The sequence below is a fragment of the Lithobates pipiens genome, unplaced genomic scaffold (genome assembly GCF_037356315.1).
Source record: "Lithobates pipiens isolate NorthernLeopardFrog02 unplaced genomic scaffold, aLitPip1_a1.2 Scaffold_16, whole genome shotgun sequence".
Taxonomy (NCBI): domain Eukaryota; kingdom Metazoa; phylum Chordata; class Amphibia; order Anura; family Ranidae; genus Lithobates; species Lithobates pipiens.
Genome location: NW_027507748.1, coordinates 502,434,118 through 502,495,917, shown reverse-complemented (window position 1 = coordinate 502,495,917; position 61,800 = coordinate 502,434,118). Strand labels below are relative to the sequence as shown.

Below are 61,800 nucleotides of genomic sequence, written 5' to 3'. Positions count from 1 at the left end.
TATTCTTTGAGGTGCATTGTCATGTATAAAGGTGATTTTATTATGGAAAGCATAGTTCTTCCTTCTGTACCAGGGAAGTGGTCAGTCAGGAACTCCACATACTTTGCAGAGGTCATCTTTACACCTTCGGGTACCCTAAAGGGGCCGACCAGATCTCTTCCCATGATTCTGGCCAAAAACATGGCTCCACCACCACCTTGCTGATGTCGCAGCCTTGTTGGAACAGGATGGCCATCCACCAACCATCCACTACACCAGGGGTGTCCAAACTACGGCCCTCCAGTTGTTCAGGAACTACAATCCCCATCATGCCTCGTCATGTCTTTGAATGTCAGAGTTTTACAATGCCTCATGGGATGTGTAGTTCTGCAACAGCTGGAGGGCCGTAGTTTGGACACCCCTGCACTACACCATCCATGTGGACCATCCAGGGTTGCACAGCACTCATGAGTGAACAGGACTGTTTGAAAATTAGTCTTAATGTATTTTTCTGCCCAGCCGTTTCTACTTGTGAGCATTGATTAGTGGTGGCCAAATGGAAGGTTTATACACAGTTGCAAGACTCTGGAGGACTCTACACCTTGATGTCCATGGAACTCCAGAGGCACCAGCAGCTTTAAATATCTGTTTGCTGCTATGTAATGGTGTTTTAAAAGCTGCTCTCTTGATCCGATGCATGGATCTGGCAGAAATCTTCCTCAATGTGCCTTTATCTGCACGAAACCCGTCAAACTCGGAATCAGCCACAAATCTCTTAATAGTGCGTTGATCACGCTTACGTTTTTGTGAAATATCTAATGTTTTCATACCTCATCGAAGGCATTGAACTATTTCACTCTTTTCGGCAGCAGAGAGATCCTTTTTCTTCCACATATTGCGTGAAAATGGTGCTCTGCTTAATAATGTGGAACACCCTCCTTTAGTAGTTTTTCCTTTAATTGGGCTCACTTGGCAATCTAATTATCACTGGTGTCCGAGATTGTTTTAATTGATCAAAAGAGCCCTGAGACACAATGCCATCCATCAGTTAAACTGAAAAACAAAATATGTAATCTTTGTGACACTGAAATAGAATTTGAATAATAATTTGGAACAGGGTGTATACAAGAATAATTTGGACACACATTTTAGCCAGTGCAGACTTGCAATTAATTAAACACACTAACAAGTCTACAAATAGATGAGAAAATGTTTCACCTGCACTGCCACTTTAAAAATGTTAACACTTTGCACCTATTGTACATTTCTAATTATCAGATGATTGATATTACCAGCATCTTTTTTTTTTTTTGGTTTTAATTTGAATTATTTTAGATATGGATTTCTAGAAATTAAGCATAAATAACTATGCTAATTATTTGTCAAAATGATCTTTTTTTATGTAAAATAGTCATAGATATTGTCTTCTCTATCTAAACTGGAACTACACCTTTGCGTCAAACATGGGTCTGGTCACACTTCTTCAATGAGGACATGTTTAACGCAATTTAATGTGTATTCAATGTGCAATTTTTACGTCATATTGCTTATCATTAGGGTACATTTAAAGTAACTCTATTGAAATTTTTTAAAGGAGAGAACCACTGCAAATTTTTAGTACATTCAGTGACTTGACATATGTACTTCAAGATTTGTATTTGCTTTTAGCACTTGATTTTGGAATGAATAGACTTTCCAGAATAAAAATCACATTTACTTAGAAATGTATTCTTAAAAAAAAAAAAAAAAAAAAAAAAAACATCCTGTTCCTCCTGTTTGAATTTTTTTCAGCACTGTAGTCGAAAACTAACATCAATTTGACCCCATTAACCGTTAAAAAGGAAGGAATGTTCATAAAAGAAAAAATGTAAAATTAAATTCTACTAGTCTATGGCCATCTTAAAGCGGAACTCCACCCAAAAGGGGAAGTTCCCCTCCTCCCTTGTCATGTTTGGCAAGTATATTTTTTGGGGGGGGGGGGGGTGGGGTGAAATTCGCTGTACGCCCATTCCATTTAACATGCTTACAAAATGCATGGAACTGCACATAAAATAACTAGCTATTTACATTTTTATCATTGGCACAGAAGTGAGTTATTATCAATGATGTGCCGCAGGGACTGCAGGATGATCAGAATAATATGCTACAGAAAAACGTGGGTGAGTGGAGTAATATGTAACAGAAACAAAATAATACAAAACAGAAACTGTGTTTGAACAGATTATATTGCAGAAAAAAAGTGTGTGAACAGCATAATGTAGTAGAGAAACAAAGTGCATGAGCAGAATATTACAGGAACAAAGTGGGACAGCAGTGTTCAGAAATTTACATAAGGCATGAGTTTAACCCTCATTGCTTCTCTTATCTATCTTGATTACAAGGATTGTATGCGGAATGCTCAACTACATTGTTATGCTGGATCTAAAAGCAATTTATTTAATTTACACTCAAATACTGCTAATCCGTAAAATACCTATATCAACACTTTCTAAACCAGGCATTCAATTTTAATTAAAATTAAGTTTAGTGATAAAAAAATATATATATATATATATATATATATATATAATTATTTATTTATTTTCAAAATAAATTTGCTTATTCTCTACATAAGCGCATTTTGGACCTGAGTTCTTTATGTTCTCATTCTCTGAAGCACTAGCGCTATACCTTGTGTTATGTGGGTGTAACAGCAGACCCGCGTGTCTTCTCTTTAAAGGCATGTGCTTATTCTGTGTAGCAGCAGAGTAGATCTATGTCCGTGTTCATTCTGTGTAGCAGCAGATCTACGTCTGTTTGTTCTGTGTAGCGGCATATCTATGTCTGTGTTCATTCTCTTCTGTTTAGCAGCAGATCTATGCCTCTGTTCATTCTGTGTAGCAGCAGATCTATGCCTCTGTTCATTCTGTGTAGCAGCAGATCTATGCCTCTGTTCATTCTGTGTAGCAGCGGATCCATGTCTGTGTAGCAGCAGATCTATGTTCGTGTTCTTTCTGTGTGGCAGCAGATCTATGTTTGTGTTCATTCTGTGTGGCAGCAGATCTATGTTCGTGTTCATTCTGTGTGGCAGCAGATCTATGTCCGTGTTCATTCTGTATAGCAGCAGATCTATGTTTGCGTTCATTCTTTGTAGCAGCCGCTCTGTGTGTGTACCATATGTACCTTAATTTGCTGTGTCATGTTCAGTATACTAATAAGTCTATGTTCTCCTGAGCTATGTGTAAGGTAAGACTGGAAACCTATGCCCTGGGGGGCAAACACAACCAACTGGCCTTTTCATGGTAGAAACTGATTTCTATGGGTTAAACAAAGTGTACCACTCAAAGTATGCCATAGGACTATAAAACACACTCACACTGCTCTAGGTAAGCCGGAAATACAAATCCTCACTCCAGCATAGAAGGGGTGCCAGCCCAGTTTGATGCTGCACCATACACAAGAAAAGGTCCAGACAGCTGCACTCCCTTATGCCGCGTACACACGCGCGGACTGTATGGCGTACTTAGTCCGCCGAAACACAATTCAGCGGACAGTCCTCTCGTGTGTGGGCTTCAGCGGACTTTTTCAGCGTGCAGTCCGGCGTACTAAGAATTTCGTTTTTTTCGAAATTCTGTCCGTCGTACTCGCATTTCGGCGGACAATCCGGCCGTGTGTATGCCAGTCCGCCGTACTTTTGAAATGAGCGGACTCCCACCCGGAGAAAAGTCCGCTCATTTCGAGCGCGTCTCCAGGCAGGTGGGGCCCGCGAAGCAGACGTCGCTGGCCCCGCCGCCTGGTATGGACTTAAAGGGGAACCCCAACGCCGAAAAAAATCGGCGTGGGGGTCCCCCCCAAGTCCACAACAGACCCTTGTTCGAGCACGCTACCCGGCCGGCCAGGAAAGGGGGGCGAGCGAGCGCCCCCCCCCTCCTGAGCCGTACCAGACCAGCCGTACCAGACCAGCCGTACCAGACCGCGCGCCCTCAACATGGGGGGGTGCCTTGTCCCCATGTTGATGAGTACCCCAAAGCACCTTGTCCCCATGTTGATGAGGACAAGGGCCTCTTCCCGACAACCCTGGCCGTTGGTTGTCGGGGTCTGCGGACGGGGGGCTTATCGGAATCCGGGAGCCCCCTTTAATAAGGGGGCCCCCGGATACCGGCCCCCCACCCTATGTGAATGAGTATGGGGTACAATGTACCCCTACCCATTCACCTGTAAAATAAAAGTACAAAAAAAAACACAACACATGAGATAAAATACTTTATTGCACAGCTCCGGGGGTCTTTTGTCTTCGGGGGTCTTCTCGCCGGACTCCTCTGCTATCTTCTTGTAGCTCTTTTGCTAGCGGAGGAGTCCGGCTTTCTTCCACGCCGCCGGCCTCTTCTCCCGACTTCGGGGGTCTTGTCCCCCTCTTCGGTTCTTCTGCCGGGCCACCGCGCCTTCTTATAGCTCTTTTACAGGCGGTGGCCCGGTCTTCTGTCGCCGCCGCCTTCCGTTCTTCTTCTCCTCCAGGAGATGTTGACTCGACGCTCTCTCCAGCCACAATGCCAGGGCCGTGCTGCGCGGCCACTTATATAGGGACAAGGGGCGGTGTCACATGGCTTTATGTCACATGGGTTGGTCACTTTCCTCCGTGTGTGTGGGCGAGTCCGTTCATTTCAAAAGTAGGGCGGATAGTACGGTGGACTTAGTACGCCGTATTAGTCCACTCAAAAAGTGTGTGTACAAGTAGCCCGTTCGGAAATTCCGACGGACAGTCTGGCGTACTTTCCGCCAGACTAAGTACGTCATACAGTTCGACCGTGTGTGCGCGGCATAAATCTTCGAAGCATCATCTTTTTGAATCAAAAAATGTCCATTAAAACCTCCAAAATGTACACACAGGGAAGAGTGAGAGAGGTTAACGTGTTTCACAATTGCTGTGCTTTCTCAAAACCTCAGGTCTTGAGAAAGTCCACAAATGTGAAACATGTTAACTTCATTCTCTGTCCTCTGTGTGTACTTTTTGGCTGCCTTAATGGACATTTATAATTAAATAAAGATGCTTTAAAAATTATGGGAGTGAAGCTGTCCAGACCTTTTCTTGTGTATGCCATGGTATTGCAGTGATTAAAAAAGCCTTGGTATAAGGCATTGTATATTGTGACACACCTTCATTTCTTCCAACATCAGCTTCCCTTGAGGTCTTTAGCTTTCAGTCACATGATACTGTAGAGTTGCAAAGGAAGTCGATGATGGAAGACTCCACCATAACGTAACGTCACCCATAAAGGGAAGTTCTGCTTCTTTGCACCCCCCCTCCACTGTCACATTTGGCACTTATTGGGGGATATCTGGTTTTGACAGGTACCCACTCACACTTAGGTTCAGATCTATTGTATTTGTAGCTGCTGACTTTTAACTGTTTTGGAGAGGCCGGTGCTCCTCTTTAAAGAGGAAGTAAACCCTAATGGGTTTACTTCCTCTTTTTTTCCCTGCAAAGGTAAAGCATAATGGACTACTATGCATCGCATAGTAGCTCATTATGTGTCACTTACCTGACACAGGAGCCAGCGAAGTCGCCGCTGTCCCCTGTAGTCTGCCGCATCCATGTTGCTGGTGGCGTCTCGCAGCTCCGACGAATCACAGCGGCGCAGCCGCGATGACGTCACTCCCGCGCATGCGCACGGGAGTCGACAAATTAGGCAAATCCATTCTTGGATTTGCCGCATTTAGTGCGCCTGCGCGCCGCTGTCTACGGCGCATGCGCCGTAGACAGCGGTGCCCATTTTCGAGCAAATATCTCCTAAACCATATAGGTTTAGGAGATATTGCTTGGACCTACAGGTAAGCCTTAATCTAGGCTTACCTATAGGTCCAAGTTGTTTGGAAGGGTTTACTTCCTCTTTAACACTGTGATCACAGATCTGAACAGGGTTCAGTTAGCTCTATAATGTCCAGCATTGTGGGTCCCATTCTCATCAAGATCTGAGTATTCATTCTGTGTAGCAGAGTTTTCTCCAAGTGCTATGGCAAAGGTTAAAGCTTGAGTTTAGGTATGGCAATTTTTGCATTCTAACATCAGTCCAGCTTGGAACAATGTAAGGCCCCATTCACACCTGAGCATTGTGTAGCTTGAAGCTACAAAACACTGGAGGGAGAAAAAAAAAAAATGATTCCCTATGGAGATGGTTCACATCTCCACTCCAAAACACCTAAGGCTCAAACAAGATCTGGAACCTTTATTTTAGGCAGATTTTGGCGTTTTTTTTTTGTTTTTTTTACATTGGTGACCTTTTGCCCTGCACAAAATCGCAGCAAATCGCAAAAATCACGTGATTTTCTGCCTGAAAACGCTATGCTCAGGTGTGAATGGAGCCTAGAGCGTAGCATTTTTGAGTGTTTTTTGTTATTTTGTCACGCGTATTTGCGCGTTTGCATACAGCGTTTTCCGGCGGTTTTGAGCTTTGGCATTTTGTTTTTTTAGCCAATAGGAAAAATTATCATCTCTTTCATCATTTGTTACTATGTTTTTAGATTTTGCCATCTGCTTCCTGCTCAAAAAAACCCAAATCTGCCCGATTCGAGCGACAAAAGAGGGTCCAGAACTTGTTTGAGCTTCAGGCGTGCGGCTTCAGGCGACTTGGAGTGGAGATGTGAACCATCTCTGTAGAGAATAATGGATTTTTTCCCCTCAAGCGTTTGGTAGCTTCAGGCTTCAAGCTACAAAATGCTCAGGTGTGAATGGGGCCAGTATGTGCCAAACCTGTTGGATCTCTGTGGTAGTTGGAAATCACGGTAGTAGGTCTTATCACCAATAGTTTCCAGATCCTGTGCTGAGTGACTGTGCTGCTGCATTCTGAACACAGGAGGTCATCTGCTCTGCATGGGTGCCGTTCAATGAACATTTTGCATGTCCTCAATAAATGAAAAGCGTTCTCTGTTTGGACAAGGTGGAGATTGTGATATCACTGCCCCTGCCCTTTTATCTTGTCCAATCAGTGAATTTGTTGTATTCATTGAGGCAATACAAAGTGTTCCCTGGATGATGCCCATGCTGAGTGAATAACTTCCTATGCAGTAGGGCAACTGTTCAGCATGGAACTCAGAATAAAGTGGAGATCGCTGTAGCACTGGTGTCTACTACTGTGACTTCCAGCTTCAATGGGGATCTGATGAGTATGATACATACTTACATTGCTTCAGGCTGGACAAATGTAAGTGTGTAAATATTGAAATACCTACATTTCAACACACCCTGTGCTGGCAGCACCTTGGAGAGTCGGACTGCTGTGCTCACACACAAGCAGTGACACGCCCCCCCCTACAATGCTGTTGATTGGAGCAGTGTGCAGGGGGCGTGTCAGTGCAGCGGTCCTGCTCTCCAGGGTGCTGCCAGCACGGGGTGATTTATAGAAATGAAAAGAGCAACCTATTATTGCTGTGTCTGTATAGCAGCTCCATATGTGTATTCTATATGTGCTGTCCTCTAGAGGAACTCTATGTCCTAGGATCTGTATGTGATTGTACTATCGTATATCTATGTCTGTGTTCTGTAGGTGCCTTATTTTTCTAGAACATGTGATTTTCCTAGGTGTGTGTCCTGATCCCTTCTGTGACTTTACTCTGTCCCTGTTTCTGTGTAGTAGCAGCTCTGTGTCCTCCTATGTGTCTATTGTCTGAGGAACAATTTAGCGTTTGAGGCAGCTGTACATTGCATCCAATCAGCTGCTAGTTTTCATTTTCAATACTTAACTAAACACGCTGAAGCTCGAAGCTGATTGGTTACTGTAGCCAGCTGTAGATTGCTCTCAGTGTGTATAATGTGGAGTTGCCTCTCCTCCTTATATCAGCTCTGTGCCGTGTTCTCCATGTGTACAGCTGATAATAACAATAATAATCCTCCCTGGATCCTGAGCTGTCAGTTCAAGCGATCCCGGGTCTATTGCCGCCCTCCACCCTCCCCATCCACCTCACACCCACACAGCGCTGCCCCTCCCCTCGCAGCAGATTGGCCGGGGCGGTATGGGAGCCCCGCCCCGTGTCCGGCCCCGGAATAAAGTGGCACACACACCCTGTACAGGTAGCATCACCGATCCGCTGACAGCAGCCCGCTCCACACTGCTCTATCGCTTCTTCTCCCGGCCCGCGGCGGTCTCGCCCTCCTCCAACTTTGCTGGACTAGCTGGACTCACACTATGGCCACCACGGTGCTCACCATGAGTAGTAGGATGGGGCGCCTGGACGAACCTGTCTTCACACAACTCAAACCTGTGCTTGGGAATGGGGGGCAACCGCCCAATAGAGGGGATCCCTCCTCCGGGGGAGCCATCTTCCCAGAGGACATGCACAAGAGTTCCCGGCTATTACCCGAGGACATGGCACAGGTAAGGGACAGAGCCTGGGCATCAGGTGCACAGCCCGACCCCCTACCTTCTACACCCATCTCATGCACACCCATCCCCTGTGCACCGATCCCCTATACACCGATCCCCTGTGCACCGATCTCCTGTGCACCGATCTCCTGTGCACCGATCCCCTATGCACCGATCCCCTATGCACCGATCCCCTGTGCACCGATCCCCTGTGCACCGATCTCATGTGCACCCATCCCCTGTGCACCGATCCCCTATACACCGATCCCCTGTGCACCGATCTCCTGTGCACCGATCCCCTGTGCACCGATCCCCTGTGCACCGATCTCATGTGCACCGATCTCATGTGCACCCATCCCCTGTACACCGATCCCCTGTACACCGATCTCATGCACCATCCCTTGTGCACCGATCTCATGTACACCGATCCCCTATACACCGATCTCATGCACACCCATTCCCAGTGCACCGATTTCTTGTTCTCCAATCTCCTGTACACGATCCCCTGTACACCGATCTCATGCACACCCACCCCCTGTGCGCCGATCTCCTGTATACCGATCCCCTATACACCGATCCCCTATACACCGATCTCATGTACATCGATCTCCTGTACACCGATCTCCTATATACCGATCTCCTCAATACTGACCCCCTGTGCACCGATCTCCTACACACCGATCCCCTCCCTTCTACACCCATCTCATGCACACCGATCTCCTCTATACTGATCCCCTATACACCGATCTCCTATGCATCGATCTCCTGTACACCGATCTCCTATACACCGATCTCCTCTATACCGATCACCTCTATACTGATCCCCTGTGCACCGATCTCCTATGCATCGATCTCCTGTACATCGATCTCCTCTATACCGATCCCCTATACACCGATCACCTCTATACTGATCCCCTGTGCACCGATCTCCTATGCATCGATCTCCTGTACATCGATCTCCTCTATACCGATCCCCTATACACCGATCACCTCTATACTGATCCCCTGTGCACCGGTCTCCTATACATCGATCTCCTGTACATCGATCTCATTCCCTGTACACCGATCTCCTCTATACCGATCCCCTAAGCACCGGCCTCCTATAAACATATCTCTTATAAACCGATCTCCTCTATACCGATCCCCTAAGCACCGATCTCCTATACGCCGATCTCCTCTATACCGATCACCTATACACCCATCACCTCTGCACCAGTCTCCTATATTATCATATAGGTGACATGGAGCGATCTCCCCCATACTCATCCAGTTACACTGCCCGGGGAGCAACTGGCCGCCTATCACCCCCCCCCCCCCCCCCACACACACAACAGCTGGCCGTGCTAAATCCACACTGACCGCAAAGTGTGCGCCCTGTGCCCGGACTGTGTATGGGGGGATCTCCTATACACATCACACACCGGGGGGTAATAGAACAATACAGGGGAACATTCCCACGTGTGTGTGTATATATATTGTATACGTGTGCCTCTTTATTACCGATGCAAGGGGTATGTGTGTGTATTTATTATTAGAATTGTTACATTCTCTCTTTTTTATTAGTATTATTATTATTGTTACATTATGTCTTCCTTTCTCTCTCTTTCTTTATCTCTCCCTCTCATTCTTTCTTTGGATTTATGCACACTGGACATTTTTAATATGGTTGTTAGAGGCATCTGACATGTTCTTCTGCCTATAAATGCCCCATACATGTTATCTTATGTGTCCACGCACACATAGGCATTTACAGGCAGGAAAAAAACCCACATCCAGTGCATAGAGGGGCAGCACCACTTTGCCAGAAAAACACTTGCATACATTAATGCTAGGTACATTTTTAGCTCTTGGGTGTTAATTCATTTCAGTGGCCAGGATAAACGATTTTTCTGCCCAATTAAATGATTTCACATCCACGCGCTTACAAGCGTCAGGTGCTTTTTTTTTCTTCTGCCAAAACACTGTGACCAGGAGGAAAGGAGCCTAGGGGAGATGGCGAAATGTCCTGTGTGCATGAAGAGCTTTTCTTTCCCCCTTTCTCTTTCTTTTCCCCCTTTCTTTTTCTTTCCCTCTTTCTCTTTCTTTTCCCCCTTTCTTTTTCTTTCCCTCTTTCTCTTTATATAGTTACATAGTAGGTGAGGTTGAAAAAAGACACAAGTCAATCAAGTCCAACCTATGTGTGTGATTATATGTCAGTATTACATTGTATATCCCTGTATGTTGTGGTTGTTCAGGTGCTTATCTAAGCCCTTGTACACACGGTCAGAAATTCCGACCACAAAATCCGTCAGATTTTTTCAGACAGATTTTGTCCGAAATTGGTGTTGCATACACACGGTCGGACAAAGTTGTCGGAAAATCAGATCGTTCAGAATGTGATGACGGGCCTACGTTCAACCTAGTAGCCAATAGCTTTTGTCTCGTAATTTGATCTGAGCATGCGTAGCACTTTGTCCGATCGAAATTCTCTACAAACGATCGGACAAAGTCCGATCGGATCATGTTGTTGGAAAATTTAATATATCTAGCTCTCAAACTTTGTTGGTCGGACATTCTGATGGAAAAAGTCAGATGGAGCCCACACACGGTCAGATTATCCGACAACATGGTCCGATCGGACATTTTCCGTCAGAATTTCCGACCGCGTGTACAAGGGCTTAGAGTTTCTTGAAACTATCAATGCTCCCCGCTGAGATCACCGCCTGTGGAAGGGAATTCCACATCCTTGCCACTCTTACAGTAAAGATCCCTCTATGTAGTTTTAGGTCTTTCTTTCCTCCTTTCTCTTTCTTTCCTCCTTTCTCTTTCTTTCCTCCTTTCTCTTTCTTTCCTCCTTTCTCTTTCTTTCCTCCTTTCTCTTTCTTTCTCTCTTTATTTCTCTCTCTCTCTCTCTCTCCACCCCCCCCCCCATTCTTGCTGTTTCTATCTCTCCTGTCTTACTCTCTACCCCCCCTTGTTCTATCACCCCCTCTCTCCCCTTTCCCAGGATCCAACTCATGATATAGCAGTGAGACGTAGGAGAAGTATAACTGGTGTTGCCCATACAGTGTGTTTTCCTATCATTATGAAATGTGCATGCTCTGACTCCACACCACGCTGTGTAACTCCCTTCTGTTGAACACTTTCAAACAGGAGCGGCGAGTGTTCTGTTTTTTTGGAAGAGACGTCTTCCCCCTCCATGCTGATTCCCAGTGAATTCTTACACTTGTTTTCCATTTGTCAGCTGATTCATTTTGGAGTCTGCTGAGGGGATTAGGAATGACAGATTTTACAGTGCAAGGGGGAATGTAGCATTTGTCCATTGAAGAGTACATGATAAATGTTTTTCTGATGACTGTACTGGTAATATCAGCCTGCAGCCACCCACGGCCTACAATGCACCACTTGTGATCGGCAGATCTGCTTGATATGTATCTGGACACAGAATATATATATTTGTGTGTGTGTGTGTATATATATATATATATATATATATATATATATATATATATATATATATATCACACACACTATACAGCATAGGCAAAGATTACTTCACCTTACACAATTAGCATTTTTTATTTTATTTTTTATTTTTTGAGAACGAAGCAGTTCATGCTGGACCTGGGGCGGTCAAACAATGTTATTACTATCAGTCTGGAGAGTTATGAGGTCAAAATTATATCTTTTTTTTTTTTTATTCAACTTTTATTGAAAGAGATAAAGAATACGCAAGTCGTATATCTTTTTTTAAATGTTTTTATTTATTATAAGTATTTATATAGCACTGTCAATTTACACAGCAGTGTACATTCCCATCAGCACCTGCCCTTAGGGAGATTACAATCTAAAGTCCCTATCTCATACACACCAGGGCCAAAATACCTACCAGGATGTTCTTGGAGTGTTGGAGGAAACCCACACAAGCACAGGCAGAACATGCAAACTCCATGCAGTTGGTGTCCTCACTGAGATTCAAACCAGGGACCCCAGTGCTACAAGGCAGAAATACCAACCACTGTACCACCCATCTTATTTATCCTTTTACTTTATACTTCATATATGTTACTTTTATTTTATTTCTTCTGCCCTGGGAGAAAAGGGAACGTAATGTTTGACTGTCATTTAGTGTCAGCTGCCATGTACAGTACCCCAGTTTTTCTAGGTGGCTCTTCCAAACAAAAATTTGCTGTGGTCCATCCAGCTTGCGTTTTTTTTTTTTTTGTTTTTTTTTTTCATTTTTTTTTTTTTTTTTATATATTTTCAAACTGTCCCAATGGGATGTGTCCTGAGAAGAAAGAAAGACATGTATCAGTTATACTCGTGACAACATTTGCTTATAAGTGGAATATAATTGACACGCAGCATGTTATTTTAATTGTCAGTACCTGTAAATAATTGATGTTCTTCTTCTTTCATCTGCAGACTAGATACGAAATGGATAAGTATCTTTCACCTCACGCAGCTTCAGTTTGCATGATCCAAGAGCAGAAAAAATACAGGAGGGACAGTGCATCGGGTATTGATCAGTTCTTCAGTGACAGCGATGGAATGCCTTACAGTATCAACATGAATGTCTTCCTCCCAGACATCACTCATCTCAGAACAAACTTGTACAAGGCTCAGAGGCCTACAGTCACCCACATTAAGACGGAACCTCCTTTCAGCCAGCAGAGCGAACAAGTGGCCACTCAGCCTCTTCCAGAATTCACCAGCATCTTCAGCAACCACCAGAACACAGATCTAAATAACATTTACATTAAACAAGAGATGCCATCGCCAGAAATCCAGATCCCCATCAACCACCAGCATGGTCAGCTTTATCAATTGTTGAGTTCGTCAGATATGGACCTGAGTTCCACAAACCAGGCAGGGGTGATGGACACTATGAGCAATGCTTCCTTGTCTACAGAACTAACTGGAGGATTCAACACACTCCCCACCCCTGTAACACAGACTGCAATGAAGGGATTTCAGGGCATTCCCCAGTGTTCCTATAATATGCATGGGCAGTTCATGCAACAGCAAGAAGGGACCTACTTTCCACCTTCCCCTCCCAGCTCAGAACCTGGTAGCCCAGATCGGCAAGCAGAGCTGCTCCAGAGCTTAAATCCACCACCTTCTTACGCAGCCACCATTGCTTCCAAAATGGCCATACACAATCCCGCCTTAACTACTCCAGTTCAAATGTCACCCGCTACCATTCAGTCTGTTCGCTACAACCGCAGAAACAATCCAGACTTGGAGAAAAGACGAATTCACTATTGTGATTATCCTGGTAAGATGGAGCTTGTAGTTTAAAACATACTAAGATAATATGAGACTGTTGTATGTTATTTACACACTATGAGTAAAGGATTCTTCTCTAAACTATTAATTTCATTTCTCGTATGAGATGAGTAAAGTTAAACCTTTGCCTCCTTGGGGCTCATGAATAGGGCCATGTCAGGTGCATAGCCATGTACAGCTATTGACTTCCAAAGGCGACTGTACACAGCACATGTGGGCTCCCTGGCAGGGAGACACACCAGAATTTATGCTATGCGGCCAGACATGGCCATGCGCATAAGCCCTTTATTGGCTCTCACATCTTACTTTGCACTTGCCTCAGAACTTACTATCCTCATTGTCTGATTAGCACCTTGGGAATAGTGATGAGCTTGGGTGTGTTTGGACCAGGATCCATGCCCACAAGGAAGTTGTCATCTGTACAGTCTTCTGCAGCTGGGCATTGCCATGGCACAGCCCTACATATACGAGGGGCGTGTATACACGTGGCTGCAGAGTGGGGATTGCCCCAGCTGTAGATGATTGGCCCATACAGGTGACAGCTACCCAATAAACGTGCACACATGGGTTCAGATCCTAGTCCTAACATGCTGGAGCTCATCACTGATTGGGAACAGCAAGAGAAGATGACAGCTTCACGGTTGAATTTATCATTTCTCTCCAGGTAAAAAAAAATATATATTTTGATATTGGAACCTTTTCTCTATTTCAATGTTGTGGAATTGGTTTTAAAACTATTTTTGTTTGAAGATGATGTTCACTTAATTTTACACAGTGCAGTCCTTCCTATAAAAAAAAAAAAAAAAAAAAAAGTCGTGGAAGGGGTTTGGGGACACACCCTGTGATGCTATTGTATTCCATGGGATCTCTGAAGAGCTAGACTTAAGTATCTTAACTGAGGTTGTTACATTAAAACAGAAATAAGCTCACTGATTTAAAGCTGAATTTAGGAAATTAGACAAAATGTAGCCTTTCAGTGCCACCGATACCCAACCCTGCAAGAACATTTAATTGTGCACTGGAACAGTTGATTGCTAGTTTAGTCTAGGGATGGCGGTAGAAGGTGTAATACTTAATCTATCCCTCAGTCTGGCAGGCTCTAGCCCTGTTCTCTTCCACATCAAAGCTTCAGTCTGTGGACGGTCTTTCTACATCATCTTGTACAATGCAGGGCTATTAAGATTGCATTGTACTTGCAAGAGACCAGCATGCAACTGCAGATGAGAGCACCATAGGGAGGCTGTGGCAATGGATGGATGGATAATACTATATTTCATGTCACAGTTGCTAGTGTGCTTTAGTTAGGTCTCAAGTGAACTTCCAAGCCTGCCGAGGGCTGGTGATATAGCTGTGTAGCAGAATGTCACCAGTCAATCTAGAGGCTAAGATGGCACCATCCTTGGCCGTAAAGCATTGGAGAGTTTAGTTCTCCATTAAACTGGAACTACAGTCTGTAAAACACTGACCTCCAGTCCAGCAATGTAACTGCTGGATGCGTTGTCAGCTGCTAACTTCTTTTCCTCAGGCTTCTTCCAAGTGTTGGGGTTTTGGCCTCTTGAGGATGCCATGACACCCAAGCATGCGCACAAGACTCATTTATCCCAGCACATAGTCACTGTGCTGAGAATGTATGCTGAGCCTTGAATGCGCATTTTAGTGTACATTTAATAGAAGACTATGAACAGACAAGCATGTTTGTTTCATTGCAGAAGAGACATAGCATGTCTCTTCTGCCGTAAAAAGCTGCCTGCGCATTTTTTTTTTTAAAGTGAAGTGCACATGTAGGCACCCCACTCTTGGCAGTCTGTCAGTTAGAGTTCACGTAAACTAGAACCTTTGTCTAATCTCTAATGTTTTATTGTAGTTAGAAAAGTGGTTTCCATATTTCTGACTCTAGTTTTCATAAAAAAATGCCTGTTTATCATGCAAAGGTCTTTGTGCAAGTCCTTTTTTTTTTTTTTTTGGTGACAACTCTCTCCCAGTTGTGTTCCTGTGTTGCTATCCTATCACACAGGCTTCTGATGGAGACAACAATGGCTGTCTGAATGCACATTGCACTGTGTCACCATCAAAAAACTTGCTGCAATCAGAAATTCCATGCAGCCAGGATAGATGTGGCTACAGGAACTGTGATGCAACAAAAGATGAAAACTAGGAGAAAATTGTATTTTATTATAGAATAAATATGTCAGTGTTAGGGATACACAATGCTTTAGCAAACTAAATGTCATTCATTTAAGGTTCACATCTGCTTTAACTGTGTCCTCAGACCCCACTGTATCCTGGCATAAGCAATGTCTGGCTATGGCTTGATACTATTTAGGACATATATAATGTGCAGTGAGATGACACTAATAGGGGTATGGATACCTATATATCAAGAATAATGTAGAAGTGAATGTGAGAGATGACATCACTAAGGGAGCTAGGGAGGAGGTGGAATCCTTATGGGTAGAGCTCCAAAGGGATGAAGCTAAGGAGAAAGTAATACTGTGCGTATGCTATAGGCCCCCTAACCTGAGGGAGGAGAGGGAGACGGATCTCCTATCACAAGCTGGATTAGCAGCAAGGATGGGAAGTGTTGTCATAATGGGGGATTTTAATTATCCAGACATAGACTGGGCGGAGGGAACCATGCATTCGTCTAAGGCTCACCAGTTCCTAAATGTCTTGCAGGCAATTTTTAATGGTTCAGGTGGTAGACGCACCAACTAGAAATAAAGCGTTTCTGGATCTACTCATTACCAACAATACAGACCTGATCATGGATGTGGAAATACGGGGCAATTTAGGAAACAGTGATCACAGTCCAATTGGCTTCAGTATAAATCACACGAATAGGAAACATAAGGGGAATACACTGAATACAAGACACTGAATTTCAAAAGAGCCAAATTCCCTAAACTACGAACCTTGTTAGAAGGCATGAATTGGGATAAAATCTTAGGAACAAAGAACACAGAGGAGAGATGGGTTTACATATTAAATAAGGGCATTAGCCAATGCATCACATTGGGTAATGCATTTAAAAGAGCGAACGAAAGTCCCAGATGGCTTAATTCCAATGTAAAAATGCATATAAAAGCAAAGGAGAAGGCCTTCAAAAAATACAAGGTTGAGGGATCATCATCAGCATTCAGACTTTATAAAGAATGCAACAAGAAATGTAAGCGTGTCATTAGGACGGCTAGGATAGAACACAAAAGACACAGCGGAGGAGAGCAAAAAAATCCCAAGAAATTCTTTAAGTATGTAAACAGTAAAAATGGGAGGACAGACCATATTGGGCCCCATAAAGAACGAGGAAGGACATCTGGTTACAAAGGATGGGGAGATGGCAAAGGTATTGAATTTTTTCTTCTCCTTGGTCTTCACGAGGGAATCAAGGGGCTTCAGTAACCAAAACTGCAGTGTTTATCCTTATGACATATCATAGGAAGCACCTCCATGGTTAACAGAGGACAGAATTAAAATTAGACTTGGGAAACGTAACATTAATAAATCACCGGGACCAGATGGCTTGCATCCAAGGGTACTTAGGGAACTCAGTCAAGTAATTGCCAGACCATTGTTCCTAATTTTACTGACAGTCTACTGACTGGAATGGTACCAGGTGATTGGAGAAAAGCCAATGTAGCACCAATATTTAAAAAGGGCCCAAAATACATCCCTGGGAATTACAGACCAAATAGCCTAACATCAATAGTATGTAAACTCTTGGAAGGGATGATAAGGGACTATATACAAGATTTTAGTAACAAGAACTGTATCATTAGCAGTAATCGGCATGAAATCATGAAGAATTGTTCTTGCCAGACCAATCAATTAACCTACTATGAGGGGGTGAGTTGCCATCTAGATAAAGGAAGGCACGTAGACGTGGTGTATCTAGATTTTGCAAAAGCATTTGACACAGTTCCTTATAAACGTTTACTGTACAAAATAAGGTCAGTTGGCATGGGCCATAAGGTGAGTACATGCATTGAAAACTGGCTACAAGGGTGAGTTCAGAGGATGGTGATAAATGGGGAGTATTCGAAATAGTCAGAGGTGGGTAGTGGGGTCCCTCAGGTTTCTGTGCTGGGATTGATCATATTTAGTTTGTTCATAAATGACCTGGAGGATGGGGTAAACAGTTCAATCTCTGAATTGGCGGACGATACTAAGCTAAGCAGGGCAATATCTTCTCCGCAGGATGTGGAAACCTTGCAAAAAGATCTGAACAAATTAATAGGGTGGGCAACTACATGGCAAATGAGGGTTAATGTAGAAAAATTTTAAATAATGCATTTGGATGGCAAAAATATGAATGCAATCTATACACTGGGGGGAGAACCTCTGGGGGACCTAGTAGATGATAGGCTCAGCAATGGCATGCAATGCCAGCTGCTGCTAACAAAGCAAACAGAATATTGGCATGCATTAAAAAAGGGAACAACTCCAGAGATAAAACAATAATTCTCCTGCTCTACAAGACTCTGGTCCGTCGCACCTGGAGTATGCTGTCCAGTTCTGGGCACCAGTCCTCTGGAAGGATGTACTAGAAATGGAGCGAGTACAAAGAAGGGCAACTAAGCTAATAAAGTGTCTGGAGGATATTGGTTATGAGGAAAGGTTGCGAGCACTGAACTTATTCTCTCTGGAGAAGAGACGCTTGAGAGGGGATATGATTTCAATTTATAAATACCATACTGGTGACCTCACAATAGGGCTAAAACATTTTCGCGGAAGGGAGTTTAACAAGACACGTGGCCAGTCAATAAAATTAGATGAAAAGAGGTTTAACCTTAAACTACGTAGAGGGCTCTTTACTGTAAGAGCGGCAAGGATGTGGAATTCCCTTCCACAGGCGGTGGTCTCAGCAGGGGGCATCGGTAGTTTCAAAAAACTATTAGATAAGCACCTGAACAACCGCAACATACAGGGATATACAATGAAAAACTGACATATAATCATGCACATAGGTTGAACTTGATGGACTTATGTCTTTTTTCACCTACTATGTAATTATGTAACTGCTGCCATGTTTGAGTGATGTCACCCAGCTGCTAGATCTCAGTGGTTACCTGAATTTCAAGTAGGGAGATGATTATTGGAAAAATAGAAGAGAAGCTGTATTACTATACAACATATTTTGCAGATCAGAGTCCTTTATTCACACATGGGAATGCAATACTGGAGGTGTGATAACACCAGCATGGTTTGGGCTTTGTTGTGCACCAGTCCAGGTAAAACAGTGACAATATTTTGTACTTATTGTCTGATGTATTTACCTTCAGAGGTGTTTTGGAGGTCCTGCTTCGTTAGTTTGAAGTGTCATAATTTCTTATGTCTGCCAAATAATCCCCTTATTTCCTGCCAAAGTCCTCCTGTCAATCTTCTTCAAGCCTGATAATCCTCTCATAATAGAGAAGTTTCAGGGTGTGGCCTTACAGAAGACCAGAGTCAGGGGCATAGGAGAGAAGCAGGTTTTAGAGTAAAAATGATAGGCAAGCGATAAAGTAATAATAATATTACTACACTATGATTAATAATAACAGTGCAGTGTACAGCCAAAGCAGTGAAAAGAATAGGTATTTAAATTAGATGTAGAAACTATCTCAATGACATTTAATTTTCTAAATTACTATGTGTCATTAACATGTGCCATATTGTTAAAATAAAACATTGAATTTGACTTTTGTCATCCTTTGCTGCATCCCAGTGCCGATGATATGTGGCAAACTCTTAGCAGCCACTTCCTGTCTATGCAATGGGTGCATGTCATTTCCTGATGGTGACAACAGTGGACCATGCATGTGTAATGTATGTTGAAAAAGTTTCTTGTATTTGGAAGTCCTTGTGACAGGGTGACAACACAAGAGCACAAATGGGAGACAGGGCAGAGAGTTGTCACCCAACAACAGGAAGTGCCTGGACAAGGACCTTCATGGCAGGATAACACAGTATTTTTCTAATATTTGCAGATATAAAAGTATTGAAAATGACTTTTAAATTTACATTATATTACATTTTAATGATTGAGTTTAAATATTTACTTCACCCTTTGGCACTAGTTTCCACTAGCCCTATAAGGGGTTCTGAAAGAAAGAAAGTAGAGTTGGGCTTCTTAACCATGTGATCACTGTGGTTTGGCTGTCACAGGGGCGAACATGATTGGGAGCCCCATTCACTGGCTCCTGATCATAAACCTTGACAGGGAGCTGTCGGTGATAGCTTGGTGACTTTGTTGAGAGTACACTCTCAGCACAGAACAGGAGAAGGCTGATACATGCATACAACCAGCGCTAAGGCTCACCAAACTGACACTTATGTGCATTACACTGGCAGGCAGGTGTTAATTTTGCTTAAAAAAATATAGACTACTGTGTGTAACATTAAGTAGATATGTATATACTAAAATCATTTTCTGTATACAAATCCTCCTTGTTCTCCTACTGCAAAAGCCAAGGGTGTGTCATGGTCCAAATCTTGTTTGTCATTGCTCTGAATCTGGACCTGGTATAGACCTTAATAGCTATAATGTAGCTGCTTACGCAGCTGATATGTGAGGGGATAATGTATTGATTTAAAGGGATTTACATTTGTCATCATGTAAACATTGACTCCCATTATGGATGGAGATCAACAACAAAGTTCTGTAAGGTAAAAGGTGGGTCTCAGGGATAAAGTAAAGTTGGGTTTCTTGGGTGTAGTAAAGGTGGGTTTCTTGGGTAAGGCAAACGTGAATCTCTTGGGTAAATTAAACGCGGGTTTCTTGGTAAAGTTGGATCTCTTGGCTAATGTAAAGGTGGGTTTATTGGGTAGGGTAAAGGTGAATCTCTTGAGTGAAATAAAGGTGGGTTTCTTGCTTAAGGTAAACATGGATCTCTTGGGTAAAGTAAAGGTGGGTTTCCTGGATAAAGGTAAAGGCAGGTCTCTTGGGTAAACTAATGTTGGCCTTCTTGGTTAAGGGTAAAGTTGGGTCTCTGGTGTAAAGTAAAGATGAGTTTCTTGGTTGAGGGTAAAGGTGGGTCTCTTGAATAAGGTAAAGTTGGGGTCTTTTGTATCTTAGGATAAATGGTTAGTTGGAAAACCCCTCATAAGCATTAACCACTACCCAACCATTTAAACCCCTGTTTCTAAGCCATAATAAAAGTAGGGCCCAGTGCAAGGAAATATAATTGTTTCATAAATCTGGTACTAAGGAAGGTCGAATGTCTGTCTTGTGATAGTGTACGTTTTATAGGTGTTCACAAAATCGCATAACATCTTTTGTATCTTATTGAGCCATGTAAATAGCTATTCAATTTAACAGCTTTAGTTTCATTTTATAGAAGCAACAGTAAACCTGGTGTAGCTGTGTAGTTGTATATTCAATTCTAGTCAAATGGAAATACAGTTCTCTTTCATACATTTTTAATTTAAACGTTAATACATTAATATTTCATCCTAGTTGTAAGCATAAACATCATCTTTGAACAAATACAAAAAAGGGAGACAAGCTACGGTCAAATTACCGTATGTCCCATAAGAGCAAAAAATTTGAAGTGGTATCTTGGGGAACAGAATCTCTTCCAGATATTGAAGCCGTTTTGGGCCATCTGCTACTTTCACAATGTATGGAGATGAAGGGACCACAATTTTTGGATACCAAAGTCAATGAAAGCGTTCATATAATATCTTATTGTTTTTTTTATCATGAGTTCAGAGATGGGTCACAGAATATAGAATGAATGATCCTTTCTTTATAGGGGGGAAAACAGTTATGGCACAAAAACAAACAATTCCTATTTGCCTTTATAGCCATGTTGTTGCATTTTATAGCAATCTGAGAAAGATCAGTTAGAGATATCCTATAGCTTTTCTATTGCTGACATTAAACGTTAATTAATGAATCATGCTTGTTTCATTGGCTCCATTCAGGCAAGCTAATAAAGAGAGAAAGCTCAGTGACATAGTATTGTGAATCTGAAAACTGACAATGAATTTAATAGACTGTGGAAAGAATGCAGTAAATTTCAATGTAACAATCCCTACTTTCCTTTTGGCTCTGGCCAAGTAACGATAAACTGTGCTGTACTGGAAGCTTCCCAGGTATTTTTAGAATGCAAGAATGCAGATGAATCTGTGTGCCTAGGAATAACTCTGATAAATAAGTCGGCATAATACGAATAAATATATATACACACATATCCTGACAAACTCCATCTGTTGTAAAGTTAATGAAGGCAATGGGTCTTTCTATTCGGGGCAGTGCAGGAATGTTTTACTGAACGTGTGATACATTTCTATAGACTGTGCAGTTTTTTACGCCTGTTTACTGGCGACCAGTGAGGTCTGTTCTGTATTTTAGAAACCTATTGACTTTTTTTTTTCCTTTTGACTTTAGAAAATAAATTACCGGTTTTTATTGTATTCACCATGCACTTCTTTTGTTTTCTTATTCTAGGCTGCACAAAAGTGTATACAAAGTCATCCCATTTGAAAGCTCACCTGAGAACACATACTGGTATGTGCATTTAATGTTCATTTTAATGGCTGAGTAAATATTATTCATAGAAACCTTCCCTTTTTGAAGTTTGTGTATTCAGTAGGTCCCCCCCCCCCCACTCTTTAAGTCACTCATTCAGGGCTAATTTAGTCAGACACTTTATTCACGGAGACAGCTAAATTAAATCACCTGGCTTTACATGTGTCCGACAATGGATATACTTAAAGGTCATGCTGCCTTGTGACCATATGCATGATAACTCCTTTTCTCTACTGACTCCGTCTCTCTTATCCACATGATTATTTATGCAGAGAGGTCTACCAAAGTGCTATTGGATTGCATTTGGTTTTGATGCAGAGCTCCTGTCATGCTGTAGAGTTAATTACTAGTGATGAGTGACTTGGTTTTGCAAAGTGGCAGATAACATATTTATAATTACCTTTACCTGCAGAAAATCAGAATTTTAATGAATGATTTAAGTGGGGTACACACTATGAGAAAATTAGGTGAACGATTGTCCGTTTTTTTCCCCATGAAGGTGCATAACGTGATGTAACCGACAATGGTATTAAAGCGGTCCTTCACCTCAACCCTACCCCTCATTTGTTTTTTTCCTCTTATCCCCTTCTTAACTTGTTGCAGGTCCTGCACAGATAACCTACTCACCCACCCACCGGATCCAGCGGTGTCCTGCTGAGATCCTCCTCCCTTCTGTCCCATGCTCTGTCCCATGCTGTTATCTTTATGTGTGATGTCATCAGGAAGCCACCAGCTTCCCGATGACTTCACCACCAATAACTCACTGTTAGGTCCGCCCCTCCTCTTTTCTCAATGCAAGCTAATGCCTCCTGAGATGTGTAACATGCATATTCTAGGAGGCACAGTGGGCAAAGTGCACTTATTTGGCGTAGGCAAATGATGTGCATTGAAGGGGGGGTCTAGAAGTGTTTGTTAACAAAAGCCTGATTTCAGTAGCTTAGGGGAGGAGCGAAAAGCAGACATTGTGTTCACATACGATAAAAATTTTCTAGCTTACACCTTTGTTTTTCTTTGTCCGAACTGTCGGAATCGGCTCTCCAAGGCACTATACTAACAAACAGATAATTCACCAATTATTCCTTGTACAGAAATTTTCATCCCGTTTTCTTATAGCATGTACCCAGCTTTATAGTTGCCTACATTCCTAAATTACATGATACACAGATGATCAAACAAACAAAAATAAGCATTCCTATAACTTAGCGGAGCCCCCAAAACATCACAGCTGTGTTACCTAAACTGCAAAGAGTCTTGTGACTCCTGTGAGAAGTTCAGCAATGACAACCTACATGTTTCTGAAGAATGCTATAAACAATACTTTTGGATATGATTTGTTGAGCTCAAAAAAAAGCTTTCAGACTTTCCTTTCCACTTTATTTTATATAAGCACTCATAATCACAGAAAAAGTATCAGGCCCAGTTTGGAATATATGTTAGGTGCCAGAAGAGGAGGAGTCACATGGTCATAAGCTGGCCATGCATTGGGGGAGATTTACTAAGACTGGAGCACAGAGAATCTGGTGCAGCTGTGCATAGTAACCAGTCAGCTACTAGGTGTTATTTCTCAAAGCTTCATTGACCAAGCTGAATTTAGAAGCTGATTGGTTACTATAAACAGCTGCACCAAATTCAGTTTTACTAAATCTTCTCCACTGTTTGAATTTAATCTGGCCAAAATTCATAAGAATACAGTAACTGAGCAGGGGGGTTTGTCAGTTTATTGTAGTTGGATGAATCTGTTCAGCCTGCAGGATGATTGAAAAAATCGAATATTGTATGGCCAACTTTAGAGCACCGTGTTGCATAGAAATAGAACTTCTTAAATATATTGTAATCTTCTGAAGAAACGAAACTGGTCAACTGAGCATTTCTTTTAAATGAATTACCAGATATTTGTGTACTCCTTTTATTTCAACTCCATTCATACTGCCTTTTTATTGTGGGTTTTAGTGATAGATGTCTATTTGCTTTAGTCTGTTTTACCAGTAAAGGTATCTAAAAGAGAGTTGTAACCCACCTTGCAAACAAAGATTCATTTTAAAAACAGTTTGAATAAGCGTTACGTATTGGCCAGCATTTCCTTTTTTTTTTTTAATTGCCATGTTGTCACTAAAGCTTCAGGCAGTTGTAGCCTTGGGGACCCAATATGGGAACTTCCGAAACAGAAGATCAAAGCAAAGACTACACTTTATAGTATCACATGTTGGCCTACTCTGCTCTTGTTCTACAAGTTTGAATAACCTCTTCCATATATGTTAATAGAGGGATTTAGTACTGGGGTGTGATGTACAACTGCCTTCCTCTCATGGCTAAATGTGCGTTTTGGCTATCCTGGCCTTGTACAAAGTACAAGGATGGCTTGTGCATTCGTTTACAGTAGTTTCCAACCGTAACACAGTTGGTAAGCTAAATGCTAATTGCTTGTTGAGGAATACTGCATGCCATTATTCTTATAAGCCTGTATACCTCCTAACATTTTAATGCATACCCTTAACCTTATTACTAAAAGAAAATTGCCATATGGCCAAAGTTATAGTCTTGCCTTAGGGCTTCCTTACACTTACATGTTAAAGAATGTATACATAACATATAAAATCAGTTTAGAATTCTGTAATTTTGCAATTGGTAGTATATTAAGGTTTTATTAAAAAGTTAATGGAAGTTAAGATGCCCACAGTCATTAGATGACAGTCTCTCAATAGGGCTTACAGAACCTTGTCGAATCACTCTTGTTTTTACTTTGATAAGCTTGTGTCTGCAGCACCCCTCCCTTGTCTCATTGACTTAAAGTAGTTGTAGAGGCTGAAGGTTTTTTACCATAATGCATTCTCTGCATTAAGGTAAGAAAGATTACAAGATTAGCTTGCCCAACCTCCCTAAGTACTTCCTGAACACAATCTCGATCGCACAATCTCGATCCAGCGCTGTGTCTGACAGTGGACATGAAGGCACCAGCAGAAGCAATTGACTCCTGCTGCTGTCAATCAAATCCAGTAAGAAGAGAGCGGGGGACAGGGCTAAGTCAGACTGTGCGTGTCTATAGACACACAAAGCCTGGCTCGAGAGAGAGCCCACACATATGCCCCCATAGATAGCACTTGCTATGGGCAGAAACTGTGAAGAGGAAGAGGTGGGGGACCTGAGAAGAGGATGTTGTATTGTGCCTGAACATCTGACCACCTTATAGTGTCTATGACCAGTTGTATCATTTGACAGGGTGACCACTATGAATGGGTGTTTTTTAATTAATCAGCTTAGTTTTTTTCTAAGTTTTTCTAGTTTGCACATTGCGTGGCCATTTGGGTCTATTCCCTTTTGAGAGGGATGGGGCAACAGCTTACCAGAAGGAAAACTGTTAGTGACCAGAGACGTTTTTTACCCCGGTCTGATCACTGTTCCATATGTTGACCCTTGTATGGGTGTGCCTAATAGACATTTAGAGCTAGTTATAGCCTTTATCATCTTTCTAAATCCATGCGGATAGACCTGAGAGGACAACCACCTAATTCAGCTATAGTGGCTATACAATTTTTGTGGGAGGCCCCCGGCCTTGATGACTGGTCAGTTTTTGGAGAAATGGTGAGACAACCTGTCACAAAAAGCTGTTGTCTTCCCGTACACCAGAAATCAACAGCTCAAGCAGTGTCTGCCAGCATGTGCCATGGACACCAAAACAGGTGCATTTCCTAAATCCCTTTACTTGGCTAGCCTAGTGGTATTACTTTACAACACTGTCATGCTATAATGGCTGTAGGAAATATATGGAAGTTCCAAAAATTTTAAGATCCAGTAATATTTAGATATGGGGTAAAAATGACATGAAACGTGATTTTGATTTCAGATAAGATTTGTGCTATCTTTGCAAAATCTTTCAGTCTGGATATCCTTTTAGAGGATGGAGTTAAATCAGCAACCCTTTCCGACAAACCAACCTTTTTATTGCTGAGGGCAAAAGTTTCTTGTTTTAGGCAGTTCATTTAAATGGTATTGTATTTGTGTGTAAAGAGGGTATCTGAAAGCTGGAGGTTGCTATGGAAATTCTAGCTTTGATAACTGAAGCAGTTATCTCTTAACAGCCACTGTAAAAAAATAAAAGAACTAGAACAAAGGTCTGTTTAGCAGACTGTTACCATGCTAAACAAAACTGTTCTAAGCAATATGTGTTTTCATAATCCCAGCTTAAACATATTGCTATACAGTGTCCCACACAGTTATTGAGTCATTCCTTTATCTACTAACCTTGGCTCAGCGGAGATCATGGCTAATTTATGGGATTAGCAAAAACCTATTCTTCTGGATGTCTCTGCAGTACTACACAGACAAGAAGTTAGTGTCTACTAAAGAACATTCTTTCCTGCTCCTTCCAAGGAAGCATCAAGTTTACCAGTTTACCATTCTATATAATATATATAGTATATGTGTGTGTGTGTGTGTGTGTTGGTGTGTGTATATATATATATATATATATATATATATATATATATATATATATATATATATATATATATATATATATATATATATATATATAATATATATATATAAATAAATAATTTTTTTTTTTTTTTTTTTTTTAAGTTTTTATTTGTTTTTTGGCATACATGCCCGAAACTAACACTAGGTGCTGTAATCACTTGAGCTTGACCATTCTTTATGCACTGGTCTAAGCCGTGAAAAAAGTAAGTGATATGCTAGGCTTAGGCTGAATTATTCATGGGGGTTGTATACTTCCTAATGTCTTCTCTAATTAACCTTAACAAGTTTAGGTTTCATCAATCAAGCAATGTTTGAATAGTGTGCACAATGGTTCTTGGCACTTATGACTCCATGTTTGTTTTTCTGTTGAGGCAACAAGCCATTTCCAAAGCTTTTTTTTTTTTATATATATTACGTAGCTTTATCATACAGTATCTGCTTTTATTTCTTAGTACTAGAAACCCTTTTTTTTTCCTTTTTAATCTTTAAAACACTATTATTAAACTAAGTTGCCTTCAAAGCAAATCCTATATTAATAAGATGGTACCATGCAATGCAATTTAACAAAGCTTTGTTTAATAGGTCTTAAATGGCCTTGGGGTATTCACCAGTCCTGTTTATCTGGCCAAACTTGTTCTATAGTAATCGCTGACTATTCAAACTGCATTTTCTACCTAATCTTCGTTTCATGACAATGCCTTTAAATCACCTGTGAATGATAACTCCCTTTACAATCTGTCATTTTAAATAAAATAAAAGGCCCGGAGCAAAGTTTGTCTGGCGTAAGGAGTCAAAACACTTTCAGAATTTCTTTTGTATCAAAAACCCCTTCGTCTTTTATTATTTATTCAACCTTGTTGGTCCTTTCAATCAGTTTGAATAGCTCCTAATAGATTTTGTTTCAGAACAAACACAGACAAGCTCTAATGCTCTCTTTAGCTGGGAGAATCCTAGTTCTATGGAGTCTTCAGGATTTCACTAACAACTAAGCTGGCCAGTTTCTTGGCAGAACTCTGCTTCTTGGGAACATTTTGTTCATTGCAAAATAGCTTTACAACATAGCAGCTTAAAAAGACATAATTACAGAACCTCATCAGAGAGGCTGTTCCTCTAAATAAAATAAATGACCTCCCAATGGAAGAAAGCCGATCTAAAACCAGAGCAGGAGTGAAAGGATGACATATGTGATTTAATGTAGTGCTCGGTTGCATTATTTTACTACCATTTCTATAATATGAGAATATGACTTTTTCCATTACTTGATATTTCATTCCAGTTTGTCCGCAAATAAAAAGTAAACATCACAAATAAAATATCACACTCATTCTTTAACAAGAAATAAGACATTTTTTTCTGTTTTATAGAGTTTCAGTATACTTTGATGTCCTTTTACAGATCCTACAAATACATAACATAGCTTATATCCAACCATACAACAATTTAACAATATCCATAGTCTATTATATTTTCTACCCTATGGCCTTAGTTACACACAAGTTTAACTGCTTAGTAGCTAAGCCAGTTTAACATAATCATTGCATCTATTAGTAAAGAGTGTGAGTTGTAAGTCTGATATTTAGGAGAATTTGGGTGGAGGCTGCAAAAGTTTAGGGGAACATAGAGTTCTGTTGAGTAGATTAACCCCCTGATGGTAAATGTCCATTCTACAAGAGGTTTATCTCATGTTACTGAGCGATTGAACTCATTAAAAAATTCAGGGAGATGAAAAGTCCAAAAGGTTTGGAAACCCAAGCTCTGATTATTTCTGCAAGCAGATTGGAGAAGAGTGAGGAATTATATACACTTTTCCAGCCAATCTGACTCTGCATCCAGGTTTTTACTCCCCAAGTTTTTCTTTAAACTTGCCAACACTCAATCGGCCTATCCAACAATAATCTGCCCCCATAGTGTTTAAATAACTGCTATTTAATTTCCATACAGAAATGTCCACTCTAATGATTCCGTACATATACGAAGGTCCTTGAGATCCTCGCAATAAAACTTTTTTTCTGATGTGGACAGACGTGCCTATAAGGGGTTATTTACGAAAGGCAGATCCACTTTGCACTACTATTGCAAACTACAAGTGCATAGTGCACTTGGAAGTGCAGTCGCTGTTAATCTGAGGGGTAGATCTGAAAAGAGGGGAAGCTCTGCTGATTTTATTATCCAATCATGTGAAAGCTAAAATGTTGTTTTTTATTTTCCTTGCATGCCCCCCTCGGATTTACAGTGACTGCACTTTCAGTGCAATTTCAAGTGTACTTTGCACTTGTAGTTTGCACTTGTATTGCAAAGTGGATTTGCCTTTCGTGAATAACCCCCCATAGTGTTTGAGGTGACACAGGACAACTATAGTTAACATGTGGTGCAGTGAACAGCTGGAAGTCTGCAGGATGCAAGCTCTTCCCCAATCTGTTGTGATTTCAGCAGTACATTGCTGTAGTGCAGCTTTGGTATGTTGGCAGCCAGTAATGTTTAATTTTAAATGGGGTAAGATTAGTTTTGTTGGTTCTTCATATATGTCTGTGAATTTTGTCCTAGTGACCTGTGCACATAATTACAAATGTGTAATGGTTATGTAGTTAAGGATTTTCTGTGACTCGTAATCTTGAAGGGAAGATAGGTACTTTTTCCACAGTTTTTTTACTGCTTTTTTTTTTTTTTTTTTTGAAGTGTGAATACTCTTGTAGCTGAAGGTTAGGGTAAACGTCATCCCTATTGTTTGCATGTGTCAAGAACAGGAGATACCTGGACTTCATCAAGTTACCTGCCAGTTATGTTTAATTAATACACTTGTAGGTGATTTAACAATGATGCTTTCTTATATAATGGCAGCAATGGGTTGTGTTGGCAGTATCCTGCATTATATTTATTTGCCACTTTAGATTTGGTGACTTACAAAAATACATGGCACTAGGAGCAGAAATATAAAATAGCCAAGCTTTTAACTTTGGGAAACCCTTCAGTAATTACATACTTTGTTTATTATCAGAGCACTATACCGCTTTAGTTGCTAGTCAACTAATGCAGAAACATGCAATATATCCAGATGTCAAGATTTTAACCTTGAGACCTCCAAGACCAATCTTGTGCTGCTCCATAAAATCCTAGATCTTTGTGATCTCAAAGCTCAGTAAACATCAAACAGAAATAAGTATAATCGTAATGTGAACTATTTCAACTGACCACTAATTGGGCTTGATTTAATAAAGTAGACTGTACACTTTGCAAGGGAAGCTTCCCCAGAGTTAAGTGAATGAGGTGAACCTCTGCTGACTTCCATCCATCCAATCATGCCAAGTGTTTTTTTTTTTTTTTTCTTCTTTCATTACACGTGACTGGGTATACTTTGCAAAGGGAAATTTCATCTCATTCAATAAACTTGGGAAAATTTCTTTGCAAAGGGCAAATCCCTTTGCAAAGTGAACAGTCTATTTAATAAATCAATCCTATTGTCTCAATTTTATAGGAAAGAACCCCAATTGAACTATGTATTCCCCCAAGTATCCGCAACGACACTCATGCCAAGTTCCTCAAAATTTGGGAACCATGGCTGTCATATGTATTTTCTACCCTCCCCCAGCTTGCTTGGGCCCCCTGTGAAGTACGGTTCAGATGTTCCCGAACCCTTCTCTTTTCTCCATTTCTTGGTCTCTATCCTTCTGGTCTCCCTTTCCTTCCTAGACCCCTATCCCTTCTCTAGCTCCCTGGGCGACCTCCCTCCCTCTAGCTTCACCTTTCTGTTTAACTTTCTTTTGTTTTCTGCTCCTCTACCCTTTTCAGTTCAGTTTAGGCTGTACATTGCACCACCTTTTGGATTTTGACAGACATACGTGGTGCCCCGTAGTTGTGGGGAACCTCTCTTACGGTACCATTAACACTTATATTTACTATTGCTGTGTTAGCGCTCATTTTTTCTGTTTATATATGTCACCTTATTTTTACTCTTCCTGTGAGCTAATACCTGTTTCAAGCTCAATGCTAGCCCCTGCATGGGTGGAACCTTTGCTTGTTAACCACTTGTTAAACCCGAATAAAAAATATTTTAACAGAACTATGTATTTCCCCAAACATTTTTGAACAGCCCCAGGCTTTAGCCACTGTTGGTTTCCCCCAAAATGCAGACCCCCACAATTATTAAACAAAGATTCAATGGTTATTTTAAACCTGGCTTATCTCCTGCGGTGACTAAAGGTCTACTATCTGCTCTACTTTGAAACACTTGCTGGTCACCTAGCAGGGACAAGTTCATCTTATGACTTGAACGATAACTTGCTGCTTCTATTGGCAGCACAAGATAGTTGAATCATGTTACTGCACTTTAGCAAGCTACAACACTAAGTACAACTATGTCGAGGAGTAAAAAATAATCCGGCGCTGTGCCATGATGTCATTAATAGTCTAACTTGTTCAGTCTTGATTGCAAGCTCTTAAAGGCTGCACCTGTAAAGATAAGTAGATTTGTCAACCTCACTTGCAGCAACCTTTGTAGATGAGCAACTTGTCATAGTTCTTCAGCCTCATACAGCTGTATTGAAGGAATAGAATACGATGGTATATATTGTAGAAGTGTGTTTGTTTATTAACAGTGTAATTACAGTGTACTAATTAGGACTGCCATTAGTGGCTAAAATGTTGATTTATTAAGTAGATTTACTATTGCATAAGCTCCTTCAAAAGCAGCTGACTGTGAGATAATGTTTCCAGGTGAAAATGTGCACTTTACATTTTGTGTACGTGTGCCTGTGTTTACATGTACACATATTAGGGCCAATTAAGCCGTAAGTGCAGGAGGAAACCCATGCAAACATAAGGAGAAAATACAAACTGCAACCTGATCGTGTCTAGAACCCTAGTGCAGTTAAAAAAAGTGTGTGTGTGTGTATGTGTGTGTGTGTGTGTGTGTGTATATGTATATATGTGTGTGTGTGTGTGTGTGTGTGTGTGTGTGTATGTATATGTATATATATATATATATATACACAATTTTTTTTTTTTCCTCCCACCTTGACTACTGCAGCTCCCTCCTCATTTGATTGCCTTTTACCTTTTACCTTTCATCCCCCCCTTCAGACAATTATGAATGCTGCTGCTAGACTCCTCCATCTCTGCCAGTCCCTCCATTGGTTGCCACTCAACCAACAAATTAAATACAATATGCTAACAATAACTTGAAAATCCATCCACAAATTGGCCCTCAGCTACATCACTAACCTAGTCTCAAAATACCAACCAAATCTTTCTCTTTGTTCCTCCCAAGACCTCCTGCTCTTTAGTTCCCTTGTCTCCAACCACCTATGCTTGCCTCCAGGACTTCTCCCGAGCCTCTCCCATCCTATGGCACGCCCTACCCCATCTTGTCTGACTATCTCCAACACTATCCATTTTTATCCCTGAAAAAGTTTTTCTTCAGAGAAGCCTATCTCACCTCCACCTAAAAACTGTATGTTTATTTTCTCCGTCAGCCTATCCCCCACAGCTATTACTTTTTTGTACCACTTATCCCTCCCTTTTAAATGTAGGCTCTAACAAGCAAGGCCCCCTGATTCCTTCTGCATTGAATTGTATTGTAACTGCACTGTCTGCCATGTTGTAAAGCCCTGGGCAAACTGTTGGTGCTACATAAATCCTGTATAATAATGTATACATTATATATTCTGTGTGTGTGTGTATAATGTGTATATATAGATAGAGATAGAGGAGATATAGGTGTGTGTGTGTGTGTGTGTGTGTGTGTATAATGTGTATATATAGATAGAGATAGAGGAGATATATAAAAATAAAAATATTTTTTTTATTATTATATATATATATATATATATATATATATATATATATATATATATATATATATATATATATATATATATATATATATATATATATATATATTTTTTTTATTAGGGGAGGGGAAGCACAGGGGGCCCTAGGTTCTTAAAAACACCCCAAACTATATATCAGTCCTCATGTGTTATTTGCAGAATTCAGGTGAAGACATGGCATGGCTAACATACAATTGATTGCAGCTAGTGTTTATTGGCCACCAGTTTACACAATAACCTCGATAACGATTATCAGGTTCAACTGAAACAACGGTAGCTGGTAAACGCCCAACTGTTTGTTAGAAGGCTTTTCTCTGTACCTGATTTATTGGCACAGATTTGTTAGAGCGGATCTTTCTGGAAACGTTTCCTGTGTCTGACATAGTGGGAGAGTGGTGTTTTCACACGGACAAGTCCCTAGAAGTATGGGAGTGGAGTGTGGAAGGGGCGCACTGACAGCCGTGAAGTTCTGCACTGTATAAAAGTCTGTTTTGTGAAAGCGGCGTGCATGATATTTCTGGCTTGGAAAGAAACAAGCAGAGTGTACTATTTGGCTGCAGTTTGGTACCAGTTTTCTCCATGCTGTGTTTTTTTTTTTTTTTAAAGTGCTGACATTTTAACAAATGCCATAGAAGATCCTCTGAAGTGGAGGAGTAGCTGCATTTTGCTGCACAGTTAAATCGCTGTTTTGATTCAGTCGTCATGTTCCAGTAACTGAGCTTAAACACATTACTCTTTGAAGAATAGTATTTTTGATTTAGCGCTCTGGACATTTCATGAAAAGAAATAAAAAAAACGTGTTTTAGAATTTGCTGGAAAAGAATCAAAAATTATCCTGAACATTGTGTAAATGTGCTTTAGTCAATAGTAATCAAAATGAGAGCAACTCCAGCCTGTTTTTCCTGTAATTCTGGGTTCACACCTCCGTGTGGTGCGGCTCACAGCAAGGGGGTCCCGAATTTTTGCCTGAATTTTTGCCTGAAAAGACACACAGGACTCCTGTGTAAGCCGCCATGAAGATGTGTGAACTGCCTCCATTGAGATCTTCACAATCTCCTGTCATGCGAATTGAATGCAGGGAAATCCGCATCCAATTCACACTAGTGTGAACCCAGCCTAAAGGTTCTGTTTTATTCAGGTCTTGGTATAGGTAGAGGTTGGTGGTCACAATCACATCCAAGTCCAGCTGAATGTGTCTAACTTCTGCTAGCTCTAGTCTACCTTGTTTTAGCGGGCAGGAGGGGCAGCGGAGATGGCATTTACTGGAACCAATGCCCTGTTTTTATCTCCTGCAGCAGCTGAATGCTGGAGGGAGGGAGAGGAGGAGGAGCTAGCTCTCAGCTGCTGCAGGAGGAAAATACAAGGGATCAGCTCCAGTAAAATACCACTCCTGCTCTTGTCTGAGGTCAGCAAGGAAGTGACGCAGTCTGCTTTTGTGATCGATGGGTTGCAGACCTCCCCCTATAGAGTGCCACTTGACTAAAGCTCTAACATCACATCCAAGGGAGGCTTTTACAATTAAATAATGTACCTGAAATATGTTAAATGCACATATAATCTTAGTGGGCGATTGTTGATTTTAAATGGTCTGGCAAAAAAAAGCACAGCTCTAACTAATTAATAGGATGCTCGTGTAAAGGGAGGAGCCAGTGAAATCACCAAATATAACGAATTAGCTCTTATACCAACTACCACTTTAATTAAAGAGCATATGATAGGCAAATTAATAAATCTGTAACAGTAGACACCCCCAAAAATAATGCCTGCAGACCCTCCAGCATGACCCAGCACCAGCAGAGATATAAAACTTCCCCTGATCACCTCTCTGCCTTTCAACAGGCAATTGAGACTGAAATGGCATAGAACTGTGTGTGTGTATATGTGTGTGTGTATATATGTATATATATATATATATATATATATATATATATATATATATATATATATATATATATATATATAGTATGTATATCATTTTTTTTAAATTTGTTTTTTGGCATACATGCCCGAAACTAACACTAGGTGCTATAGTCACTTGTGTGTGTGTGTGTGTGTGTTTTGCAGAAAGAGTTAAATGCCCTGTATTGTTACAGTAGGTAAGCATTTTAAGAAGTAAATCATATTGGGTTCTTATGTAAGGTGGAAATGTCGCCTATCTGTAATTAAATGCAAAGGATTAAACAACTGAATCATCCAGTTATCCTTTAATTGGCGGTAAGATAAAGCGGGAAGTGCCTTACATGTAAACAGAAAATGCAAATGATGTGCTATGAGGATTTACCTAACAGATTAAGTGCCACAGGGCATATCAAGTTGTAAACCAAAGGAATACTAGTAGTAACAGGCCTATCCTATAATGCTGCCTCATTAGATGTAGGTCAGGGATGTATGAATGTATATGACATCATTTATCATGATACAGTTATCTATCACAAAGCGGAGTTGTCCAGTATTGACTGATATCATGTAATAAAAGATTTCAGTTGATTTCTGATTGCTATGGTGAAAAGGGAACTGGATATTGCTATTCTCGGCCAAACTGTGGCCTCTTCTGGCTTGAGAGCTCATAATATGTTAATGTGCATTGTGTTGCTTACAATTATAACCAATTTTCTGCTCAAATAGTACAGACATGTGATAATGAATAACACTGCAGTACATTTATAAAACTCCTTCCAGACTATTTGAATATTTTAAGTAGGTTTATTTAGGACATTTTGGGAGTACTACAGGCATACCGTTAAACACTAAAGTGACCATAGACCCAAAAATGTATTTTCCCAAACTATTGTATTGTAATGTATGACTCCCAAATTATTGGATTTTTGTAAAAAAATTGATTTGTACATAATAATTACCTGTTCATCCATCCAGTTCTTAGTCCAGTATCTCTTTCATCTGAGTGGCAACGCTGCTGGCTGCTGATCCACAGTCTTCTGCGTTGCCACCCCCCAGGTAGCTGCCCCACATGACACTCCTTTGCACCTTGCAGGGCAGCTACATCAACTAGATTGATGCTCCCTGCTCTTTTTTGTTTCTCCCCTGTAATCTGTAACTCTCGTGGACATGCATTCCTGGATGTGCAACCCACCCCCGGCCCCCCGCCCCCCGTTTGTTCTGGCAGTCAGGTGACAAAAAAAATATCTAATTCACATTTAAATAATAAATCAAAAAGGTTATATAAGCAATGCTTGCCTATTGAAATTGCCACATTTGGTTACAAAAAACAATACTCATTATAATAGTTTCAGTGCTTGGGGTGGAGTTTATGTAGATTGACGGTGAGTATGTTGATTGACTGCTCCGGATCTTTCGGAAGTCCTCCCTGTCCTTTAACATAAACTCCACCCCAAGCATTGAAATAATTATAATGAATATTGTATTTTTGCAATCAAATGTGGTATTCACAATAAGCAAATATATTTGCCAGAAAATATCTCCATTCACATATGGAACAATAAGACTATCAATCACATGACCGAATTAAAAAAAACATAAAAAATAAGGTAGTTATAGTAATTCCAAAGCGGGGATATTAGGACAGGCCTTTGATGGGTTGATTTATAAAGAATCTGCATAGCCATCTGCTAGAGCTGTGCGATTCTGGCCAAAATGAGTATCACGATTTTATTTTTATTTTTTTGCTTAGAACAAAGATCATGATTCTCGCAGCATAACATCTTTCACTTTAATCAAAACAAATTTGGCTAACTTTACTATTTTTTTTAATTCATTAAAGTGGATTTTTTATTCCAAAAAAAAAAAATGCAATTGAAAGACTGCTGCACAAATATAGTGTGCCATAAAATATTGCAACAACCAACATTCTGTTCCCTAGGGTCCCTGCTATATATATATATATATATATATATATATATATATATATATATATATAATATATATATATAATATATATAGTTTGGGGGTTCTAAGTCATTGTCTAGCAAAAAATAATTATTTTAACTTGAAACCAGCAAATGTAAGAAAGTTTAAGTCGTTAAACTTCCCTCATTTACACACCAATGTGTACTCCTTTTGATCTAAAGGACAAATTGTTACAATGTTTATACTTAGTTCCCTGGCTGAAGAATGTTGTGATACTTGACAGACTGCCCGTGTTTTTTTTTTTTTCTTTTGATAGCTGTGGCTTCAGCAGAGCAGAGAATTCTCTGCATAGAAAAAAATCGGGAAAATACTTTGTCAAGATCGCAAGGGGGAAAAAATTGCCATAACAATTGCAGCTCTACCATCCGCTAAGTGAAAGGAGTACATGTTCTGTGTGAATGGGGGGAAACAAATTAATGTATATAGGCTGCGCAAATGTAAATTGATTTTAAACAGAAGATACCACATTTGACCTCTAAATGAAGTATTATAGGAAATAATTATGATACTAAGTGCCATCTAATGGCCAGGTTCAGTATTTTCTGTTTTAAATCAATGATTTCCATTTGAACAGCTCTGGATAAGGCCTATTTACAAAAAAACAAAAAACAAAAAAAAAACCCCATTCACATAGAACAAATGTACAGCCACTTTCACTGGGCAATGAAGCTGTTCGAATTCTTTAAATCCCAATAGTGTATCTATGTGTAAATGGGTTTACATGTGCCTTGACACTGACCCCTCAGATACAAAAAGTAAATGGCCTGTGTGTTTTTTGCCATGCTGATAATTGATCCTGTTGCTTGGCAGTTATTCTCGTTAAACAATTGCAAAGAAAAAAATAGAAATATAAAGTCAGTGTTCTAATAATAATCATTCCGTTGACAAGTCTATATTCTCTCTGTCGGTTGCTGGATGTTTAATAATATAAAATGGGTCACCATTCCAAAATAATGACTAAACGGGAAAACATTTGGTGGCCATAGAAATAACAGCTACATACATTGTCTTGACTGATGGAATTGGGCTTGTGTGAACACTTCAGTCATATCCGTTATAATTAAAGTCTTCTTCTGCAGACACAAATAGACACTTTTTTGTGATGTCTCACCAATGACAGAGCAATATGAACTCCTCACTCACAGAGGATTATGGAGGCAGCATATTGCTAAAGAAATTACCAGGGTTAGATACAATTTAACACACTCCTTTGATGTTTCTGTTAATTGTTCATTAAAATATATGGCTTTATGTAATACCTGCACAGATAGGCTTGTGGTGTTATCTCTAGAGTTTCCATAAAGCCTCATATGTCTATATGATGTGTCATCATGAATGTCAATAGAGATATTTGTACTCTTTGGTCAAACTATCATGAAAATAATAAAAGTTGGCTTGTTTGTATGAAACAGATTGGGGGGGAGTATCTGAAAGCAGAGGGGCAAACTACGAAAATAGGAAAGGAAAATGCATATGCTTTAGCCACCATTCACACATCTTAATCTTTTTTTCCCTAGGCCTGACTACGCTCGGCATGCACAATCCCATTCTTTATAATAGTCCCTGTTCACACTGCTATGCTCAATTGCACTCCGCCCTATGCTTTTTTTGAGTGTATTCAGGCGTTTTTTCCCCATTGACTTTAAAGGGTGTGCCTATAAACACATGGGGTTGTTTTACTAAAACCAGAGTTTTTTTTTTTTTTTTTTTCAAGGCTTAATTGAACAAGCTGAAGTAAAACTGATTGGCTACCATGCACAGCTGTGCCAGAATTTGCACTCTTCAGTTTTAAGCCTAGTACACACGATGAGATTATAAGACAAATAATTTTCTATTTTTCCATCTCCATATCGGAAAGGAATAGGTTACTAAAGTACGAAAATTCTCGTATGAAAGAATAATTTGAAAGTGATGTAATGCGTCGTACTGTATTTGTATTTTTGGACAAAAACTTTACTGATTAAACAAAAATCCTCCGATCTGGTATTGTACGAGATAAATTTTCGCGTTTGTCCCTTTGGAAAATTTCGAATGACAGTTGAGTACTAACGATCAGATTATTGTACGATCGCTTCGAAAGCGGTATTTTTTTGTACGATAATCAGTAAAGTAAATCAACCCCATGATGTGCATTTTAGCACTTGAAAAGTCCTATTCTCTAAAACTGCTCTCCTCCCTTTGCTCAGCCTAGGAAACAAATGCCTGGGGCTTGATACTCAATACTCAATGTGCTTGATGCACAAAACTCCCCCAAATAAATGCTTCAAAATCATTAGGAATACGCTCTGTTTAGGCATGAATGCAGGTGGTGGTTGGAAAGTTTTTTTGTACTTTTATTATTTTTAAAGAATGGCTGGCTGGCTGGCTGGCTGGCTATACACAATCTACAGGTCACTAGAGCATAAAGTCAATTTCTGTAAATTTGAAACTTGAAATCTATCTAATTGCAACATTTCTGTCTGTGCTTTATGGTATAGAAAAACTGTAAGCTATAATAGAAAAATTAAATCTCATATCTAATTGGTTACTGTGAGCCACACCTTCCTTTTTGGGTTCCCCCAGTTTTATAGAATTATTTTATAAGGGCTCATGCTTATGGACATACAAAGGTGTATAGGTATAAAGCGTTAAAAGTTGCCTGAATTTGGGGCACCCAGGAGCCCCATCTGCTGTGTAGTTCTGCACTGAAATTTGCATTCAGGAACTTATACTCATATGCGTGTGCCTGTAAAGTACTACAGTTTATAGTTGCATATTTGGATACAGCATATTCTTGCAATACAATCTTAGGAGCAGAGCTACTACCTGGGGATCCTGAGAGTTGCAAATACAGACAGTTTATATGCTCTATTTTTATTATTATTATTATTAGTAGTAGTAGTAGTATATTTTTTTCAGGTACTTATATAGCGCCAGCAATTTACGCCACACTTTAGATATATATTGTACAGTCACATCAGTACCTGCCCTCAAGGAGCTTACAATTTAGGGTCCCTAACTCGTATTCATTCATACGCATACTAGCGCCAGTTTGGACAGCAGCCATTTAAGCTACTAGCATGTCTTTGGAGTGTGGGAGGAAACTGGAGTACCCAGAGAAAAATCACGGAGGCACTGGAGAACATGCAAACTCTAGGCAGGTAGCGCCATAGTTGGGCTTAAAACTGTAGTACTGCTAGGTGAAAGTGCCAACCACCTGTATTTACGTCACTGGGCATGAGCCCTAAGAGTAGGCGAACACTTCTTTTTAAATTAATACAAAGAGCAATAAAGAAGTTTCCCTGTTTCAAAAGTTAAAACTGTGTTCCCATGTCTTTTTAGAACTTATAATAGCTGTAGAGATCTGCATCTGCTCCGGCAGCTCTATCTGCTGTTGGACCACTGCCCACCCAGGCTGACTATGAGTCACTGTAGGGAAAGTAAACCTTATCCCTTTTTAATCTTTATGCATGTATCATAGACCTTCAGAATATTTTTTTGTAGTATGAAACCTCTGTATTCATAAGAGTCTTCTATTTGTGTTTGCAGGAGAGAAGCCATACAAGTGTACGTGGGAAGGTTGTGACTGGAGATTCGCCCGCTCTGATGAACTGACGCGTCACTACAGAAAACACACAGGAGCTAAGCCCTTTCAGTGCGCGGTTTGCAGCCGAAGCTTCTCCCGCTCCGATCACTTAGCCCTACACATGAAGAGACATCAGAACTAGAATGGATCCTGTCCGAAGGCTCTTCGCTATGCAATCTTCTCCCCACTGCCTCATTGCTGAAACACTATGCAGACTGTAGTAACTCTAGGGTCGTTGCTGCATGCAAACCTATTATCCCTGTTGTGGTATGGACTTGCAGGAGGGTGGGGTGGGAAGAGGAACTGGAACATAATAGAACGTGCTTTTTTTTTTTCTCTTTATTTATAACTCCGTATTAAAATACCACGTGATCAACCAGTCAGAGAATGTTTGCTACAACCGTTCTGTTTTCTTTTCTTTTGCAGTATACAGTAGCTGGCAGGTTTCATCTCAATACAGCTTATTTACATCTCAACACACAAGGGTTTTTAAGGGTTGTTTAGTGATGTTTTGACCAAAGCACTGTCTTTACTGTTACAGTGTTTAGTAAATGAAATGAGGTCATGGATGACTGCACGCAAAGGACAAGCCATTATATATATATATATATATATATATATATATATTCTCCGAAATATTCATTTAATACTTGAGCATGCAAGTACATCTTTTTATTTTATTTTATTTTATTTTTTTTACACTTCAGTGTCACTATATAATTTAATATTGTTCTTAATCTCATTAGTATCTAAATTTATCCTAAACGTGGCTCTCCATATGTTTAACGTCGCTTTAAATGTAGTTAAGTGAGGTCTTTTAGAGCTAACTACCCAAATATATTTCATTAGCCTTTAAAAAAACAAACAAAAAAAAAAAACCGCACTGATCTTTTGGAAGCATTTCTTCTATTTATATGTAAAAGTACAACGTGGAGTTCACTACACAAGCATTTAGCTGATTATATATAGTTTGATAAGCTCGCCTAATACATTTGTAGGCTCCCCTGTGTCATGTCACTGCAGATACTGATCTGATCCATAATAGAATACTGTACTCTCTGAATGTTTGCTGGGTTTCCCGATAGGAGCTCCGCTGTTTAAATGATTACCAGCGTGGAACCACAGTACTAATCATTTCGCCTGTGCATCTGTGATATCGCTACATCTTCTGCAGGTGTGATATCGCTACTAGCCACATCTATGCAATTATATAACTACCTACCAAATATATTTTATGGATAACCAACAGCATTCAGAACTAGCAACATAAGCCTTACAGTTACATCTGTCCCTCCTGAATTTTTTGTGTTGGCAGTGACATTCTTCTTGTGAATTTTTCACAACGTTTTTTGCACTTGATCTGTAATTTTTTTTACAGGATTATCCTTATCATCAGAACTAACAAATAGGATATGATTAAATATGATAAAAGCTGATGTTAAGAATCGTGTAGGTGATCATTTGTTTCGAACTGTTTATGCAACCTATATTATCGGACACGGTAATTTTTTTTAAAAGTTACTATGCAATTTACTCTTGTATAATTGCAGTACCTTACATAATGGTGTAACCAAAAATAGATTTGATGAAGGTTTGATGCAGCAAAAAAAAAAGCTTGAATTAACCAAGGATGGTAAAGACAAAACACAATTCACAGAAAGGGTCTTGTTTGTTCTATAAAATGCTGTATTTTATTGTCTATTTATTTTGTGGTTAAAATTGGTGTTTTTGTAAGATTGCTACTGTATTTTAGCTACCTTTTTTTGATAACTTAACATTATTGTACTCCTTCAAATGTACTTTTAGAACGTGTAAATACATTACAAATGTAAATAATTTTGTACAACACTTTTGATCGTTTGTTTATATGAAGATGTGCACATTTTTGTTGCTTTATTGCCTTGTATTTTTATATTTGTAGTTATTATAAAAAGGGACATAAGACTGTTTCCAAAAGAAAGTTATTTGTACTTATAAACAACAATAAACTAAAGTACTTAAATATGTCCTTTGTGTTATTATTCACATGATCTTTAAAAAGAAAAAATACATATTTTTTTTTATTATCATAAATAAGGTACATACTTACTTACCGACAACTGGAATTAGTTTACATTGGGTTAGCATATGGCCACTCCTGCCATTATCACTTTTGTGAATGTTTTTGAACCCTTACTTTAAATCAAGCTGGGCTGATACTGCTGTTAGGGTTAAGGACCTGACTTTTCTGTTTGCCAGGGGTTATTTACTAAAGGAAAATCCACTTTGCACTGAAAGTGCACTTGGAAGTGCAGTCCCTGTAAATCCGAGGGGAACATGCAAGGAAAATAAAAAAAACAGCATTTTAGCTTGCACATGAATGGATGATAAATTCAGCAGAGCTTCCACTTATTTCAGATCTGCACCTTAGGTTTACAGCGACTGAACTTCCAAGTGCACTTTCAGTGCAAAGTGGATTTGCCTTTCGTAAATAACCCCCATTACCATCTAAGCAAAATACTCACTTATGTTTTAGCTGCTTGTGTGGAATTACTGTAAGTTTTAAATACAACGTAAGCTTAAACTGCAAATCTTTATTAACCATTGCTTTGGAAAAGCAGTAGGATTGTTAAGGTTAAATTCCAGGCAAATACAAATAAAATAAATAAAAGGATTTGTAATTTTTGTCTAATCTGTCCTGAGATTTACACAGCCATGCCACAAAGCAGATGGGAAGAGGCAGAGTGTACAATCTAAGTGTAGTAGGCAATACATGTATTGTGAACAGAAAAGACAAGTGGCAACTCATGGAACAGTGAACAAAATGTGCTTGTCATCAAATACATTGGACTTGGGCTGGCCATACATTATACAATTTTCCTTTAGATTTACCAAAACCATATAATATGAGGTCAAACTTAAACTCTTTCAATTTGTATGCAATTAGGCAGGCCTTACACTACATAGTTGAAGGTAAATCTTAAGCCTCATACACACGATAGGACTTTGTACAAACGTTCCCTTGGATTTTTGTACAAAGGGCGTCGGCCGAGAACTTGTATTGCATACACACAGCAGGACTTTTTCAGCCAACTTTCACCAAATCACATGTTTTTTCTGCTCTTTACCGCCAACTTTGGTCAACTTCTGTATTGTTGTCTGATCTTTTGCATTGATTCTGAGCATGCCTGTTTTTACTTTGTACAAAAGTCCTATGGTTTTCTGTACACATGATCCGACTTTGCTCCATCGGACTTTTGTTGCCAGAAAGTTTGTCCTTTCGCACAGCCAACGAAAGTCTGATGAAAACCAAAAAAGTTTGTCCGATGGAGCGTACATACAGTCGGATATTGCTTCAAAACAGCTGATTTGCATGTTTGTAGTCAAAAAGTCTGATTGTGTGTATGGGCCTTAGAGGAAATTGAACAAGAAAATTGAAGGTAAATCTAAAGGAAATTAAATAAGTAAATTGTATACTGTATGGTCAGCTTTGGCTGAGGCTCCTGGTGAGGTGCAGTATTTGGATAAAGCTCAAGCAGGCACACAGATGGTCAGGACCTGAAACAAGCTGAAAAGACACCAGCGGGCTCAAACTAAGTGCAGCAATGAGGTGGTACAAGGTAGCAGAAAACAATTACCGTATATACTCGAGTATAAGCCGAGATTTTCAGCCTCTTTTTTGAGGCTGAAAGTGCCCCCCTCGGCTTATACTCGAGTCATCGCTGTCTGCCCGCTCGATCAGCGTGTCGAGCAGACAGACAGCGGCCATTCTGATTCAAAAGCCGCGCCTCCGGCTCCCCCTTCGCCTGTGATAGGCGGAACACTGAATTTCCCAGCAGCCTGTGTTCCGCCTATCACGGACTTCGTATCATCCTCGTACTACGGACGAGGATGATACGACGTCTGTGATAGGCGGAACACAGGCTGCTGGGAAATTCAGTGTTCCGCCTATCACAGGCGAAGGCGGCGGCGCAGCTTTTGAATTTTACAATGGCCGCCGACGAACGAAGAGGGCACGGGACGGAGGCAAGGCACAGGACGGCACGGCACGGGACGGGACGGGACGGGACCGGAGGCAAGGCACGGCGGCGAGGCACGGCGGCGAGGCACGGCGGCGAGGCACGGAGGCAAGGAGGCTCGGCACGGGACGGAGGCTCGGGACAAAGGCTCAGGACACAGGTAGGCTGGACACACACACACACACACACACACACACACACACACACACACACACACACACGGATACACACACACACACAGGGATGGATGGATGGATGGAGACACACACACACAGGGATGGACGGACACACAGGGATGGACGGACACACAGGGATGGACGGACACACAGGGATGGACGGACACACACACAGGGATGGACAGGCATGTCTTACCCTCGGCTTATACACGAGTCAATAAGTTTGCCAGTTTTTTTGGGGGTAAATTGGGGGCCTCGGCTTATATTCGGGTCGGCCTATACTCGAGTATATACGGTATCTCCCCCCCCCCCCTCCCAATCAGGTAAATGATAATGCATAGTGGACAATGGCCTCAGTAGGTTCCTTCTTTCAGAAGGTTATGGTCCAAGATTCACTGCCACCGTTTGGGTGGGTAGAAGTATCCAGGCAGCCAGGAGCAGGAATTGGAAAGCTGGAGGTCTGTAGAATGCAAGTGGACTGGAAGTGACAGTGTGGGATGCAAAATGGGGGAATGGCTACACGTTTTGAAGCTTCGCCTCTTTCTCAGACTGTCTTTGCACCATATTTACCTGCTGCCAGAAAGCGGAGCAGGGTTAGTGTCCTGGATTTTACCTACTAATGTTAAGAAACGGCTAGATCACCTCCCTGTCCCAGGTCAGTGAGGGAACATAAAAATGCTGATGCAAAAATCACACTTAAATGATTCAGATCATCAAACTAATTTTAATATTACCCAAAGATAACCTGAGTAAATCCAAGATGCAGTTTTTAAATTATTTCATTTATTAAGGGAAAAAACCTGTTCAAACCTGCCTGGCCCTATGTGAAAACGTAATTGCCCCCTCCCATGCTGAATCATGAATGAACTCATTAATCACAATTTTTTGAAAAGCTCAGTTAAATTTCACTTGCCACACCCAGGCCTGATTACTGCCAGACCCATTGAATCAAGAAATCACATAAATAGAAGTTGTCTGACAAAGTGAAGCACGCTAACAGATCACAAAAAGCCACATATCATGCCACAATCTAACAAATTCAAAAACAGATTGGAAACAAAGTAATGTATCAGACTATGAAGTGTTTCACATCAATTTCTAAGGCTTTGGAACTCTGGTGAGCCATTATCCACAAATGGAGATAATTTGGAACAGTGGTAAACCTTCCCAGAAGTGGCCGGCCTACAAAAATTACTCTTAAGAGCATGATGATGACTCATCCAAAAGGTCATAAAAGAACCCATAACAACATCTAAAGAATTGCAGGTCACACTTGCCTCAGGTAAGATCAGTGTTCGTGATTCAACAATAAGAAAGAGACTGGGCAAAAATAGCATCCACGGGAGAGTTCCGAGGCCAAAGCCACTTCTGACCAAAAAGAACACACAGGCTCACCTGTTGTACCTGCATTACTTGATATATATTGTATCTTTCTATAGTTCAGCTTTTGAAATTTAGTGTTTTCTCCATTATCTTAAAACAAACTTCCATTGAAGCTACATGCACATATAGCTGAATATTTTAGAAAAATGCTATTGCCTATAAGAAAACATTAGCAAAACCCAACATGATTGTTATTTTTCAGTGGGAAGTAGGTTTTAATATATAGTGTGTATGTGATGATTGTAAAAACTTGACTTTATTCAAAACTATATGATCAGGAGCCAGTCGGCATGCTAGTTTTCCAGCATGCTTATCCAACAGAAGCTGGCCGGCTGACATACACATAGGCCGAATATCAGCTGTTTTTTATTGAACCAGCTGATGTCTTCTGACATTTGGCCTGTATGTATGGGGCTTTCAAGTTTTCAGTCTTTCTCAGCATACCTAAAGTTTTCTTTTAATGAGTTTAAACTTTAACCATTTGAGAGCATAAAGCATTCTTCATACAGTCTATAGTGCTTCCCCTCTGGGAATGCACCTACAGATTTAAATGAAAGGTACCCTCCATATGTCTGATAACCAAGGTTCCAGTCTGTAAATACATTCTGTCAGTGGCTCTTTTTGCACTAATCACTGTTTCTGCACACAAACGCATATATATATATATATATATATATATATATATATATATATATATATATATATATAAATTCTTACAGGACTAAATTCCTCCCCAAACAGTGAAAGTAAAATACTGTATTGTACTGCATGAATACACTGCTGACGTGTCACCATATATAGTAACAGCATACTATTGCAACAAAAGCTCTATTTTTCACCACTATAAATCAATGATTGAGCTCTACTCTAGTGGCTGTGCCTACCCTAGGCATGTGCACATTACTTAGCCTGCATGTATTTATTATAAAATATACAATATCTCACAAAAGTGAGTACACCCCTCACATTTTTGTAAATATATATTTTGTCTGGCCACCATTATTTTCCAGCACTGCCTCAACCCTCGTGTGCATGGAGTTCACCAGAGCTTCACAGGTTGCCACTGGAGTCCTCTTCCACTCCTCCATGACGACATCACGGAGCTGGTGGATGTTAGAGACCTTGCGCTCCTCCACCTTCTGTTTGAGGATGCCCCACAGATACTCAATAGGGTTTAGGTCTGGAGATAGCCAGTCAATCACCTTTACCCTCAGCTTCTTTAGCAAGGCAGTGGTCATCTTGGAGGTGTGTTTGGGGTTGTTATTGTGTTGGAATACTGCCCTGCAGCCCAATCGCTGAAGGGAGGGGATCATGCTTTGCTTTAGTATGTCACAGTCAGGGCTGGACTTACCATTGGGCTTGACTGGGCTCAAGCCCATGGGCCCTGCCGGGATACATAGCCAAGTGCACTCAACTCGGCTCACAGTCACGCCCAGTCCCGCCCTATGATGGACATAACACAGGGACAGGGCATGACTGTGTGCCGAGCCGAGTACACTCGTCTACTCTTGGCTCTGCTCGGGACTGCGAGAGGACCCGAGAGGACCTGACAGCTGCCAAGAGGACCCGAGAGCCGCCGAGAGGACCAGATAGCCGCTGAGCCGCCGAGATACACAGGACTCTGTATCTCGGCTGCACCATTTTGAAGCTTCAAGACTGCAATGGCAAGGCTGCAACTGACAAGGCTGCAATGACACTGGACAAGGCTGCAGATGGACACTGATAAGGCTGCATTGATGGGTATCTAAATGTAAGTTTTTTCCTTAAACTTCTCTCCTAAAAGTTTTTTTCCTTAAAATTCCCTCCTAAACTTGAGGTGCGTGGTATACACCAAAACGTGTTAAGCGCCAATAAATACGGTAATGTATAGAAGGCAGGGCCCGAAAGTGACTCAAGCCCAGGGGCCCCCACCACCCTAAGTCCTGCCCTGGTCACAGTACATGTTGGCATTCATGGTTCCCTCAATGAACTCTAGCTCCCTAGTGCCAGCAGCACTAATGCAGCCCCAGACCATGACACACTCACCACCACCATTCTTGACTGTAGGCAAGACACACTTATCTTTGTACTCCTCAATTGGTTGCAGCCACACATGCTTGACACCATCTGAACTAAATAAGTTTATCTTGGTCTCATCAGACCACAGGACATGGGTCCAGTAATCCATGTCCTTAGTCTGCTTGTCTGCAGCAAACTGTTTGTGGGCTTTCTTGTGCACCATCTTCCTTCTGGGATGACAGCTATCCAGACCAATTTGATGCAGTGTGCGGCATATGGTCTGAGCACTGACAGGCTGACCCCCCACCCCTACAACCTCTGCAGCAATGCTGGCAGCACTTATACGTCTATTTCCCAAAGACAACTTCTGGATATGACGTTGAGCATGTGCACTCAACTTCTTTGGTCGACCATGGCGAGACCTGTTCTGAGTGGAACCTGTTCGGTTAAACCGCTGTAAGGTCTTGGCCACCATGCTACAGCTCAGTTTCAGGGCCCTTCTTATAGGCTAAGCCATCTTCTTTATGTAGAGCAACAATAATTTTTTTCAGATCCTGAGAGAGTTCTTTGCCATGAGGGACCACGTTGAGCTTCCAGTGACTAGTATGAGAGAGTGAGAGCGATGACATTGAATTTAGCACGCCTGCTCCCCATTCACACCTGAGACCTTGTAACACTAACTAGTCACATGACACAGGGAGGGAAAATGGCTAATGGAGCCCAATTTGGACATTTTCACTTAGAGGTGTATTAACTTTTGTTGTCAGCGGTTTAGACATTAATGGCTGTGTGTTAAGTTATTTTGAGGGGACAGCAAATTAACACTGTTATACAAGCAGCACAACTTCCTCCCAAATAGTAAAAGTACAATAATGTGTTGTACTGCATGAATACACTGCTGACATGTCACCATATACAGTAACAGCATGCTTTTGCAACAAAAGCTCTGCCTTTCATCATCATAAAGTAATGATCGAGCTCTAATCTAGTGACTGTGCCTACCCTATGCATGTGCACATCACATAGCCTGCATGGATTTACCATAAAAAAAAAAAATATATATATATGTATAGATGTATATACATATATATATGATATTCAATCCTCTTTAAATGGTAAGGAGATGTGGTTTAATCTAGTGGACTCACCTTGTTAATGTATTCTCTATGTGATAGTATTCATTCACAGAATGAGATAGGATAACTGATAATTACGTTAGCTTTTTGATAAACAGTAAATTTGTATTTGGATCTTGGGCTTCCAAGCTATAATACACAATCACACTGTGTATGTTTTATACCTGGTTGTTTGCAAGATTGGTTAGGGCAATAAATCACACAGTCTGGCATGTATTATTCTAAACAAATAGGATTTCCCATTTTAAGGGTCTTTTCAGTTGTCAAGCCTCCAAATCAATGTAAAACAAAGCAAATGTATTCAGTGTAAACACATATCCTCAATGACCTGATTACCCAGACTGTAGTTTGTTAAGAACGTTAGACACTAGTTAATATAATGCATATCCAAAGTTCTGATTATAATTGAATTTTTACTAGATGCCCATTATAAGTTTTAAACAAAGAAAATACACATGGTTTGGTAAATTCTGTATTATTTAAATACAAAAATGTGCTAATATAATGCAGAGAGAAATTACAGTTGGCTAAGAAATGATGGTTTCCAATCCCAGTTGACATAAATAACGGGGATTTCCATCTGGTATTGAGTTACTGGTATTCAAAAACTTAAAATGTGTTTGTAGCCAGCAATAAAATGAATTCGATCTAATTAAGGGGCAATTTATTAAAGCACTTTAGCACAATACGATTATATAGACCTTGTCTAATGATAATCAGCTTATGTAGACTCTGGTAAATATCTCTTTGGACAAACCCCCTGGGATTTTAGATACAATATTACAAAAGCTGCTTTAATGCATGAATCTGATTATTTAACCACTTCAATACTGGGCACTTATACACCTTCCTGCCCAGACGAATTTTGAGCTTTCAGCGCTGTCGCACTTTGAATGACAATTGCGCGGTAATGCTACATTGTACCCAAACTAAATTTTTATCATTTTGTTCCCACAAATTAAGCTTTCTTTTGGTGGTATTTGATTGTCTCTGGGATTTTTATTTTCTGCTAAACAAATAAAAAAAGACCGGAAATTTTGAAAAAAAAAACATGTTTTTTTTGTTTCAGTTACAAAACTTTGTAAATAAGTACGTTTTCTCCTTCACTGATGGGCACTGATGGGGCTGCAGTGGCGGCACTGATAAGGCGGCACTGATGGGCACCGATGAGGTGGCACCAATGAAGTGGCACTGATAGGCGGCACTGATAGGTGACACTGATATGCGACACAGATAGACACTGATAGGTGGCACAAATAGGCACTGATAGGTGGCATGGATTGTCATGGATAGGTGGCACGGATTGGCATGTATGGGCGGCATGGATAGGTGGCACAAATGGGCATGAATAGATGGCACGGATGGGCATGGATAGGCAGCACGGATGGGCATGGATGGGCACTGATAGGCAGCATGGATTGGCACTGATAGGCAGCATAGATGGGCACTGATAGGCGGCACGGATAGGCGGCATTGTAGTGTAAAGTATTGTAGGTATGAATGCCAATCAGTGCCAAACAATAATGGAAGGCAATCAGTGATGCCCATTTTTGGGCACTGATTGGCATCCATTATGGGCACTGATTGGCATCCATTATGGGCACTGACTGGAATCCCTGGTGGTCTAGGGGGGCATACCTGGTTCTGGGCATCCCTGGTGGTCTGGTGGCATCCCTGGTGGTCCAGTGTGGGTATCCTCGGGGGGGCTGTGCTGATAATGGATCAGCACAGACCCCCCCTGTCAGAAGAGCAGCCGATCGGCTCTCCTCTACTCGCGTCTGACAGACACGAGTGAGGAAAAGCCAATCACCGGCTCTTTCTATTTACATTGTGATCAGCCGTGATTGGACATGGCTGATCATGTGGTAAAGAGTCTCCGTCAGAGACTCTTTACCAAGATCGTAGTTGCGGTGTGTCAGACTGACACACCGCAACAACGATCGCCACGATGCGCGCCCCCGGGGGCGCGCAGCGGCTTAATATCCTGATCATGTCATATGATGTCCGGTCAGGATATTAAAACCACTTTGCCACCGTCATTTTGCTATATGGCAGGTGGCAAGTGGTTAAATAATATGACATACATATAGAATTTTCTGTCAAATGTCATTTCCTTACAATTGTCAACCTGGATAGGTTCCATAAATCATTGATACACAGAATGCGATCAGAAATGTAATTTCCTGCTCATGAAGCAATGCGATTGCAATACTGATTTTATCAGGAGTCAAATTTTAGGCAACTTGTACAATGGTATTTGCCCTAAGGCTTGCCTACACCTAAAGGGATGCAGATACTGCAGCTTTCTTCAACAGAGGTTTGAAAAACCAGGCAAAAAAAGAAGTCTGTTTAAAGCTTAGGTTGGCATACTGGCATAAATCATGTCTGTAATTTGAGTTCTATGAGCAGAAATGTACTGTGGATTATGTATACTAATGCCCCGTACACACGAGCGGACTTTTCAACATCCAAAGTCCGAAGGACCGAGTCCATCAGACTATCCGATCGTGTGTGGGCTGCAACGGACTTTTGATTCGCCAAAGTCTGACGGACTTTAGAAATGAAGCATGCTTCAAATTTTCCCGAAGGAACTCCGCCGGACCCGGTCCCCTTCGAAAACTCCGCTCGTGTGTATGCTACTCCGACGGACTAAAACCGACGCTAGGGCAGCTATTGGCTACTGGCTATGAACTTCCTTATTCGAGTCGGGTCGTACGTCATCACGTTTGAATCCGTCGGAGTTTAGTGTGATCGTGTGTGGCCAAGTCCGTTCGGCCGAAAAGTCTGTCAGAACTCCGTCGGAACTCCGGCGGAACTCCGGCGGAACTCCTTTGGAAGTCTGTCGGACATAAGTCCTCTCGTGTGTACGCCCCGTACACACGAGAGGACTTATGTCCGACAGACTTCCAAAGGAGTTCCGCCGGAGTTCCGACGGAGTTCTGACAGACTTTTCGGCCGAACGGACTTGGCCACACACGATCACACTAAACTCCGACGGATTCGAACGTGATGACGTACGACCCGACTCGAATAAGGAAGTTCATAGCCAGTAGCCAATAGCTACCCTAGCGTCGGTTTTAGTCAGTCGGAGTAGCATACACACGAGCGGAGTTTTCGAAGGGGACCGGGTCCGGCGGAGTTCCTTCGGGAAAATTTGAAGCATGCTTCATTTCTAAAGTCCGTCAGACTTTGGCGAATCAAAAGTCCGTTGCAGCCCACACACGATCGGATAGTCTGACGGACTCGGTCCTTCGGACTTTGGATGTTGAAAAGTCCGCTCGTGTGTACGGGGCATAAGTGTAACCATCATGGGCATGATGTCCCATGTGTGTACTGATAATTATACTGGAGCAGAAGAATTACATAACTTGGTCTGATGTTAAAGTGGTTGTAAACCCTTACAAACCACTTTGACCTACAGGTAAGCCTAGATTAAGGTTTACCTGTAGGTCCGAGAAATATCTCCCAAACCTATACGGTTTAGGAGATATTTGCCCGAAGACGGGCACCGCTATCTACGGCGCATGCGCCGTAGACAGCGGCGCGCAGGCGCACTGAGCGGGGCATAGTCGATGACGGCAATACCGCGAGTCTCGGCTCCCGTGCGCATGCGCGGGAGTGACGTCATCGCTGCTCCGGCGAATCACAGCGCCGGAGCAGCGAGACCCACGGAGACCCACCAAGAAGATGGACGCTCAGAACTACAGGGGACAGCGGTGACTTCGCTGGCTCCTGTGTCAGGTAAGTGACACATAATGGACTACTATGTGATGCATAGTAGTCCATTATGCTTTGCCTTTACAGGGAATGAAAGAGGAAGTAAACTCATCAGGGTTTACTTCCTCTTTAAACCCCATAGCAAGATCGGTGAAGGTACTGGAAAGAGCAAGAGAATATATATATTGATATTGGTATGGAAAATGGTATCTGGTTTATTGTGTTGTCTCTAATATGTAGATGATAAATAATAAAATAAGAATTTGTACCTGCAATACTTCTCTTGATTCCAGAGCTGTCCCCAATACTAACTGATTTCTGCCATTAGATGTCCTCAGTCTTTTAGGTCATTCAGCCTACTTCCTCTGAGCTCAGGCTGTGTGATGATGCCACCCCATGTGTGTGTTCGTAACTGCCTGGCTCAGAGGAAGTGGTCAGATTAAACTACGACTGTACTATATCTAGTGGCAAAAATGTATTACTATAGGGGGACAACTGTAGATTGAAGGTGTATTACTGAATGCATTACTGTACAGAATGGCATTCATTCATTACTACATAAGCATTGTTCAGTGCAGCTGTAAGGACTACTCTCTGGCAACACAGTGCATTCACACAGGGGCAACACAACTTCCAGCGTGACTTTGGGAGACAACTTGGACACAACTTGAGTGTGAATCACAGCGCGACTTGCGGCGACTTACAACACGACTTTAAGTCGCCCTAGGCCAGGCGACTTTAATTAAAAAAAAAAAACTGCATGGGTTCCCCTCCAAGAGCATACCAGGCCCTTCAGGTCTGGTATGGATATTAAGGTATGGATATTAAGGGGAACCCCACGTAAAAAAAAAATGGCATGGGGGTCCCCCTCAAAATCCATACCAGACCCTTATCCGAGCACGCAACCTGGCAGGCCGCTGGAAAAGGCCGCTGGAAAAGACGGGGACGGCCCCCCCTCTTGAACCGTACCAGGCCACATGCCTTCAACATTGGGAGGGTGCTTTGGGGTAGCGGCCCCCCCAAAGCACCTTGTCCCCATGTTGATGGGTAGTTGTGGGGGTCTGCGGGTGGTGGGCTTATCGGAATCTGGAAGCCCTTTTTAACAAGGGGACCCCCAGATCCCGGCACCCCCTGTGTGAAATGGTACAAAACTACCCCTACCATTTCACCAAAATAGTGACAATAGTGAGGAAGAAGAAGATGGAGGAAGAAGATGAAGAAACCGAAGGATGAAGAAAAGAAGAAGGAAGAAGACCAGAAGAAAGAAGATGAAATAAGACTTTAATAAAGGACTTGTCAAAGACCGTCTCCTGTCATTTTTAACCCTTTTGTCACTAATTTAGTGAAATGGTAGGGGTACTTTTGTACCCCCCTTACCATTTCCCACGGGGGGTGGGATCTGGGGGCCCCCTTGTTGCTTCCAGATTCCGATAAGCCCCCCGCCCGCAGACCCCCACCGGCCAGGGTTGTGGGGATGAGACTCTTGTCCTCATCAACATGGGGACAAGGTGCTTTGGGGGGGCCACTACCCCAAAGCACCCTCCCAATGTTGAGGGCATGTGGCCTGGTACGGTTCAGGAGGGGGGTGCTCTCTCATCCCCCCCTCTTTTCCTGCGGCCTGCAGGTTGCATGCTCGGATAAGGGTCTGGTATGGATTTTGAGGGGGACCCCACGCCATTTTTTTTGGTGTGGGGTTCCCCTTAATATCCATGCAAGACCTGAATGGCCTTGTATGGATTTTGAGGGGGACCCCCATGCCATTTTCTTTTTTTTTTTGGAGCGGGATTCCCCTTAATATCCATACCAGACCTGTCTGGTATGGAATTTCGGGGGACCCCCATGCATTTTTTTTCTTAAATTTTTTTTTTCTTAATGCTAACATGACCTGTGTGCAAATAGCCTTAAAAAACCCCATAGAAGTGAACCAGCGCAAAAAAGTCAAGTTGAGAGGTGCGCCTATTCAACTTATGCAGATGAACCTATGTGACTTGACATTTACTAAGATTTTGCCTGCGCAGGTAACCAGAGCACTTTAACGGTCGCAAATGCCGTTTGCGCATGCGCAGTGCATAAAATGATCTCACGCAGTTCTAGTGTATTTGCAGGTGCAGCAAGCTTGCTCAGAGAAAGTTTATATTCCGTCCTATTTTGGCCATATTTGTTACTTGGACAGTCATATCTATACTTCCTCACATCACCCCACATCACCCCCATAATATTCGCACTTCCAGATTCTTTTAATTCTGAGTTGAAGATGCCGTGCACCAGGTCTATATCGGCGCACAGATCGCGGCTGCCCATGTGTCGGCAACATGATAGTAAATGGGGAATTGCGCTGTGTTACAGGCGCAAATGCTTTGTGAATACAAAAATGGCCATTGTGCGTCAGCGTGCGCCGCTACTCATGGTGCAAATGCTTTGTAAATCAGCCCCATTGTCTATTTTAATCCTACTAGCACAGTAAATACATAGAAAAATATATCATATTTACTTGTTTTTTTATTTTTTTATTTTTTTTACACTTCTTTAGTTACTCCCTGGTTTCTAAGCCTAGGCAAATAATGTCACACATCCCAGAAGTGTACAGAGGGGAGAAGGGGCTTTCTCAGCTAAGTACACCTTGCTATCCGGATCTGCTAAGGGCAGATGGATTCCAAAAAGTATGCATGGATCATCTGGTCATGCGCCAGAAATGCTAGGGTTTTTTTTCAAAGTGATTTCTCAGCAATATAAAGCATGGAGCCATGGATGGATGGGGGAGTTTGCATTGAATATAAAAAAATAAGTAAATAGCACTTTTGTTTGTAGTGCTTAGCTGCAGTGTAGTTCTGTTCTAAGAATATCCTTTCACCCAGAAATCAGGTTTAAACATGTCATGGATGTTTGAACCTCACTGTGATTTAGTAAGCAGAGAGGGGTGGACTTTGCACAGCACAGGTTTTAGGAAACAGACTCCCCCCCAAATTTTCCTACCATATGAATGTTTTTGGGATCTTATTGCAGCGAATGGAACATGTTTCAAAGTAGACTAAACTAGGGGAGTTTTCTGTTGCAGTGTGTTTTTTAAATAACATTATCAATTCACTTGTATGGAATTGCATGTTAACATTAATTTCCTACTACTACTACTACGTACTACTTTTTTTTACCTAAGATGGAGATGCTTCAGTTTGATGGATAGAGGTTGCCTTTGCACATTAAAAATCCTTTTGAAGATAGGTAGGGGTGGGTGTAGGTGGAAACTTATGCCGCGTACACACAATTGGAATTTTGGTCGGAAAAAGCTCTAATGGTTTTCCCCACGGAATTCCCACCGTATTTTGTTTAAGCTGTCTTGCATACAAACGGTCACACCAAATTCCGGCTGTCAAGAACGTACAACACATATGCAGGACTAGAAAAAGGAAGTTCAAGACCCAGTGCGCCACCCTTTGGGCTCCTTCTGCTAATCTTGTGTTAGTCGAAGTTTGGTGAGAGATCATTTGCGCTTTTCAGACTCGTGCTTATTCCGATCATTTTACTGCTGTTCAGTTTGTGCTTGTGGGTTTGTATCTGGTTTTCAGTGCTTGTAGTCAGTTCGTATCTGTTTTTCAGTGCGTTCTTGTCCGCTCGTTTCTGATTTTCAGTCATGGACCAAGAATTGGTTACTCCAGGGTGACCAATTCTCTCATATGCCTCTGCTGTGTGAGATCCAGGAGAATAACCCTGATGATTACAGGAATTATCTCCGGATGACAGACTCCATTTTTCACAGTTTTTTGGCTTTCCTCACCCCTTATATTAGCAGGCAGGACACCTGCATGTGTCAAGCCATCACTCTGGAGCAGAGGCTAGTCGCCACCTTGCGGTACTTGGCGACTGGGAGAAGTCTACAGGACCTCAAGTTTTCTACAGGCATCTCCCCCCAGGCTCTGGGGATCATTATTCAAGAAACCTGTTCTGCCATCATTCAGGTCCTACATTCTATGTATTTAATATTTGCTAATGTTTTGTATTTATTTCATCATTCCATAATTACCCGGATTGGAATATGCTGTGAATGTCCACTTTGTCCTCATGCATGCTTGAATGTTTTAATGCTCTTTTTTTGGCTTACATACATATTTGCCTTCACTAACCTCCCTAGCATGCTATCCTGGGCCCATACACATGTGGCTTGGTCACTTAACAATGTATTTTGTCAGCTCCATTGTAGTGATTTACCCGAAAACCCCCCTATAATGTGTACAAATGTTATTGTTGTCCTTAAATTCATGCAGAGTGTCAGAGGCTTCTTTTGGGCTCACAAACTAATTTAGAACCCTCCCCCTGTCCTAATTTGGACAATGGGCCATCAGAGGGAATAAGGAATCTGATAAGTGGACCTTATTTTTTTGTCTTTATATACACATTAAAATCAATGTTATACTGATGTTAGCCAAGAATGTTTGTGTCTAATCTGCTTGCAATGTTTATGTGCAAAATTACAAAAAAAAATTTCTGTTTTGACTGCACAGTTTCCTTCAACACCACAGGAATGGCAGACTGTGGCATCCCACTTTGCCCATCGTTGGGACTTTCCTAACAGTGGCGGGGCAATAGATGGGAAGAATGTCCACATCGTCCCATCACCCCATCCGGGGTCATACTATTTTAACTATAAGGGATTTCATAGTATCATGTTGATGGCGGTAGCGTCTGCGACATATGAGTTTCTATATGTGGATGGGGGGAAGAATGGCTGGATGTCAGATGATGGAGTCTTTTCCCGAGTTCTTGCGGACAACTCCAGAGCAATGGCTTGGGATTGCCACCTGCGGAAGGGAACGTCGGAAGACTTCTGTTTGTTTTTCTTGCTGATGAAGAATTTGGTCTGGGCAATCACGTGATGAGGCCATTCCCCCAGAGGATCCTCACCCTGGAGAAGAGGTTTTTTAATTACTGGCTGGATAATGGCCAGCTGGTTCTGCCTATTTCTAATGGCAATCAACCTGGCGAAGTGCAAACGGAACCACATTGTTTTATGCTGCTACATCCTGCACAACTTTTTAAAAAGAAATGCTCCAAATTATATAGCCTCAGTTGGGCCTGAGGCTGGACTTCAGGAATCAACACTGATGGCCCTGGTAGCTGTCCGTCCTGGCTTGCCCCCCCCAAAGCACCTGTGAAGTGCGTCAAAAATATGTGGAATATTTTATGGGTAGGAGGGCCATTGCTATGCCAGCAAATTTGTAAATATTTTAAAAAGTAAAAAAAAAAAATAATCTGATAAAATCTTGATTTGGATTTAATGCTTGGGTTTATTTTATCTGTCTCCTAGGTTATCCTAGTGCACTTGTAGTGCCAAGTGCTTTTCACATTATTTAAATAACACCCATTGTCACAGTAAAACCAACTTAATACAAAAAGTGTTATTGAGCATTGAAAGAAGAAGCCACACATTGTTGAGTAGAAAGCCTTTTACTCTATGCACAGTAAAACATTTTTTATAAAACATATAAAACATTTGGTGGTACAAAAAAACATCTTTTACCTTGAAATTTTTAAAGAAATACAGAAACAGGCATGTTTCCAAACATAACATAGACAACTCTGGAACTTACAAAGTTAAACATTGCAAACAAGAAGGCAATATCAGACATTTTATAGTGTGAAAAAGGTCTTGATCTTGTCTTCATCAGATGGAGCGAAGTCATCCCTGTGAAAGCCAAATTTAGAAGATGCACACAAATTGTGAGTCAAAATGGGCATTTTCTTTCTGATCCCATACCTAATGTCAACATGTGCTATCTCCCATCATGGGGGATCAATGGACGTGTTTTGGTTGTGCAACCACTTCCTCTCACCTACTAGAGTTGGGAGGAAGGGGTTGCACCCACAAAACACGTACATTGAAATCCCCTGATGGCAGATAGCACACGTTGACACACTGTGTGCATCTTCCAAATTTGTCTTTTAAACGGTATTAAAACTTTAGATTAAAAAAAAAAAAAAAAAAGAACAGGAATCTTTTTAGGATTTATATTCTCCCTAGTACATCAATCATGTTCTTCGATCTTTGTTCATTCTCCTTTTTTTTTTTCTTTGATAAGGTTCAAATCCCGACTACAAGACATGATTTCCTGGATAGAGCGCTGTGCACTGTCACTGGTGAAATGACTGGATTTTGGTAACACAACCTGAACATCACCAAAAAAAAAATACACACCATGTCTTAAAAATATGCAAGCAAACATCTATTACCTGAATTTGTGGTGTCCCACACTGACCTGTTGTGGTGCCAAATTCCAGCATTTCTTCCACCTCTCCTTCCTCCACATCCTGAGCTACCACACTACTTTGCTCCCCTTCTTGAGGAGGTGGGGGGTTCATGTTGTCCGCCGATGAAGCAAGTATTTTCCTATGAGAATGAAACAAAAGGTATGCTTAGCACACAGATATTTGTGGCCAGAAACATTGCTTGGAAGTGGTGTACAATTGTTTAACCAAGCTGGAATACTTACCTTTTTTGGACAAGTTTCACACATGGAGACACCCCAGGTATCCACTGGTGCACCTGTGTGGGTCACCCCAAAAAATGTGCTCTGTTGTCCTACACTAGTGCTCCTGAGTCCAGATGTGTAAACAGCTGCCGAGTGTCCTCTCCTTACATTCCACTGAATCAAGTTTGCAATTCATTCTAATTTCAAAGACATCTAGACAACAATGTCCTAAACTTCTTTTAATACAAACTAGCAAACTAGCATGACCAAATGTAGTTAACCCTGTATCAGCTAAAAACATTGTATTTAGTTGGCAAATGAACAATGTTTCCTACGAACGATTACTGTGCCCACGAACATGAAAGTAGCCATTTAAAACTGTACAACCGTAAAGAAAAGCACATGCAGCGGCATACAAGTTAATAATCATAATAGGAACACACGACAAGTACTTACTTTTTTTAAGCACTTTATCCTTCTGTACTGATCCTGCTCCCTTAATTTTAGGTCTGACCAGCATTTCCTTAATTGCTCCTTTGATCGTCGTATACCAAATTTCTGCCGCGGACTCTTCACCACTTTCATCATGATTTTGGCCTTTTGCAGATTGGGATTTGGGTACAGCCCATTTTTTTCCATCATAGTCGGCCCTCTTCAATATGTGGACCATCTTCACCATCTCCTCAAAGGACATATTGGAGGCCTTAAACCTCCTCCTGGATCGGGACGTTTCGGCCTCCGGGCTTTCCTCCTTGTTACTACTAGTAGTAATCACCTGCTGTGTCTCCGCCGTGTTCCTCTCCCACTGCGATGAAAGAGATGGGATGGGGAATCTTCGAGAAAGAACGTCAGAGGCAGGCGCCGCGGGCGGAGTTTCGCGCATGCGCAGTGTATATAAAGTTAAGACGCATGTGTCGTACGTACATTCGGTGTGCTGAGGAAGGAGGGCGAAAGTTACTGAAGGTAACATATTAACTTTGGTACATCAGTGGCCTATACTGATTCTAGCTTGAGACCTATATTGGGATAAGATTAGGAGAGTTTAGCCTGATATTTAGTGTTTTTTTTTCTTGTGTTTTGTCTTGCAGCAAATATGAAACAATTCAAAGACCCTGAATTCATGGGCCACTTCATAGACAAATACAGGGATATGCAAAATTTGTGGGAGGTTAAAAACCCCTTATATTGAAATAAACCAGCTAGGAAGGCATCACTGGAGAAACTGCTGGAATATGTGAAGACGCAGACCCCAAACGCAGACATTAAGTTTGTGGAGAGGAAAATTGGTAGCTTGAGAAGCACATATAGGAAGGAGCTTAATAAGGTCCAGGCTTCCATGAGATCAGGATCTGCAGCAGAGGATGTCTATGTACCCAGTCTGTGGTACTACAGCAGGATGCGGTTTCTGGAAGACCAGATGGAAGCCAGGGAATAGCTTTCTACACCTTCATACACTCTTCCGTCAACCCAAGCTGAGGCTTCCGAGGTCCAACCTGGGCCTTCCATCCTGGAGGAAGTTGAGAAGCCCAGCTGGAGCCAGGTATAGTATTTTTTAACATATTTATTGTCCAAAAATGATTGTTAACTAGATGTTATTCTTGCTAACAAATGAATGGTTTAACAAAAAGTGCTTGACATATCAATTGACAGTAGGGCCAAAATGACTGTGACAAGAATGAAAAATGCTGGGGTCAGATTGATAGTCTTTTCTATTTATTAACATTCAATTTGCAACAGTCATGAGCTGAAATTTGGGTGTGATCGATGAACCAAAAACTAAAAGTATGTCCCTTTTTCATACACAGGAAGGCCTCAGCCAGGACAAGGCTCTGGAATGTGTCAGCCAGTAGGAAGTAGGGGTAAGTGGCAGCCAGGAGGAGGCTGGGGTAAGTGGCAGCCAGGAGGAGACGGGGGTTAGTGGCAGCCAGGAGGTGGCAGGGCCATGCAGCCTCACCCAATCCCAGGTGCCTCCCCTTCACCTTCCAACAAAAAGGACCAGGAAGGGGAGTAATGTGGAGGAGGCAGCATTGGGCCTCATTAAGGACGCTAATGTGCCAATGGCTGCTATGTAGCTGCTAAATTGCAGCAAATGGAGGCGGGCCAATGCCTCAGGTGTGAGAAATTTGTTTTTGAGGCCATTCAGAAGGGGTTGAGTGGGCAAATAAGTGATAACATGCACTTATGTATGCTCGCCCATCCTCCTCCTCCTCCTTCTCCTGCCACAAGTCCACCTCCAGAGCCACAGCCTCCAAGGAAGGCTGCAAGGAAGGCTGCAAGGAAGGCTGCAGGGGAGGCTGCAGGGGAGGCTGCAAGGAAGACAAGAAAGTGATGGCCTGGGTTCAGTCTGGTCTGACAGAAGACACAGGCTGTTGTAGTACCACAGCCTGGGGACATATATGTCATCTGCTGCTGTTCATGATCTCTGGGAGTCCTAGACCAGATTGTGCTCCCCATTATATGGACTTCTCAAGCTACCAATTTTATTTTACAAATAGTTAATGTGTGCCCTGGGGTAGAAAGGCTTTGAAAATTCCAGCAGTTTCTCCAGCGTTGCCTTCTTTATTTTTATCAGCCAGAATAAATTGAGATTTTTTTGGGGGAAAATACTTGCCTATGTGATTTTCTTCAAATAGGACAGTTTGTTTTTGTGAGTAGACAGGCACATTTCAAAAATACAATGTCAAATTAACAAGGGACACCAGCCAACCTCCTTGAGCTTTAAAAGGCAAGATAATAATGTTGTTGTGTAAACTTGACACACAAAAAAAAAAAAAATTATGGAGATGACTAGAAAATAATTTAAAAAAATTCCAAAAAAAGGAGTTCTTCATTAAAAAAAAAAACACCAAAAAAAAAAAAAATCCACACATTATTATGGAGATCTGACTTTAAAAACAAAAAAGATTATTCATGAGATCAGGATAAATAATGAAGAAAGAAGTTTGTGAGAAACAAATTCATTCTTCTAGCATTGTAAAGAAGAAGAAAATGTGCTGCATTAAACTATTAAAACTAATTCAGCGTGACGAATGTGCTATGTCCATTACGAACGGTAGTTTTACCAGACTGATCGCTTCTGTCTCGT

General features: G+C 41.3%; 1 protein-coding gene across 1 annotated transcript; it reads left to right on the top strand.

The window, feature by feature from the left end:
* The first annotated feature begins 8,011 nt into the window (after positions 1 to 8,011).
* On the top strand, positions 8,012 to 41,852 carry KLF5 (KLF transcription factor 5). Its single transcript, XM_077483122.1, has 4 exons — positions 8,012 to 8,327; positions 12,720 to 13,572; positions 22,015 to 22,074; positions 39,810 to 41,852. Exons 1-4 carry the CDS (start codon positions 8,139 to 8,141, stop codon positions 39,986 to 39,988), a joined length of 1,281 nt encoding a protein of 426 aa, XP_077339248.1. The 5' UTR covers positions 8,012 to 8,138; the 3' UTR covers positions 39,989 to 41,852.
* The last annotated feature ends 19,948 nt before the right edge of the window (positions 41,853 to 61,800 follow it).

What these genes read in the sequence shown, in the direction of transcription:
- KLF5 (XM_077483122.1), top strand. Translation starts at nt 8,139, where the DNA reads ATGGCCACCACGGTGCTCACCATGAGTAGTAGGATGGGGCGCCTGGAC. An exon ending in TCACTATTGTGATTATCCTG is followed by an intron (nt 13,573 to 22,014) that starts GTAAGATGGAGC and finishes TTCTTATTCTAG; the next exon opens with GCTGCACAAAAGTGTATACA. An exon ending in TCACCTGAGAACACATACTG is followed by an intron (nt 22,075 to 39,809) that starts GTATGTGCATTT and finishes TTGTGTTTGCAG; the next exon opens with GAGAGAAGCCATACAAGTGT.